At 40.8% G+C, this 72089-nt stretch overlaps 1 protein-coding gene across 3 annotated transcripts; it reads right to left on the bottom strand.

Annotated features, from left to right (window-relative positions):
- Nucleotides 1-19732: 19732 nt before the first annotated feature.
- Nucleotides 19733-51409, bottom strand: LOC148033865 (uncharacterized). Of its 3 annotated transcripts, none has more exons than XM_087681866.1 (7): nucleotides 50595-51401; nucleotides 46190-50491; nucleotides 45810-45934; nucleotides 45325-45720; nucleotides 45098-45199; nucleotides 20058-20120; nucleotides 19733-19948 (listed from the first exon to the last, which is right to left on the bottom strand). In XM_087681866.1, exons 1-7 carry the CDS (start codon nucleotides 51370-51372, stop codon nucleotides 19733-19735), a joined length of 5982 nt encoding a protein of 1993 aa, XP_087537992.1. In that variant the 5' UTR covers nucleotides 51373-51401. The 3 variants fall into 3 exon arrangements, 2 of the variants coding, with proteins under 2 accessions (XP_087537992.1, XP_087537991.1); XM_087681865.1 differs by having other exon boundaries at nucleotides 46190-50494; nucleotides 50595-51400; XR_015691386.1 differs by having other exon boundaries at nucleotides 19877-19948; nucleotides 45098-45210; nucleotides 46190-50494; nucleotides 50595-51409.
- Between the last annotated feature and the right edge of the window lie 20680 nt (nucleotides 51410-72089).

A 72089-nucleotide genomic window follows, 5' to 3' on the forward strand; every position in this document is an offset into this window, starting at 1 on the left:
ATAGGATTTGCTACTTTTACGTAATGCAGGTTGAGCATGAGTATGAGTAAGCAATGGAAAATTATTGAAAGCATACATACCATGTAGTGTGATTTGTTTTCCTTGAAAATAAATTTTAATTGAATGTGTAGAATAATCTATATCATGATTGTATTGATGACGCCAAGGTATTCCTAAGATAATGTCACTAGGCTGCAAAGGTCACTACAAGGATTCAAGCTTATAGCAATGGCGGGTAGCGCCGTCACTATTTGCATCACAAAATAGCGACGCTCCACAGGAAAAAAAAGTAGGCCGAAATCGAGCGCGACTTTATTTTGCGTTTTTTGCATTTTGTGTTTTGAGAGCAAGAGTGAGGGAGAGAGCATTCGTCGTGAGAGAATGAGAGGAAAAAGACTTGCCACCGCCGCCGCCACCGCCGTTGTTCACGCAGGAGAGGAGAAGCCTTCATCGCAAAGAGGAGCTTCCCCACAGTCGCCATATCTCATCGGTGAGTCTCCCTCTATCCTTCTTTTGCTTCTTTAAGGTTTAAATAGCTTTCTCTTTTGCTTGTTTAAGAGAGGAAATGAGAGAGAAAGAGAGGGAGAGGGAGAGAGAGAAAGAGAAAGAGAAAGAGAAAGAGAAAGAGAAAGAGAAAGAGAGGGAGAGGGAGAGGGAGGAAATGAGAGAGGGAGAGAAAGAGAAAGAGAGGGAGAGGGAGAGGGAGGGAGAGTGCATTCTCTCTCTCCCTCTCCCTTTTGCTTTTGGAGAGTGTTAGGATATATTGTGAGAGGGAGAGGAAATGAGAGAGAAAGAGAAGGAGAGGGAGAGGGAGAGGGAGGGAGAGAAAGAGAGAGAGAGAGGGAGGGAGAAAGAGAGAGAGAAAGAGAGGGAGAGAGAGAAAGAGAGAGAGGGAGGGAGAAAGAGAAAGAGAAAGCGAGGGAGAGGGAGAGGGAGGGGGAGGGGGAGGAAATGAGAGAGGGAGAGAAAGAGAAAGAGAGGGAGAGGGAGAGGGAGAGGGAGAGGGAGAGGGAGGGAGAGTGCATTCTCTCTCTCCCTCTCCCTTTCGCTTTTGGAGAGTGTTAGGATATATTGTGAGGGGGAGAGGAAATGAGAGAAAAAGAGAGGGAGAGGGAGAGAGAGGGGGAGGAAATGAGAGAGGGAGAGAAAGAGAAAGAGATGTATACTCAAATGGATAGCTTTATGGAGATGTATGTCTACTCAAATGGATAGCTTTTGTCTACTCAAGATGTAGTCCACCTATGTGTGTATATACTGGAACGATAACATATCCATGATTATGGTAATGGTATGCACTTTGCTTTTTTTATGGGTACCATTACATCAACTCCTTAAGAGGGCTAAAAATTGGTCATACACTTCATAAAGTCTATTTAGGAGATTTAAGATACACGATAATAGACTTATGGATAATGGTATGCAATGTGCTTTACCATGGGCCATGTACATTGGTGACTCTTTAAGATGGCTTAAAATTGGTCATATCCTTCATAATGTCCAAGTAGGGAATCTAATTGTGATATGCATAATTCCTTGTTTGTGTATTAACTTTATAGGCATAACAAATTAGTAATCATGCCAACTAGTCAACGGAAGGACTAAAAGAAAATGATCCCCTAGCTAATGGTCATTATGGTACTTCATCAAAATGAACCCAAAAGTATTGCCATAGAAGAAGAATCCCTTAAATTGAGCATAGGATATTTTCTTCAAATGTTATGACTATGAGTATAATTGATTGGAACAAATTTTATAACTATGGTACACACACACACACACCCACACGTAGGCACAAACATTTTTACTATTTGATATTGTCTTTGATATGGTAACCTTGTATTGCATTGTTGCATTTGATGTCTTCCAATCATTACAATAAAAGTTGATAAATTTCATAGATGGCATTAATTTTTATACATAGACGTAGGACAAAAAAACCACATTACTAAGATGCTTTTTGTTGATACTGATTTATTATTAGACTAAGAGATCCTCAATGACACTCATAAATTTTGTTGACTAGGATTACTTATACTCAAAGCCCTCTAGTGCAGTTGTATAAGTAATCCTAGAGTAGAGCCCCTCTAAGATACTCAAAGTACATAACCTAGAGACCGTAGCTAGGTATATAAGGTATAATGGCCATACAAGAAGATACCTCATTGATCACCACTAAATCCCAAAGAAGAATCGTGCTTCATCCCCTTCAACTCTATATTCACCTCGTGAAGAACTTCATTAATCATAGCATCCTCGTCACCAATCTTTTTGTTGCAATGATGAAGTAACATATTCATCACTTTTCCTTTTAGCATCTAAGGCATTATCCAATCTTTTAGTCAAGTCCAAACATTTAGTCTTCAACTCATGAACCTTATGAACCAATGCTTTGTTTTTCTACAATAATGAATAATTATCTACCGGGACAAACAAATCCTTGAGCATGGTATATGGCCGAGATATAACATCAATAAATCTCTCAACTACTATGTCCCATGCATTTTTTACATCAATCAGTAAAGCATTTCTTATATCTTGAAGTTTAGATTTCAACACCATGGATGCATCAATATCAACCTCAATGTTTTTCAAAATTTGCTTCTCAACCTCTTGCAGAGGCTAAAACCTCTCAAGCAAGAGCTTATGGTCAACTTGCAACTTGACATACATTTCCATAAAGCTATCCATTTGAGCCTCGTTTTCCCAAATTGTATTACAAGTCATTAAATTGTTTGTTATAACGTAGACAAGATGGAAAACGAAGAAGGTCTTGTTGTTCAAGATCGCGAGGTGTATCTTAATCAGCGTGTCCCATGTCCTTGCTCTCAATGCAAGTTGGCAATTAGACGAAAACACCGATTGTCTATAGAACACCTACGACGATTTGGCGAGTTTCAATCTGAGATTATTGATCAAGCGATTGCGGATTTTCAGCAAACGGTAATTTGAAGTTAATATCAATCATGCATTGTACTCGCAAGCTAATTGAATACCATATACAATAAGATTGGGTCTTGCTGGCAAATTTTCTATCCAGGGAGGTGATGTCTCGTCCCAAGGGGGAGTGCACCCTTTACGGCCAGTTAGAAGAGTTCATGGGCGTGCGATGGATGGAGTGCAGGAGCCAATCCACCACTCGCAAGGCCAATCTATACCGTCAATGCCAGAGAAGACAGACAACCTTCCGGACCTACCTACAATCTTGGAGCCTGAGATGGAGGCAATGATCGATGCATTGATTCCCATGGATGTCGAGACTTCTGTTCCGCTTAGAAAGGAAGCATCCATACCATTATATGATGGGTGTCGAGTATCTCGGTTGAAGACACTGCTTGCACTCTTAAGTGTGCAAGCAAAATACAGGTGAAGCGATATGAGTGTGACCGAGCTGTTCAGGTACCTTGCACATAGGCTTCATTGATTTTTTTTTTGACATTATTATTACAAACATTTGTGCTTTTTCAAGGTGTTTTATGATTTTTTTCAGGTTATTGAAATATCATATATTACCACTTGCAAATACCATGCATAAGTCTCGTGATGATGCACGACATGTTTTACGGAAGCTTGGCATGGACTATAATAACATCCATGCATGTATCAACGATTGCATACTGTTTCGAGGAGAATATGAGACTATGGAGACATGTCCAAAGTGTGGTGCTCACAGGTATCGACAGGACTTGCAAGGGCAAACCATCCCTCAAAAAGTTCTCAAACACTTTTCGCTCATCCCCTGCATAAACCACATGTTTCGTACGTCCGGCATAGCGAGCTTGACAACGTGGCATACATAGAATAGGTCCACGGATGGAGTTCAACGAAAATCAGCGGATTCGCGAGTATGGAGTCACATTGACTCTACCTTCCCACGCTTTGCATGAGAGCCAAGGAATCTTCAGCTCGGTCTCGCAATGGATGGCGTGAACCCATTCAGTCTGCGCTCAACTTCTTACAGTGTGTAGCCTATAGTCCTTGTCAACTACAACATCCCTCCATGGCTTTCTACGAAGAAAGGACATCTCATCCTTAGCTTACTCATCCCAGACCGCTACAAAGTAAAAAATATGGACGTGTATCTTCATCCATTAGTCAATGAGCTTAAGATTTTGTGGGAGGAGTGGGTCACTGTGCAAGATATGAGCAGGCGCGATGGTCGGCGGTCAGCCAATATTCGAGCTATTCTCATGTGGACGATGCATGACTTTCCGGGATTGGAAAAGTGCTTAGGTGACCAGGCCTCCAATCTCGCTGGTAATATCTATATTTTATCTCATTCAATCAAGTATTCACTAGGTCGTGATATTGGAACAGGTCTGGTTACCTCAGGTTATCATGCATGTCCATTGTGCGGGCCACAGTTAGACTCCCGAAGGTCACGAACCATGAAAAAGATGGTATATCAAGGACACGCTGCTTTCTTGCCGGAGGATCATGAACTCAGGGAAGATTTCCTTGGACAAACTCCAACACGTATGAACGCTGCAAGCTGGTACGAGCTGAAAATGGTCCACGTGGAATCGCATCCAAATGGAATACGTCGGTTCTCAATTTTCTACAAGTTGCCATATTGGATCCACTTACAGGTCAACCACTTGTTGGATCCCATGCATATTTTCAAGAATGTGGGCAGCTTGCTATGGGACCAAATCACAGGAAAGAGAGACACTATAGGGGCACGAATGGATTTGAAGGAGATAGGTAAAATGGAGGCGCTTTGGCCGCAGTCGAGTGCTAATGGTCGCGTGTATCTTCCTCGCGCTCCTTGGGTTTTGTCCACTAAAGAAGAGCGCATTGTGAAGCAAGTAATCAAGTCTATCGGCACTCCGATGGGTATGATGCATTCTCTCAGGTCTGCATTTTCTAAAGACGACCAATTGTCAGGGCTAAAATCCCATGATTGGCATAAGATATCTCAGGTTTGTGCTACGAATGGATTGTAATTAGCGTGGGCATTTTGCTATTTGAAATGTGGCCATTATTCATAATGCTTTCTCATTTGTGGTAGTTTGTACTACCGATCGCGATCGTAGGATGCCTTACTCCAGAAATTCGGGGGCCCATTTACAAGTTGTCGACTTTGGTACAATGGATCTCACAGAAAGATATTAAGACGTCCTCTATTGAATCCGCGAGGCGAGGAGCACTGGAGACGGTCTGTCTCTTTGAAAAATACCTACCCACCAGCATGCTTACGATATAATTCCACCTTCTTGTGCATCTTGTGGACGAAGTGGAGATTGCTGAACATGTCCATACACGATGGATGTTTTTCCTGGAGCGCTTCATGAAAACCCTGAAAGGCTTTGTGCGACAACGAGCTCGGCGAGAAGGTAGCATGGCCGAAGGTTGGTTGGTGTCTGAGGCGCTAGTGCATATGTCGCAATGGCTACCAACGGTGGAACCAAACAATGAAATGCTATGGTCGCTGAGAAGGTGAATCTCTTTTGTATGAGTATTTTGGGAACTTGCAAAGCATTATTACGGTGGATTACTATAGCTTCTCCATGATACTATTCGATGTGTAGTGGTTCAAAGTGGTACTTGGAGGAGCTGGAGCAACAGTTCGATGAGGTCCATCTGGATTTCTCAAAATAGATTCCAAAAAAAAATGGACGGATTTGCGGACACCTTTGTGTTGCCGGCCCATTGTGAACAGGTGCATGGAGTCATTTGCTTGCTATTTGTATTACGACATGGTTTATGTCACAATGGTTTGAACTCTCTTGTATGTGTTTGTAAGTAGGTAATCTTCTATCCAAACCCCCGACAACCTCGATGGTGGTATGTTATACCTTCAACTTCCCGAAGTGCAAGAGTATATGATCAAAGCGATGTTCCGAGCATAGATGAAGATAATATGCAAATAGAGTGTTCGATATTGCAAGGGGTGGAGGCCGTCGAAAGCTTGGAGCCAGCATCGGCTAACAATGATGGAAATACAAGAGTCCAAGAATTTTTTGAGAACGAGGCAGACTCATTCTTTTGTGGTGACATGTCTATCGACCTTCCAGTGTATGCGAAGTTGTGTCAGGAGATTAACATGGGACCATAGGATACTTCATACTTGGAGCATCCGCTTACTTAATTTGTTGACCAATCTCTTATAAAGATACATAAGATATGCATTTTAAGTGAGATTTTTTAAAAATGATTTATATTATTGTGCTTTGTATGATTTAAATTGATTATTCTAACATCATTTTTTATCTGTGCAGGTGACATTTTCAGGATGAGTCAAGGGATGAGCGATGAGGAGTTACAGGACATCTTCGCACTCATGTCTCTAGACCAGATCGCCAGATTCAAAGAGATGGCAGACTAGGAGCTGTCTCGTTCTTCGTCAGGGTGCTCTGCTAGATCTGCTTCAGTGCGATCGGATGCTTCGGCTTCGAGCAGACGATCTCGACGCTCACGACTAGGGCCAAAGGAAGGGAGTGCATCGGGATCAGGGGGATGCTACTGTGGAGACACGGATGTGTTGTCTCCGTCTCGTTGTTTAGCTGGAGCTGTGTCACCTCCAGGATTTATCACACCTGTGGGGACGTCTACTCCAATTACTCCGGCTTTTGCGCAGCCGTCAAGCAGAGGTGGCACCCCTTTGGGTGCCACTCTGAGAGAGATTACCCCCGTTGGTACACTGGAGGCAAAGGGGTCTCCTAGATATGCCCAAGAGCATGGACGTAGATGGGAGAGGACCCATCTTAGGCAAACTCCTAGGGGTTATGGATATTTGGTCGATAGTAGGTCAGGAGCCATCATCATGAATGATGAGGGGAGGAGGGTGATGGCTCGCACGAGAGAGTTGTGTCAACAAGTTTTTCGGCACAACGTCTTGGATCATTGGAAGAACATACCGGAGGGGAGCAAGAACTACATAGTAGCATCCTTGCACGAGGAGTTTTCGTGCCAGTCGCAATAGATAGATTCTCTACGGGTTGGATGATGGATTGCATGCGTGCATACATGTCACATAGATGATCTGACACACGCAAGGCAATCAAGAGTGGGGCTACAAAGCCCGAGTGGTTAGATGCAGACGATTGGGTTGACTGAGGGAGGAGGCTACAGATTCTCCAGGACGTTGGAGTAAGTAGCGCGAGGCAGTGAGGGCACAACTCGAGGCCGGAGTGGTCCATCATCTTGGAAGTGGCGGTCACAGGACATATTTGGAGGACTTTGTAAGTTTTTCTTTTGTTTTGCTTGTTTGTTTTTTTAAAATATTCTTTGTATTGACAATCATGTTTCTAACAGTTAGCATTTTGTTTTCTTTGCAGCACTCCATTACAAATCGTGATCCAACTAGCCTTGAGACTCGATCTGCAGAGAGGCATGGTCTCACTGCATTGATCGACCGATTGTATAGACGCAGCGGCCCTGTAAGTCGCTCATCTTTCTTGTCCGTAGTTACCATGAGATATTTGAATACATTATTGTATGGTGGATTGATGTGTTGTTTCTTTTTCTGCAGAGTCCGTTCGATACTCCTTTGCGACGGGACAAGCTTTCGGGGGACGAGGATTTGTAGCTCACCCTTGGATCCCTGGAGCTCACACACCTTTATTTTTGAATCGTCTGATCTATGTAGACATTTTCTATGTATTAGTGATATCATGTATTTATTTCATGTATCAGTTTTATGATTTCAATATACATTCTTTTTGTTTGCAAGCGCTTTGTACACAGAAGTGCAGAAACTATTTTGTATGGCTCTCATAAAGCAAGCTGTCCTACCACAAAAAAATTTTAATTCCTGTTATCATCGCTATTAGCGTCACAAATTTTACTGCTCGCGTCGCTATTGGCGTCATAATAGCGACGCTGTCGTATGCGACGCTGATAGCGACGCCAATACCGACGTTTCTATGGCGTCGTTAATAACGACGTTTTTTGCGATGATGGGGGCAAATTTTGTTGTTTGTATTTTCGTCGCTTTAAACGTCGGTATAAGGTCTATATCTTGTAGTGGGTATAACTAAGAAATTTCTTTGTTCAATATAATCACCAATTTTAATTTTTTAATTATGCACCTCTTGTGTTCCATTATATCTCATACCTAGGAATCCAGCCTTAATGCGATAATGTGTAGAAACAGTATGTAAATTCAATTCTCTTGACTAATTTTGCAGAAATAAAACCATGTGTGCTCCCATCATCATGTAAAATAGTCTTTTCTTTACCATGCACAAAACATTTCATTGTTAATAAGGAACGGGGAGTTGGCATACCTGGCAAAGTATCCGAAGTAGTACTAATGTCATCATCATCTTCCGTAAAGTTCGGCATCTCTTCACGTTCTTCATCTTCTATTGCTCCCAGATAATTAATATGGACGGATAGCTTTTTGGATTGACAATGGGCTACTAGATGTCCACGTTGATGACATTTGTAGCAAACTATGGGTTTTGCTTTGGATACATTATTGGTAATGGCAGGAAGTTTAGGAATGTTGGGATTTGACTGAAGAGATGGCTTAGGATTTGGATTTGTGTTTGATGGCAAAGCAGGTGGTCATGTCCAAGATTTATGGAATGAAGATGGAAGAAAACAACTTTGATTGAATCTTCGAAAATTTGAATTGAATTTTTTGGGACCAAAGTTACCATTAGTTGGGAATTGTTGTGGTCGCTTGTCTCGTCCGCGAATTTTGTCTTCAGTGTCATGGGCCAAGAAAATTGCATCTTCAAGGGTTGTTGGCTTGAACATATTGGCTTCCGCATAGAAATGTCCAAGTAGGCCAGACATAACCTTGCGTTTATGAGTTGCTTCAGGTACATCTTCTAGCATTCGTAGTTGCAATAGAGCATTCTAGAAACGTTCATTATATTGGAAAATAGGTTCGCAATCCTTTGTTATAGAAGATCCCATTGCTTGATTGCTTTTTCGTGGAATCAGGGAGGAAGGAAATTCTGCAAAAATTTCTTTTGGAAAGTCTCCCAAGTAGTGGGACAATCAACGCTTTTGTAGACCACAGTCCACCATAAGGATGCTGGATCAACTAAATGGTTAGTGACATATTTAATTTTGTCTTTCTCAGCATATGTTTCTTCATGGAAATAACAATCAAATTGACTGATAAAAGCAAGAACAGTCTTTCCATCGCGTGATCCATTGAAAGTATGAAATTTAACGTTTCTTTTACTTATCTTTGTTTATTTCCGAATAGATTGAGCTTCAAGTGTTGCATCGATGGTACGTCGTATAAGATCTTGAGGTTGCGATCCATCTTGGTCAGTGGTAAATCGTTGCACATTGGCCAATTGAGCTTGCAAAGCTTGTCGTGCTCTTCATTCCTCTTGCAAATGCATCATAATCAAATCCAACTTTTGCTCCATTGTCGGTTCGAGTAGATCACCTTCAGCCCATAAGATCATCCATGTTTTGATCAGTCATCCTGCAAAATTCCAAAAGACTTCACACACTCAAAACCTTGTTAGCAGGATGAGTGTAGCTCAAAGGCGGGTTTACAAGGCTTGTATGTATATATATATTAGTTTGGCTTTTGTAGTATTTCTCCTTTACGATTGCGAAATTCGATGTCACAATCGTCTTCCAAGAAAATAATTGTGCGTAGAGACTACGTGTTGATGATGGAATGCTGTAAGCTGCTTCTGGCAGTTCATAGGTGTGAACAGGGGCTTCCAGAGAGTAGTAAAGTGGGTCATGTGTAACTGAATACAAACTGCCGCTATAGTAGTTGTTGGAGATGACTTGTTAGACTTTAGTAACTTGGGAAACTTAGAGAACTTAAAGCTTTAAGCTTTGATGACTAAGCATAAATTTTGAGAACTTGAGTATGTCCTCGCCCGATTTGACGACGGGCAGTTCGTGCTGCCGTCGCAGGTGGATAAATTCGATTATGGAAGCTTTTAATAAGCTTCTTTTTTAAGCTTATAAGCTTATTACTAAAGCTTGAAAAGCTATGGCTAAGATTTCTTATATGTTCTTCACGACTTCTTGAAGGATCTTCCCGCGTGGTCCTCTGCCTGCTGTAGAGGCCGGTCCCTCTCAATCTGAGTGTAGAGCAAGGGATTCTTGACTGGCAGAAACACGCTGGTATCGACCGTTTGCCACGAGACTAACTGTAGAGCTCAATCATTCCAGGAGCTCCGCCTTCGCACGAGATGGTAAGCGATTGGAAGCTCTTGATCTCAGCTTCACTCTGATACCACTGATGCACAGATCGGACACCGTATGCTCATGTAGTGAGCATCAGAAGGTCCTCAAGGACAAAAAAACTCTACTTTTTGTACAAAAAACAATGAAGAAAGCTTGCATGACATGAACAAGAGACCAATTGGGTGCAATCTCCCCCCATGCCTTGTGTGAGTGCTCCACAAAGCATGTATTTTATATATTATTCATCTTCAAGCTCAAGAAATAGCTCAATTTACAAAATAGCACGCTTTAGCTTTTGTGTTTGCTTTTGTGCCACTAAAGAATTAAAGCTATTGGGCGCCCAAAAAGTCAGACGGTGCCCAAATACAATGTTTAATACAAATATTTAAATCATGTGCGCGTGCACATACAAAAGTAATAAATAAATATCAAGCGCTTTAGTAAATAAGCACGACAAAATATGGACCCCATGCCTAAGATACGTGCCCATAAAAAATTGATGATAATTTGAATACACGCTATCCTCCAATGCTTCCCATTGCCACCGCTGCTTGCTCTACACATCAACTGAAGCATTCACAATTGTTAGAAAAATAATACAATTAAACCGATAAAAGTAAATACCTAGCAGTCTTCAGCTACAAAAATAAATTGGTTAGAAATCAATCCTAACCTTAATTTATTATGAGTGCGCGCTCTAAACTCATAAACGTTTACTAATTTAAATATGTATTTTGCGGAATCACCCGCTATGGAATCATCTACTTACACATTAAATTAACAAAATGCCCAAAAAGGATAGGGGTCCCCATCAACTTTTCGCACAAAGAATCCACTTTGTGTATGAGCTCGGTAATAAAATTTTACGGAATCCACTGCAAAACCTCATGGAATCCACCGTTGAATATGCCTCCTGGCATCAGGAAACGCTCCGACATACATTAATTTGTGGGTGGGTGGAGACTTTACATATTTTAATTTTGCTGAGTTACAAGAGAAGAAATCCCTGCTCAAACAATTTAAGAAAGAAAAAAGGATGATAACAAAAATAAATTGTTTGTCGTAACATAGACAAAATGGAAAACGATGAAGGTCATGATGTTCAAGATCGCGAGGCGTATCTTAATCAGTGTGTCCCATGTCCTTGCTCTCAATGTAAGTTGGTAATTAGACGAAAACGTCGATTGTCTATAGAACACGTACAACGCTTCAACGAGTTTCAATCTAAGATCATTGATTAGAGGATCTCAGATTTTGAGCAAATGGTAAGAAAAGTGTATATCAATCATGCATTGTATTCGCAAGCTAATTGAATACCATATACAAAAACATTGGGTGTGACTGGTACATTTTCTATCCAGGGAGGTGACGTATCGTTCCAAGGAGGAGTGCACTCTTTACGACCAGTTAGAAGAGTTCATGGGCATGCGATGAATGGAGTGTCTGAGCCAATCCACCACTTGGAAGGTACTACCCAGTCTATACCGTCAATACCAGAGGAGACAGACAGCCTTCTAGACTTACCTACAAACTTGGAGCTTGAGATGGAGGCAATGATCGATGCATTGATACCCATGGATGTCGAGACTTCTAATCCGCTTAGAGAGGAAGCATCCATAGCATTATAAGATGGGTGCCGAATATCTCGCCTGAAGACACCGCTTGCACTCCTTAGTGTGCAAGCAAAATACGGGTGGAGCGATGCGAGTGTGACCAAGTTGTTCAGGTACCTTGTACGTACGCTTCGTTGATTTCTTTTTAGCACTATCATTAAAAACATTTGTGCTTTTTCAAGGTGTTTTATGATTTTTTTCAAGTTACTGAAGTATCATATATTACCACTTGCAAATACCATACCTGAGTCTTGTGATGATGTACGATATGTTTTACGAAAGCTTGGCATGGACTACAACAACATCCATGCATGTATCAACGATTGCATACTGTTTCGAGGAGAATACGAGACTATGGAGATGTTCAAAGTGTGGTGCTCACATGTATCACCAGGACTTGCAAGGGCAAACCATCCCTCAAAAAGTTCTTAGACACTTTCCAGTTATCCCCCGCATAAACCACATGTTTTGTACATCCGGCATGGCGAGCTTGACAACGTGGCATGCCCAGAATAGGTCCACAAATGGAGTTCAACGAATATCAACGGATTCACGCACATGGAGCCACATTGACTCTACCTTCCCAGGCTTTGCTCGAGAGCCAAGGAATCTTCGGCTCGGTCTTGCTATGGATAGTGTGAACCCATTCGGTCTGTGCTCAACTTCTTACAGTGTGTGGCCTATAGTCCTTCTCAACTACAATATCCCTCCATCTCTTTCTACGAAGAAAGAACATCTCATCCTTAGCTTACTCATTCCTGGTCGCTACAAAGTCAAAAATATCAACGTGTATCTTCGTCCATTAGTCGATGAGCTTAAGATTTTGTAGGAGGAGGGGGTCACCGTGCAAGATTTGAGTAAGCGCGATGGTTGACGGTCCACCAATATTCAAGCCATTCTCATGTGGACCATGCATGACTTTCCGGGATTCGGAGAGTGCTCAGGTAAGTAGGCTTCCGTTCTCATTGGTAATATCTATCATAGCTCGTTCAAGTTTGTATTCACTGGATAGAGGTGTTGGGACAGGTTTGGTTACCTCAAGTTATCATGCATGTTCATTGTGCGGGCCATAGTCAAACTCTCGGAGGTCACGAACCATGAAGAAGATGGTATATCAAGGACACACCGCTTTCTTGCCAGAGGGTCATGAACTCAAGGAACCCTCCAACACATATGAATGCCCAAAGCTGGTACAAGCTGAAAATGGTCCACACGGAGTCACATCCAAATGGAATGCAACGGTTCTCAGTTTTCTATGAGTTGCCATATTGGACCCACTTACAGATCAACCACTTGTTGGATCCCATGCATATCTTCAAGAACATGGGCAGCTTGCTATGGGACCACATCACAAGAAAGAGAGACAATGTAGGGGCATGAATGGATTTAAAGAAGGTAGGCAAGATGGAGGTGCTTTGGCCGCAGTCGAGTGCTGATGGTCGCTTGCAGCTACCTTGCGCTCCTTGGGTTTTGTCCACTAAAGAAGAGCGCATTGTGAAGCAAATAGTCAAGTTTATCCGCACTCCAACGGGTATGATACGTTCTCTTAGGTCTGGGTTTTCTAAAGACGACCAATTATCAGGGTTAAAATCCCATGATTGGCATAAGATATGTTAGGTTTGTACTACGAATGGATTGTAAGTGGCTTGCGTATTTTGCTATTTAGAGTATAGTCGTTGTTTATAATGCTTTCTCCTTTGTGGCAGTTTGTACTACCAATCGCGATTGCAGGATGTCTTACTCCAGAAATACGCGGGGCATTTTACAGGTTGTCGACTCTGGTGCAATGGATCTCATAGAAGGAGATTAAGACATCCTCTATTGAATCCGCGAGGCAGGGAGCAGTGGAGACGATCTATCTCTTTGAGAAATACATGCCTACCAGCATGCTTACAATACAGATCCATCTTCTTGTGCATCTTGTAGATGAAGCGGAGATTACTGGACCTGTCTATATGCGATGGATATTCTTCTTGGAGCGCTTTATGAAAATCTTGAAAGGCTTTGTGCAACAACGAGCTTGGCCAGAAGGTAGCATGGCTAAAGGTTGGTTGGTGTCTAAGGCGCTAGTGCATATTTCACAATGGCTACCAATGGTAGATTTAGACAACAGTATGCTATGGTCGCTGAAAGATGATGATAGACTGACCGAAGATGTGGTGGTTGGAAATGGGATAGAAAAAAGAATGGATGCTACAATGGAGGAGAAAGTGAATCCCTTTTGTATGTTGCACCATGCCTCTACGGAGACGTAGCTCACTAGGTACCAGCAAGCTAGGAAATATTGAGAGGAAGCACTATCTGAATTTCAATGTAGTACACACCATCAACCGATTCGATATCCTGAGGGCATGGAGGAGATGCCGTGATTTATGTCAACGCGATGGTTGCATGGAGCTTTGACCTCATCATCTCACGAAGGGACGAATGTCTCAACCAAGGAGTGGGAATTCTCGAGGGAATGTAGTCCAAAGGTGATGGCGTGTTTAGGGTTTGTCGTATCTATATTTTATAAATGACAACTAATTGAGTGTTTCAATGTACAGTACAAAATATATAGTATAGCGTGGTCACGCGGACGGCATTTTTGCATGGAGCATATTGACGCTTCACAAAGAGATTGTGGTATCATGGCAAGGTTCGAGCAAGAGAGCCGACGACGAGTAATGGATCCAAACACGGTTATAGATGAGATGGAGTATTTTGGGAACTTGTAAATTATTGTCAATGTGGATTACCCTAGCTTCTCCATGATCCTATTTGATGTGTAGTGGTTCAAAATGGTACTTGAAGAAGATGGAGCAACAATTCGACGAGGTCCATTTGGATTTTTTGAAATAGATTCTGAAAAAAAATGGATGGATTTACGCGACACGTTTGTGTTGCAGGCCCATTGTGAACAGGTGTATGAACTCATGTGTTTTTTAATTGTATTATGACATGGTACATGTCATAATAGTTAAATCTCTCTTGTACGTGATTGTGAATAGGAAATTTTCTATCCAAACCCCCGACAACCTCGATGGTGGTATGTTATACCTTCATCTCCCCGAAGTGCAAGAGTATATGATCAAAGCGATGTTTCGAGCATAAATGAGGACAATATGCAAATAGAGGGGTCGATATTGCAAGGGGTGGAGGCCATCGAAAGCTTGGAGCATGTAGAGGAGCCAACATCAAGTAAAAATGATGGAAATACAGGAGTCAAAGAATTCTTTGAGAACGAGATGGACTCATCCTTTTGTGGTGACATGTCTATCGACCTTTCAATGTATATGGAGTTGTGTCAGGAGATTGACATGGGACCATAGGGTACTTCATACTTGGAACATCCACCCACTCAATTCGTTGGCAAATCGCTTATAAGGGTACATAAGATATATACTTTAAGATCATTTTTTTAAGATTTATATTACCGTGCTTTGTATGATTTATATTGATTATACTAACATAATTTTTTATCTGTGTAGATGACCTTTGTGGATATTTAGATCATCATGATGAGTTGAAGGATGAGCGACGAGGAGCTATAGGAGATCTTCACGAGTATGTCTTCAGATCAGATGGCAAGATTTAGAGATATGGCGGACCAAGAGTTGTCTTGGACATCGTTAGGTCGCTCTATTAGATTTACTTTGGCGCACTCTGATGCTTCAGTTTCTAGCAGACAAGGTCGACGCTTCGGACTTGGGCTAGACGGAGGGAGTGATTCAGGGGAATGTTGCAGAGATCCAAATGCAATGAGCCCGTGGTCGGCTCGGGATACATGTGCTACTCCTCGCTCTCGTGGCGGTTCGAGAGAGCGTGGCTCAGGTGGTTGTTGGAGGTACGGACGCAGTGTCTCCATCTTGTCGTTCTGCTAGAGTTGCATCACCTCTGGGATTTGTCACACTTGTGGGGACGTCTACTCCAGTCACTCTGGCTTTTTCTCAATCGTCCGCAGGTGGCACCCCTATGGGTGCTACTCCGATAGATACTACCCCGGTAGGTACACCAGATGTACAGGTGTCTCATGGATATGCCCAAGAGTGTGGTCGTAGGTGGGAGAGGACCCATCTTAGGCATACCCCAGAGGGATATGCCTACCTTGTAGATGATAGGTCAAGAGCCATCATCATGAATGATGAGGGGAGAAGGGTGATGGCTCACATGAGAGAGTTATGCCAATAAGTTTTTCGGCACAATGTCTTGGATCATTGGAAGAACATACCGGAGGGGAGCAAGGACTATATAGTAGCATCCTTGAATGAGGAGTTTCTGGTACCAGCCACAGCAGATAGGTTTTCTACGGGCTGGATGATGGAGTGCATGCGTACATATATGTCACACAGACGATCGATGCATGCAAGGCACTCAAGAGTGGGGCTTCAGAGCCCGAGTGGCTAGATGCGGATGACTGGCACCGACTCAGGGAGGAGGCTACAGATTCTCTAGGACGTTGGAGATAGCAGCACGATGTAGCGAGGGCATGACTAGAGACCGGAGTGGTCCATCATCTTGGGAGTGGTGGCCACATGACATATCTGGAGGACTTTGTAAGTTTTTCTTTTGTTTTGCTTGCTTATTTTTTTGCAATATCCTTTGTACTGATAATCGTGTTTCTAACAGTTGTATTTTGTTTTCTTTGCAACACTCCATCACAAATTGCGATCCCACCGGCCTTGAGACTCAATATGTAGAGAGGCACAGTCTCACTGCATTGATCGATTGATTGTATGGACGCGGTGGCCCTGTAAGTCACTTATCTTTCTTGTCCATAGTTACCATGTTTAATTAGAATGCATTATTGTATGGTGGACTGATGTGTAGTTGTTTCTTTTTTTGCAGAGTGTGTTCAATGCTCCTTTGCGGCGGGATGAGATTTCAGATGGTGAGGATCTATAGCTCGCCCTTGGATCCCTGGAGTTCACATACCCTTCTTTTTTGGTCACCTGATGTGTGTAGACATTTTTGATGTAGTAGTAGTATCTTGCCATGACACTTTGCCTTTATTTACATGAGCATTGTATACATTACTGAAACTATTTTGTATGGCCCAAATAAAGCACATAGTGCTATATATGGCAAGCTACCCTACCAATTTTTTTTTTCCCCTGTTACTGTTGCTATTAGCATCGCAAATTTATTGTACGCATCGCTATTAGCATCGCAAAATGCGTCGCAAAGCGTCATTATTTGCGTCGTTATTTGTATCGTTATCAGCGTCGCAAAAATGATGCTAATACCGACTATTCTATGGTGTCGCCAATAACGACGCTTTTTGTGACGACGGGGGAAAATTTCTTTATGAACATTTTCGTCTCTTTTAATGTTGGTACAAGGCCTATATCTTGTAGTGACCGACTGCAAAAATAATCAGCTTGCTTTGAAACATGTAAATAGGATAAAAATTACAAATTAGTACCTATTATCCTACATCAGACTCTTCAATTATGTTTCTATCATGATTTTGGATAAACTCAGCAAACAATTCCTTATGCAACAATGTAGAGCTTTGCATGCCATTATGTTTAGGAAGCGTTTCATGTCCTTCAGAACATCAACAAAACAAGGTCAGTACTGCAAAGCTATCAACATCTAAAAGTCCACCTTGAAGACTCGAAATCTTACAACCTCTGAAAGTGAAGCACATCTATTTTTTTATAGTTAATAGAATTGTTAAGGAGATTCTTGATAGGTGTGGAAGATAGTTTGTAAACAGTACTTTCTAACAAGAAGCGTTGAGACATGCATAAGAAAAATCCAGTAACAGGAAAGGGCCAACATTACAATTTAGCTGGATCCGATTTGAACCATCTCTTGTGTTAGAAGTACCACTAAGACCAGAAGCCACTGTTCCTGCTTCAACTTCTTTGAATCTGCAAGTGACTTTCTCCTCGTCGTGTTCATGCAACTTATGCAGATCGCTGTTGTCTACAAGGATATTTGACACGTCAAGTTTTGCAGCTTTAACTCGTGAGTTGTCATTGTGAACATTGTTTGTAACGAAGACATCACTATGAAGCTGCTCTGTTTTAGCAACATCTTGAATTTGAGGCACAATGTTGTTGACAAGTACTTCATTGGCATGCGGAATGCTGTTCGCAAGCAATTGGTTAGAACACAACACTGCTGTAGAAAGAGAACGAGAGGGCTAGGGAACTGGATCTCCTAATACTTTGTGAAATAAGTATTCTGAATGCGTTCCATCATCTAAATTATGAGATTTCATCAAGATGTTGGATATCTGTGCGGATTGCTTTTGTAGAGTTAGTTGTAGAATGCCTATGTCTGCAGATGCTATTAGTGGCTGAGCAGGTTGCGTGTAGTTTCCTACAATTTTCGCCTTTCCAGTTTCTGCACAATGTGGAGTTGTGGGATCAAGCATCTTTGGCTCAGAGTTGAATGGCATAGGGTTTGTGGAACTCTGCTGTTCATGATTAACATTGTCCTGTGTCTGCAAGTCTTTCATGTTGCTGTATTCAGGCTTTTCACAAAGATTGTGATTCTGCAATGGCAAGGGTAACGATGACAAGCTACTTTTACTCTCAGCCATTTCACATATTTGAGCACAATTTTCACAATCCCATGTACAACTGGGTAGACGCATTGCCGATTCACTTGAATCATGACCAATATTAGGTATTTGTTGATTTGTGTGCAACGAAGAACTGATAAGCTCAGCTATACCATCGTACTTATTCCGGTCATCACCTGCATACCTGTTGGAAAAGCTAATTGTGAGCTCCTCACTTTCATGTATCTTTCTTCTGCTATTGACATATGGGAGGTCCATGTTTTCTTGAGGTCAAGAGCTCCTATTCCTCCCATTAACAAAGTTCAGTTCATCTAGCCACAAAGGGTTTTTGTAAATTGATAGCAAGTGCACCGGAGTGTCTGCAACGGGACCTTCTACTCTAGATGAAATATATTTTTTATTATCATGTTAAAGTTTGAACCTTTTGAATCATGTTTTGTTCCTGTTGATGCATGCAAAAGATTCAATTCAATGGTATCTGATGGGACATTAAAAGAGTCTTCAGGACCATAGCTACCTTGTTGGTATCAGTAAGCTTGAGAAAGATGGTGTGTGAAAGAGCATTTACTATCTTAATATCTTAATGCTACTAATTTGTACAAGCATGGTTGAGTGAGAAAGAGGACCATCGTGACAAAGCATGTGTATGTTTGCACCCCAAGACATCCATTCCCATTGAGACGCAACAACGCGGATGGTGGAATTCTAATGTCATTGAATGACTTTTGTATCTATAATGTTACCGATACAAGAGGAAAGAGGAACATCATGACAAAGGATGTATATGTTTGCACCCACAGACACCCATTCCCATTTAGACCCAACAACGCGGGTCTTGAAATTCTAATTTCATAGAATGACTTTTGTATCTATAAGGTTATTGTTAAAAGAGTGTAGAAAATTATATGCCGACAGAGAGAAGAATAGAAATTTTATTATGGTTGTGCCACGCCTTGTGCAATCTAGGTGTGGAGCATACCTTAGTAGATTGTTAAAGAAAAATAGCTAGAGCTATGTTCTTCCCCCACTTGGTTGGTGAGTTGATATTAATATTCTGCATATATTTACTTGATTATTAAAAAAATGGTATCATCATCATCAAATAATTATGCACTGAAGTAGCCTTGAAAAATGCAATAGCTACATCCACATTTTTTACTATTATTACTGCTGAAGGTCAAACGGTTTGACAATGGTAAGCAGTTTATTCGTGAGGTGAACAAATAAGCCTTGCAATTGCTGATATCTTTTAAACGCAGACCGAACTTTGTCCCTCTCTCTCTCTTTCTCTCTGTGTCTCTGTGCTCTGTGCTCTGGGCAATGCACCCCGATAATATTGTTTCAAAGCCATCTGGACCTATCGCAAAACAGTTTGGCGTCTGCCAGCAGAAAGGAAGCGCCAAACGAGAGGAAGAGAGAGGAGGTCCCAACAGAGAGAGGTGCCATGACAACCATCTGGATACGCGAGAAACTTGTCAAAAAACTAAAGCTTTTTATGCAGGGTTGCTCTCTTGTTAGCTGTCCCGTTCGACGATTTGAAAGCAGATTTCTTCAAGCCGTGCTTATGTACAGAAATGGCTGCCTCGTTTGGGCTGTATGATGATGCGATAGTTTTGGTATTCGTGTGCTCCTTGGAAGCAGTTTGACCATCTAGTTGTCCATCCCTGTTCAGAGTAGGCCGCGTGTCCTTCACCTTGATCTGCAAGAAAGGCGAGAGTTGGAGGAGGTAATCTGCTCACTTATACTGTATTCTATACAACTCAATACTTTAAGCCTCTTAAATATCAGTGTGCGCAAAATAAGCATACCTGTTCCTGAAGTTCTTGTATCTGACTCGTGAGAGCTGATACGGTTTTCTCCAGGTTTTTAATCTGGAAATTACACATTCTTAGGCGTAAGAAACAAAATGAAAAAAGAGAGGTACACACACACACACACACACACACACACACACACAGAGTTATAGATTTTCTGTGCTCCTTGAGCATGAAGGTGAGGAATCCTCAAGTCTTGTGATGAGTTGTATTGAACTCTCTCGTCGTAGACTACTACGTGGTAGAGGTCAGAGATTTGATTCAAATATTAGAGGAGCAAAGCAGGTAGTAGGAATTTTGCACCTCTAATATCTCCATTTTCCTTGTATAGGAAAAATGCATCAGTAAGTAATTCACTGTGTTGTGGCCCGTCAAAACAACGTACCACATAGACCAACCTCTCCAAAGTAGACTCAGGTTAAAAAGTAATCCTCCTTGATAATTACAGTCCTAACAGTAGAGGTCAAAAGCAGTCCTTTGATAATTAAAAATCCAAAGAAATAGCTATCTACAGGCTGCGGGATCCAAAGTGATGGATAGGGTAAACCAATTCAAACCAAACAATTCGGAGCTTCGAGGTATGTGTAGCTTCACTTGAGGGTGCTCGTCAACCTATGAAAAGAGAAATCTTTGCAACAGATGTGCAGCAGCTTTTAGGAAGTGGTAAGTCTCTAGATTGTACATGGGCTGCATCAACCTTGGTTACTTCTGACATGGATCAGCAGTACACTTCAGAGATTCAGTTTGGGGAAGCTTTTCCAAAATCCTACCAAATTCTTGCTTTCATTAGGTAATATGTTTTCTACTTCTTGTGAGCATCATGACGTGGATGGCGCACACACAAATCAGCAATGCATGTAATAATGTAACAGTCTCCATCAGTAAGATCATGACTTATGAGTTGGAAAATATCGAGCATCAAATTGGCTTTCAAGTGCCTCATATCTCAATTCCTCTTGAAATTTGGATCATTTTGAACAGAAACATAACCAAATTTTCATACGAGACAGGAATTTTATAGCCAGTTTAAATTTCAGTTTGTAGGAAATCCTCTTGACAAGACAAGAACATTGCATCTTCTTGCACAGAAAGCTTAATTTCTGTAAAAAATTGTAGACATTGAGTGGGACTTGTACTTGAAGGATGTTGCATCATTTGGTTTGTGGGTTATTCATTACATGTATTTTGGAATGTTCAAGTTAATAGAAATGATAGAAATGCAATAAGTAAATGTTTTTGGGCCTGTAAGTGTAGAAAAATATATGGACAGTAAACTTGGCCTAAAATTGACAAGTGGTTGATTAAAATCTGTAAAAGCTCATGCAAAAGCTTTTCCTCCAAGTGTCAACCATGCCATTAAGTTTATATAACACAGAAGTAAGAATTAGTTGCTACAGTAAATGAGGTACTTGAGGAAGATGCAAAAGCAGCTACCTTGAGCACTTCATTGTCAACTTTACAACTCGATCTTCTTTATCAAGCATTTTCTAAGTCATTTGAAGATGGCTAAGATTTCTAAAGATAGGGAGCAGCAGGATGAGAGAATAATGATGATGCTAGAGGAGGGAGAAGCTAGCAATGAAGATCAAGGCAACAGGGAATAGAGAAGCTAACAGGGCTGCACAATGTGAGAGCGATGATGATAATGATGATGTGAGAGGAGAACCTGGCCTTGACGATCGAGGTAGTGGGGCATACAGGAGAGCTAGCCCCCTTGTATAGAACATACTGAGCGACTTGTGCTACTGAGTATTCTTGAGTCTCATGGCATTAACAACAAAAAAATGCAAGTATGATTAATTAAGTGGTGAATTCTTGTGGCTTAACATTTACAACCCAAATACTTACGATAGCTCAAGGGTGTGTAAGAAGAGCATTTGGCTTTGATACTATGCCAAAAAAAGTGGATGCTTCCTTCTTCCTCCCAGTCATCACCCAGTTGTCCCTCCTCCTCACCCTCTCCTAGTAGTCCTTACCATTGGAGGTAACAAAGCACACCTCTAGTGACTCTCAAAAGATGACGTACCAGCGTGACAATAGGGTTTGCGGGGAGGAACACGGAGTGAACTCGGTAAACATGGAGAAGAGAAGAGAAGAGAGAAGAAACTGTGATGAATGGAATGATGAAGTTCCGAATCATGGAGTGAATGTGATACAAGGGAACAAGGGTGTCGTAGCACAAGGAAGATGATGAAGATAGCCACGAACCACAAATTGCAATGTGCTCCTGAAGGGGTGTGAGGGTAGTGGAGAGGTTGGAGAGAAGAGGTGACGGACTGAATGAATCAGCCGTGAGAAATGAATGAGAGAGTGGCCTATAAATAGGCATAGTTAGTCTAGCATGGCACTCCTTTTTGGGGCTGCAAACCCTAAACACAAAATGTAGAAACGCAAAAACGCAAACTGCAGGTGAAGGGTTTCTCAACAACAACTTCCCCTAGACAACAGCATACTGGTTCTCTCTAACCGATGGGAGGTTCCACATCGTCCTCAACAGTCCGAGCTTTCCCCTACCATGCCTAGGTACTTCACTAAGCGTTTTTCTATTGTGGGCCATGGTTGTACATGAGAGTTGTGGCTTAGGGAGTTCCTACTTCCATTGGAGCGTGGGCATAGGAATCTTCATGATTTGCAAAACTTGGAACAAGGTGTACATGTGGCACTTTGGATGGGCCGAATTACACTTTTTTCCTCCAGACCAAACACATTGGTGCTTGGTTTGAGGAAACGGTAGTGGAGGTTATTCGTGACCAAGTAACAGAGCACTTGCCATAGTGGCTGGCAGGTGGCGAGTTGGACCCACTCTCGAAGCAATGACCAATTGCATAATGGACATCAATTGGTGAATTAGAGTAGTGTTTCCCCATCTCAATAATTTTTTGTGTATCACACAGTAGTGGCACATTCCCTTGCTTCTAATGGAGTGGTTGCTACCTTGAGCTGCCTGGTACTACATGGTGATAGAGGCATGGCTAAGGGCTTGGTTGATGGAGACACTCCATAGTTACTGACGGGCTAGTGTGGACTGGATGTCACCTTGTAAACCAATAGCCAAACCTCCTTGCATGGGCATGCAATTTCCTCTCTTTCCCAACTTCGACTATGCGGAGATGGAACTTATTTGGTAGACCTTAGATTCTCCATGAGCATACACCTTGCATCTTGAAACATGAACAATCTTCAACCTACTAAGAATACTCAATCGATGCTCATGGGCTGAGTGGAGTGTGTACCTTGATTGGTCAGGCTCTACTGTCTTGTGGAAAAGATCATGGGACCATTTGAGCCTTGTGGGTCAAGCTAGAATCTAGGGGTTCTTACATTGGATTCCTCAACATCTATGCATCGATAGAGGTTAGAGATTGGAGTTTGAGGTGGTGACAAGCTTGCCCAAAGTTTGAGTCATGGATTGTTGGAGGAGACTTAAAAAATCTAGAGACTTTGGAGGATCGGTACTGTAGAGTTGCCAATTTCAAGGGTATAGTAAATGGAGTGTCGAAGGCCTTGAAGATCTTTCTCTTTGCAATTGGTGCTTAAGATGTTTGGAGAAACCCAACCCTCTATAGGTGGGGTGATTTGCCTAGCTTCTCTTAGGTCTACAGTTGTTTGGGAGGTTGCCTTTTGTAGCATCTTGACAATTCTTTGACCATGACTAGAAAGAGCTTGATGTAGGGCTCACAACAAGGACATCAATGTTAAGAGATGGCAGCCTGGCTAGTGCATGATAGGTGCACGTTCACACTAGGTCTTGGGACTTGAACCACGCACATCTCACCAATTCAGAGTCTTTGGATGTGCACACAACTAACCAAGTGACACCTATATATAATAAAGGTATTGAGAATTAGATGCCTTAGTGGTTGCTTGTCCCATTTGTGTGACTTCAACCCCTCACCCTAGTGTTTGCCGTAAACACATAGATATCATTATGCATATGACTTGGAAACATTTAAAAATGGGAGAAAAAACTATTAGAATTCCCTACTATACATGAAATAAGTTGCAAGTTTTCCGCCCATAATTGGAGCTTGCTCTTTGCAAGTTGGGACGCTGAAATCTTGAAGCTTTAGGTGGTTATCAACCATCTTTGTAGAGTATAGCATCCAATATCTGAGTAATCATCAAGATTTGCAGACTTGGGAGGTCTTCAAGGCACTCATTATGAAGTGATTTTTTCCATGGATTACAAACTGGCAAGCATTAACATTGGGTGAAACAAAGGGAGAATAAGTCAAAATCTCATAGCAGGAATCCTTAGGACATATCTTTGAAGGCCCATTCCTATTTGCTGAAGCTCACTAAAGAAGCCAAGAAGACGGTTTAGGTTTGGACCCAATACTAGACTTCTAGTAATGTCATTGTACCATAGGCTACATTGAAGCTTGATTTAGAGTTAGACATTCCCTGGACAGGCAAGAGCAGCAAGTACAGCAAGCAATAGGTGTAGCAGGAGTGCCACGTGGCAACTGACATGTCAGGCGACGGCAGTTTTCAGGTCGAACAATAGGTCAGCCAGTTTGCTGACCAGTTGGCTGCATTTAATGCAGCCTACCTGATATTTTTTGGCATTTTCTACTGACCTATTTATTGGTCCTGGTTTTTGTAGTCTTCTTTAGTTGTACTCCCAGTTTTCAGGCTGCAAATCGTGGGGATTGTGCTCGGGGCTGATGGAGATTGAGGTCTTCAAGGTGGAGACTGATGCAAACATTCTCTTTGCACCTGTGTATATTTTTGCATCCTTAAATAGCATTCTTCAATGTAGATTCTCTGCGTTTGACTATCTCTTTCTCTCTCTGTCCTCTTTGTTCACTCTTTGTCTTGGTCATTCACTTTCGCATTGCTTCACTCTGACATGGTATCCAAGCATTGAAGACACCCATCTGAAGAGGAGATTTCAGTGCGACACAAAGCTGCACTTTCAGCGTTCAAGGGCAAGCAAGAGGGCTGCTTTTGGAAGTGCAGATGAGGACCATGAGCGACAACAAGTTATCATCCACGTGGGAGCATATTAACAAGTTGAGGCAACTTCAGATGCAGGTCCAAAACGCAAGGAAGGTGATCACTTCTGAAGACATGGTGATAACTCTTCTTTCACAATTATTGCCCCGTCTTAGTGGTTTTTATTCCACCTTGATTGATCTAGGGCAATCCGAGACTCTTCGGTGGGAAAAGTTGGTTCCTATGGTCTTGGACCAAGAGGAGTAGTTGAAAGGTACCAATGCTTCTAATATGAGGCTTTGGTTTGTCAATCCTCTTTGAAGGAGGGGAATGACCAAAAGGAGGAAAAATCCAAGAAGGACAAAGAAAAGGAGTCCACTTGTCACATTTGTGAGACAAGACAGGTCACTAGAAGAAGAATTTCCTCGACAAGGAGAAGAAGGACAAGGAGAAGAAGGAGAAATCTTCAAAGGATTTCAGAGAGATGGCTGCTCCCTTATTAACTGCTTTTCTCCACTTAGAGATGGTTAAGGATTCGACTCTGACAACTACTACTGATGCTGCGTTGACGGCCCCATACACTCGGAAGTGGATTGTTGATAGTGGTGCTTCACGGCACATGACTCCTTCAGGAGAAGGTGTTGCTCATTTGCGACTTTTGTATCTTATTGGTGACACTTCTTTTATTCTCATTGGTGAAAGTTCGTCTATTTCTATACAGGGATGAGGAGACATGCATCTTATTTCAGATGGGCTAGGTGGTGCCCATATATCTGAGGTGCTTTATGTGCCAGCCTTGGGATACCATCTACTTTTGGTGCACAAGATTTGTGCCCTTGGCCTCTTGGTCGAATTCTAATTTGATTTTTTTTGAGATTCTTGATTGTGGATTGAGACAGGTTTTTTCTTCAGGTTATGAGAAGAATGGAGTCTACAAGTTGCGGTTCTCTTTTGCCTTGACTTCTCTTTTTCTTACCTCACAAACTCAGTTCGAGCTTTGGCATGCTCGGTTTTGCCACCTCAATTATGATTATCTTCGCAAGGTGTCAAAGGGACGGCTTGTTTGAGGTTTGCCGGACATTGTGGTGAGCCAATAGCCTTGTGCATCCTGCATCCGTGGGAAGCAAACTCGTGATGTTGTTTCCAACAAGATTTCGAGGCAATCTTTTGCCCTTGGAGCTTGTTTCTACTGATCGTTGTGGACTGATGCAGACGGAGTCTCTTAGAGGGAGCTTGTATTTCATGCTAATTGTGAATGATCACAGTAGGATGACGGAATCTCCAACTTTAAGGATTGGGTGCCGATCGTTGTGGACCGATGCAAACGGAGTCTCTTAGAGGGAGCTTTGTATTTCATGCTAATTGTGGATGATTGCAGTAGGATGACAGAATCTCCAACTTTAAGGATTGGTTGCTCTTTGAGAAGAACCAATCAGGCCGGAAATTGAAGACCTTATAATCGGATAAGGGCAGAGAAATTGTTTCTAATGAGCTTGCTCATTTTTGTACAGATTGTGGTATTCACCAGGAGTTTGCTAATACAAATACCTCTTAGGAGAATGGTATATTGGAGCAGAAGAGTCACAGTGTGATCGAGACGGTCCTCATCATGATGGAGTATCGTTAGACACCTTAGTGTCTATGGGTTGAGGTTGTGGCTACTACAATTCACATCCTTAATCAATTTCGTACTTTTGCTATTCTTGGTATGGCTTCGCATGAGACATACTTTGGATCTAAGCCAAATGTTTCTTATTTTAGGGTTTTTGGATGTGATACCAATATTCAAATCCTGAAGACACAACGTGACAAATTTGAAGCGGCTTCCAAAAAACAGGTGTTTGTGGGCTATAGCTTGCAGTCTCAAGGCTACCGATTGTATGATCTCGTTAAGTGAGATGTCTACACGAGTCATGATGTTAGATTCGTGGAGGTTCCAACCTCAAAGGGGGGGTGAGGAACACCCTGTTCTTGGAGATCCCGGTGATAGTTGGGCGCTGATGATTGTTCCTTTGGAACCTGTGCCTCTTGAGGACTCTTCTTTGGACGAGGAGTTTGTTAAGAAATACCCTAACACAGAAACATAAACAGAAACCGTACAACAAAGTACAGACTAATAAAAGAACACAGTTAGGGTTAGGGTAACTTAGAGACAATGAACACAATGAATAAATAAAGTGATATAACTACTGAATAATATCATGCTCATTCAACAAACACACTATGCACTGAATGAATATTGAACCTCGAACTTCTGTATCTCAAGGATCAGGGCAGGGGTAATGAGCTGGAGAGTGTGTCGTACTTCGAACGGATCCCAAATCGCAGCAAGGCAGCCTCCAGATGTTAAACACCAGCAAATGTAGCAGTGAGAAGTTGGATTTGATGCAGATAGCAATGAGGAGAGAGAAAGACTAAAAACGCAAGTAGCAGGTGAGAAAGACTAAAAACGTAGGTAGGACAGCCTGCAGGAGAGAGGAGGACTAAAAACGTAGGCAGCAGGTGAGCGAAAGACTAAAAATGTAGGCAGGACAGCCTGCAACTGTGATAATGTGGCAGGCTGTACGGCAGCAGGTCTACACAAGAATAGCAGTCGCCTGATTGGAATCAGCTCCAAACTGCGTGAAGAGTGCTAGAAATCAAGCGCCAATTGATGGAGACAACAATGAATAGCTTCGGCTGAGATATTCTCTGCGAATGTGGTGTGGGTAGCAAGCTAAAACACCTGAAATCTGCAAAAACGAGATTGAGAGAAGAGTGGAGGGTTGGCTGCCAATTTATAGAAAATTAGGGTTCTAGATCCTCTCCTACTTAACTCTCTCGATCCACTCCCCGTTTTAGGGTTTTGGCTAAACTAAGCTTGAAATAAGCATGTTTTGGGATGTTTAAGTGACTAAGTGCATTTCTTAGCACAACAGAGTGCAATTCTTAGCCATCGAATTCACCGATTGCTCCCCCACCGTCAATGGACCTTCCAGAAACTTCACTAGATGGAGAGTAATGAGGTGACATTCGGCCTCCTCTTGGTTGGGCTTGTGATACTCTTTGTGATGGAGGGATTGAAGGGGACCCTAAGGAGTGGCAGCTGCCAAACGGCATGCACCATTCTTGGAGGAACCAAGCACACCACAATGAGCTTGTTTACAGTAATTATTGTTTGATGACTTGTGTCATGTAGGATCGAGAGCCCACCTTCGTGAAGGAGGCTTTACAACATGATCATTGGTGGAAAGCGATGGAGTAGGAGTTGGAGTCGATTGAGAGGAATGACTCTTGGTATCTTGTGCCAAAGCCTCCTCATAAGAAGATCATTGGAGGAAATGGGTCTTCAAGACTAAGTACTGCAGTGATGGCACGTTGGACAAGCACAAGGCTCGACTTGTTGCTAAAGATTTTACAGAGCGCCTAGGCATAGATTTTCATTATACTTTTGCCCCTACAGCTTGGATGGCTACTATTCGTGTAGTCCTTGCCTCGGTTAGCTATAGGAGATGGCCGGTCTATCAACTGGATGTGAAGTCTGCCTTCTTGAATGGGGAGTTGAAGGAAGAGATCTATGTAGGGCAACCTCCAGGCTTTGGTTCTTTTGATAGTAAGGTGTACAAGTTGAGGAAGGCTCTCTATGGCCTTAAGCATGCTCTCCGTGCTTGAAACGAGAAGATTGACTCATTCCTCCAAGAGAAATTGGGATATCGGCATTCCAAAGCCGACCCCCAGCTTTATGTACACACCTCAAGTGGAGGTTGTGAAGGAGAGTGTGGAGGCATTGCTAGGGTTTGGTAGTGAGGAAGCACAGAGTGTACGACCACAACAGAAGCACAACGAGACAAACACAAAAACAAAAAGCAAAACTCAAATCCTAAATGCAAAACTCAAAACTCAAATAAGAAAACTCAAACTCAAACAGAAGAAGGGATAGAAAGAACACAACTCTGAAGTGAATGAATGTTGTAAATGAATGTAAGAGTATACAGTGTGCCCAAGGGGAGAGCAGTGTGTCGGAGGGTAACGTCCACCGGAGATAGATCCTAAGTGGGGCTGCGACCATCAGTTGGAGTGATAGAGTGAGAGAAACACCAAACGTTGATCACCAGAGTGTAAGGAGATTGAGGCGACTATAGAGGATGATGCCTGATAATGTGGACAAAGTAGCAAAACATAGTAGTAGAATGCCGCAGTAGAACACAGCTATAGAACGCTGCAATAGAATGAGATGATGGCAGCAATTACGAAGGTTGGACCGCCATGTGGTGGGAGACTGATGGCTGAGATCTGCACACAAGGGTGAGAAACCTGCACGAAAGAGATAGGATTGAATGGGGGCAGCTTGTCTATTCATAGATGAGGATAGACCCTCCCAAATCAGGGTTTCATTGAACTCTCTCGAACCGCTCCCCGTTTTAGGGTTTTCATTAAATTAAGCTTGTTTTGGGGCTATTTAAGTGGCTAATCGGCGTGGAATGCATTTCTTAGCTCAACACCCCCTCTTAGGCCCAAAACAAGATGAGAAGAGAAGGCCAACCTAGTTTGCCCAAGGTGTCCCATCCTAAAGCAGCTAGAGCACCGGACAAAGGATACATGATTGCTGCCCAGTGGCCTACCAAGACTACAGAGGCGATGATTATCTTATCAAGGGAGCCCAAGTAGTCACCCTAGAGAGGACAGGGCATCGGACAAAGGGTGCTCATCAGCTGCCCAATGGCCTGCCTACCAAGCCCTACAAAGGCGGATGAAACTACAATGAATTTTTTTAAAAACAAAATTTTGAAGTGAGAGATGGTTTGTGGTCAATTGAGTAGAAGACGGGAAAATGAGAAGGGATGGTTAGGTCCAACCCATGACAAAACAGACAAGCTACCCATCCACTTGAGGATGTTGATGATGAGGGAATGGTGAGGAAGTAATGGTGATGTGGTGTACAAACCGTCGGTGGAAACAACTTAGGATCCATCTAGTGATGCTCTACACAATGAGTATGCTACATGCTGTGAAATGCTCATGCAACAGATGCCACTTGGATAGTGTCCCTTGTTGGGAAATTGTTCACTTGTCCAAGCGCCCTAGTACAAAGTTGATAAAATCATGCAATGCAAAGGGTGAAGGTACAAGAGGGGGGGAAGGCCGATGTGTCGAAGACAAGTGCCGAAACCTGTAGAATACCAAGAAGGGTAGGAACCCCCTCTCAACCTGGAATGGTGACATCGAAGGAGAAAGAGGAGCCAAATGTTAGTCTTCATGTGGTGTCGAGAACCATGATGAGAAGAAGCATCCTGAGCGGTGATAGCATCAAGAGAGATGTTGTACGATCCGCCTTGGGAGGGAAAGCCTCCATACTGGTAGAAGAGCGAAACACCTGGGAAGATGAAACCATGAAGGGAACAGTGCGCATCCCACGTCTCCAGCCCAAGTAGGACTAGACAAACTTGTATGTTAGCCCTATGCTGAAAACAAAGTTTGCAAAAGAGAGTAAGATCTACAATTACAGAGGTCAATAGTGAGATGCTCTAAAGAGAAAAACAAAAATTGAAATGAAAAATGAAGCGAACGAACAAGTGCAATAATGTAAATGTGTATGTGTGTGTAAATGTAGAGGAAGACTTGAAAATGAAAGGCTAAGTGTGTGGCCACCATTGCATACAATGAGGTGGGGAAGAAGGCCTAGAAGGTGCAGTGGAGTTCTTAGAAAGGGATGTGTAAAGTGCAATAGGATCGATGCTAGCAGACCAATCAATCAACCCCTCAGGAGTAGAGTAGGATGGCTGTTGAGATTGTCCATGTGCCACAGTCTAGCAACAATGGGGGTTGAAGGAGTAGATGGGGTAACAGCGAGAGGTGTAGCCCCACTAGGTTGTGTAGTCGTAGTAGTCTACTATGGTTTTCTAGGAGGAAGACCTTGGGCCTTGATACGACACTCCTCGTCCACATGGCCTGACTTCTACCAGTGAGTGCAAAATCTATTTTTCTTAGGAATTGGTTGCCAAAGGCTTCGAGGTTCTTTGTTTCCTTTGAAGGAAGTGGTGTCACCCTTGTTTTGGCTTGCCTTCGCATCTTGTAGGTTCTTGCCACTGCTGGTTTTCCCTCTTGAAGAAGAGAGAACCAATCTGCGCCCCTCTGAATAGATGTAAGTGGAGGACTTCTTGGGGACTTGATCATGTAGCCTCGCGTAAAGTAAGAACTAATACTCAAACTCGTAGAAGGTTGGCAATTTAGGCAGTGAGATAATGTGTTGGATAAAATGGAAGTATTTGTCTAGCAACTTGTTCAAGAAGAATGTGACCTGATCGTCATCTGACTTCGGAGAGCTAGTAGTGTTGGGATATAAAGGCCCGGTAACCTCTGTGTATAGTACATGCACATTGTATATGTGAATGCGCCCTTTATGTGCCCTAAGTATAAATACATTTTATTCTTTGTGTACCAACACATTGTTGGTATACTCTTATCGATTCGTACTTTTACTCTGCTCACACTCTCTCCAGCCGTCACACTCACATGCTCTCTCCTGCTCGATCTCCATCTCTCTCAGCTGTGCCCCTCTTGGTCCAACAACTGGTATCAGAGCTTAAGGTTCTGTGTACGCTTCCCAACGTCCTACTAGTCGAATACGACCAGTAGGTGGGCGACTGAGCATTCGTGCTGTGGACCAGCAGGCGTCGACTGGTAGCAAACGTGCGGCTTTTTGTAAGCGGGCGACATGCAGGAGCACTTGCTATAGTTGGGACCAGATAGTCGACGTTTTCTTCAGGCGTGCGACAGGGCAGCAACAAGTAGCGACATGCATGCGGGGACCAAGTAGGAGTCGACGCTAGTCGCCGGCAGCAACGGGCAGCGACAAGCACGCGGGGACCAGGTTGGAGTTGACGCCACGCCAAGGCCATGTGACTTGTTTGACCGCATGACAATCCACGTCAACGTGATAGCCACGTGACCTGCCTGACCGCCTGACAACCCACGTCAACGCGATTGCCACGCGACCCGCTTGACCGCCTCACGACCCATGTTAGTTTTTTTTTTTTTTTGGTTAAAAATTAAAAAAAAATTCAATCACCATTTACTTCTTAGAGGCAGTTCACACACTGGAGACACAAGTCTCAATTCTATGCAAAATCGAGCCTAAAATTTGGGGCTTTTCCTAGATTTGGCATCATTCATGCCTGTCAGTGACTTTCGAGTCAGAAATTGCAGACATTGCGAGCGGTGACCTCAATTAAATTGGGGATTTTGCCAATTTTGTCAAAATTTTGCCTTTTTGAGTAAAATTTCCTGACATTGGATCCGAGAAATTTGGGGCTTCTCATGTATTGGCAAAGCTTTACTCAGTTGGGTCAGATTGACTGACATTAATGCAATTTTGGACTTGAAATTTTAGGGATTTGCACATAATTTGGTAAATTTCTGCATCTTTTGCCCGTTCGTTGGCTGGTTCATGTACAAACAGCAGAAATTTACTTCTGGTTGAGAAAGAACAACAGTGCATTTTGTTGGTTCAGCTTGTGCTTTTGCAGATTAGTGCATTTACTCTTGTGTTCGTGATAAAATGGCTGCAACTTCTTCCAGTTCAGACATCAAGAGCTTGATGGAGATCAAACGGTTTGATGGTCATGGCTTTGACCTTTGAAAAGACCGTATGCAGGGCATTTTGTTCCTAAAGGATTGTGAGGATGCTTTGCAAGAAGATAAACCCGCATTAATGTTTGATGGAGATTGGGCCAGTGTGAATGAAAAGGCTGTGGCTTACATAAAGATGGGTGTCACTGATGACATTCTGACAAATATTAAGGGTTTAGATACAGGTTATGCAATGTGGGAGAAGCTGAAAACTACTTATGAGATCACCGCACCTGTTAATCAGGTGCATTTAATGCGCAAGTTGGTGAATATGCGATTGGATGAGTCAAAGCCTGCAGCTAAGCACTTGAGTGCATTTACAGGGATTCTAAATTAGCTTAAAGATGCAAATTTGGACTTTGATGATAAGTTGAGGGCAATCTTTTTGATCATGACACTGCCTGACTCTTGGGAGACCTTGGTGGTTTCACTCAGCAATAACCCCAATCTCTCATATGATGGGGTGAGGGGTTCTATCTTGAATGAAGAAATTAGACGTATGTCTAGTGGAGAAGGCAGTAACTCAGCTTATAATGTAAGAGGCAAGGCTCAAAAGAAAAATGCAAATGCAGGACACAGAAATAGGAGCAAGAGCATTGAAAGGATAAGAGTGACATTACTTGCTATCACTGTGGTCGGAAGGGCGGCAAGAAACCTGATTGTAGGTATTACAAGAAGGAACAAGAGAGAAAGAAGAATGGAGGAGATAAAAAGAAGAAGGAAGAAATGACAGATGCATTGGAGACAACCAAAGGCAAAGAGAAGGCCAATGTGGCCTCTAGCATGGTTATAGAAGAGCTTTTAGATACAGAGTGCAGTTGATTATGATGCCCTTGTATGTCACATGCAGGATATATAGATTACTAAGGCTGATGTGATTGATGCACTCTTGACAGTTGATGATGGTGTCACTCAGACTTGGATTGTAGACTCTGGTGCCTCTTTCCATGCAACTCCTTGCTTGGAGTGTTTTGCTATGTTCAATATAGGCAGTTATGGAAGGGTGTATCTTGGAAATAATGATGCTTGTAGCATTGATGGGATTGGCACAGTACACTTGTCTTTAGACAATGGTCTAGAGCTTGTGTTGAAAGATGTCAGATATGTGCTTGGCATTAAAAAGAGTTTACTATCTATTGGTTAGCTTGACTTGCATGGCTACACCACACTGTTTGGTGGTGGTTTGTGGAAAGTGAAAAAGGGTTCCATGCTGATTGCAAAAGGAACCAAGAAGGGCACTTTGTATTGTTTGCACTGTAAAGCCTTGAATGGCAAGTTTCTTGTAGTTGCTGAAATTTGCAGCCACTTGGAGTTATGGCATAAGAGATTAGGCCATATGAGCCAAAAAGGACTTGATGTCCTCATCTCTCTGAAAGGGGTTGATGGAAAAGGCTCTAAACTTGATTTTTGTAATGAGTGTTAGTTTGGAAAGCAAATAAAAAATTCCTTTTACTCTGGTGTCTCACGTAAGTCCAATGTCTTGGACTTAGTGCATTTTGATGTATGTAGTATGTCCGTGAAATCCTGAGTGGTGTTGCATATTTTGTCTTCTTTATTGATGATTGTTCCAAGAAGATTTGGGTGTACTTGTGTTGAAAAAGAAAAGTGAAGTGTTTGCTGTTTTTAAAACTTTTCATGCATTTGTGACCACACAGATAGGTAGAAACTTGAGAACTAATAATGGGGGTGAGTTCACATCAACTGAATTCAAGTCCTTTTGTGACTTGCATGGTATTAAGAGGGAGCTTACAGCCCCTTACAACCCTTCTTCAAATGGGGTGGCTGAAAGATATAATAGGACTTTATGTGAAAGAGTGTGCGGTGCATGTTGTCTACTGCTAATCTCCCTTATGCATTTTGGGGAGAGGCACTCAAAACTGCAGTTCACATTTGCAACTGCTCTCCAAACAGGTCCTTAAATAATGGCATCCCTGAGGAGGTTTGGTTTGGCAAATCGGCCTCATATGACCATTTACGCATATTTGGCTGTGATGCTTTTTTGCATATTAGGGATGAGCTGAGGAATAAACTTGACCCAAAATCCACCAAATGCATTTTCATGGGCTATGGTGATGAGGGTGAATTTGGCTACAAAGTGTGGTTACCTTAGTCCAAGAAAATTATTCGCAGCCGTAATGTTGTATTCAATGAGGCAAAATTGTTGAAAGCCACTTTAGCCTCTAATGGAGATTTGAAAAATGTGAAATTTTAGAGTTTGCAACCACCCATTACTTCAGAAAATGAGCCTCAAGGTGCTGTACCACAGGCTGAAACTGATGATCAGCCGGTTATTTTTGAGCCAGATGATGATGGACAGCACATAGAAGCACAAGGAGGTCATGGACAGCAAGATAGGCTTGCTGATTATGAAAATGCAGGTGCTGGAAATGAAAATGAAGGAGCTATACAGCATGAACAGCATGCTGAAAATGGCTTACAACAGCTAATAAATGCTGAAAATAATATACCTCCAGATGTAGACTCAATTCCTGAAAATGTTGATCATTGGGTACGCAGGTCTACACACGTAAGAAGGCAACCACATAGGCTTGACCCCTCCTTGCATTATGTGATGCTTACAGATGAGGGTGAGCCTCTTACATACAAAGATGCCAAGTCATGTGAGTTTAGGAGTAAGTGGAAGCTAGCTATGCAGGAAGAGATTAGTTCTCTATATGCAAATGATACTTGGGATCTTGTCTCATTGCCCAAGGGAAGGAAGCCACTTCCAAACAAATGGTTGTACAAAGTCAAGACAGTTGATGGGAAACCCAAGTACAAGGCAAGGCTAGTTGCCAAAGGGTATGCACAAAAGGAAGGGATCGACTTCCAAGAGGTCTTCTCACCTGTTGTGAAGATGACCACTTTACGTGTGCTTTTTGCTCTTACTATTGTTTTGGATTTAGAGCTGTATCAAATGGATGTAAAAATAGCTTTCTTGCATGGTGACATTGATGAGGAAATCTACATGAAACAGCTTGAGGGCTTTGTAGTTCCTAGAAAAGAGCAAATGGTGTGTAAGCTAAAATGCAGCCTATATGGGCTGAAACAAGCACCACGGCAGTGGTACAAAAAGTTTGACACTTTTATGCTATCTCACGAGTTTATATGCAGCCATGCAGATCATTGCTTGTACATGAAAAGGATACAGATGGCAGCTCCATCATACTTGTTTTGTATGTGGATGATATGTTGTTAGCTGGGAAAAGAAAGACTACCTTGGATGCTCTCAAAAATCAGCTTTCTCCATGAAAGATTTGGGGAATGCAAAGCACACTCACACGCTTTCTCTTGCTCGATCTCCATCTCTCTCAGCTATGTCCCTCTTGGTTCAACAAGTAGTACAAACTCGGCTAGCAACCTTGGATATTCGGCTAACTTGACTTTTAGATCATCCCCTTTTTTAATGGAAAATTCTTGAAGCTCAAAGTCGATGTTTATACGTTGAGTACGATTGCTGGCCACATAGCGGTCGATGAGATGACTCCAATGTTCTGATGCAAGAGAGAAGTGCTCTAACTGAGAGTGAAACTTAGGAAGCAAACCCATCAACTCGACATCGGTTGTGGCATTGCGAGCTCTCCATAGACAGATGCAATCAGGGTGGGCCAGGTGAGGGTTAAGCATAGGCTTGAGTTTAACAACAAGGTCCCAAAGACCTTGAGACTCAAGCACTGGTTGCATATAGTTCGACCAAGAAGTGAAATTTGACTTGTTGAAACGAGTCTTATCCGTGAAGGCATTCTTGGCCAAGGCAATAGGAGTGATAGTGCTTGGATAAGGTGGATAGGGTGGGTATTGTGGTGGAAAGGAGTACACTTGGGAATGGGTCCCATAGTGCCCACTAGGCATTCAAGAAGTGTGCACGGTGGATCCAAATGTATGCATAGGATGACTAGACATGGGCATTATCTTTGCATAAGGACCCCATGGTGGAGGGATAAGGACACGTGGAGCAGAGGATGGAAAGCCCTGCGTAGGAGTACCCATGGAAAGTGAGATGATACACTATAAGCAAAGGAAGGAAATCCTTGCATCTGAGAGGTCATGGGGTGTGTGTAGCTGAGGGTAGTGAGGGGGATACACATCACAACCATCCTAGCAGGAAAAGATGTGTCTACATGAGGAAAGGTAGAGGAAACTGTGTTAAGAGGGTGGCATTTCCTATAACGAAGTCCCATAATATGGAATGGCTTGTGGCCAAGGGTAGGTGACAATGTTAAGAGATGGAATGTCCCCTAACGAGGCACCGTGATGTGAATATGGAATAGAGAATGAGAATGTGCTAGGAGTGGAGATAGAAGGTCCAATGCCTAGTGTGGTAGAGGCGGATGTGGAATGCAAGCTGAGATTTTGACATGAGTGTGATATGGCTTCAAGACAAGAGGGTGGAATGGGAGGGAGAAAAGAAGAGTAATTATCTTGCTCAAATGAAACAGAAGATGTAGGTATACTTGATGATGAATGCCTGTTTCTTGAGCCCCCTCTATTAAGATTTACAAACATTTGACCATTCGGATCCTTGTAGATGCTGTACAGCTTTTCTTTGAGCTTTTACTTAGAGAACTTGTAGGAAATAAGTTGGATGATATATTGGAAGCAAGAGAAGCATTCTTTAAATTAAATCTAAACTCTGTAATCCACGTAAGTATAAGGAATATTTGATCTATATGAGAGATTTACTCTATGAAGGACTTGACGCTCATGACAATAGCATGAAAGAACACTTGGTCTATTCTCTTTGTGAGCCAATTTGGTCTATTCTCTTTGTGAGTCAATTCCCTTCTACTGCAAACAAAAGATGAAGCAAAAAAATAGGGACTTTTTTGATAGTGTTGGTTAGATTATTCAAATAATCGAACAGACTATAAAAGAGGTCTCTCAACAACAAAAAATCACTTCTCTTCATTAGAAATTTTCACATGAGATCCCAACCTTTCTGTAATCTTTTAGTGGAAAAGGTATTCCAGTTTGAAATTGGAGGGAAGATCACCATTTGAGGAGAAGTAGAAGTAGAAGTAGCAGAAGTAGAGGGACCAGATGTAGATGAAGAAGGTAGTGGTTGTTTAACCTTTACAAGGGTTTGATAGAGCTGTAGTATAGAATCACATATAGTGACTAAATGATCTATTTTATCAATAAGACCAGTAGGCTAAGTGTGTCCAATTAGTAGCTTGTAATTCTGTAGTCCATGAAGAAGCATCTCGAGGTCTAAGATATGGAGCAACTTTGTAGACTATCCTACCCTTCTGCATCAATATGGCTCCTACCTATTTCTAAGGATAGACTAATTCAGTTCTTTCTAAATTTCTTTTCTTTTTGGTCTATATTGATGATATTCTAATTTTTTCTGAGATCATCTAGGAACATATTCAACATCTGCAACAATTTGCTAAAGCAGTTGAAGAAGTAGGCATGGTGCTCTTCCCAACTAAATCTATCATGTTCACCACCTTTGTAGGATTTTTAGGCTTATAGATCCATCATGGAATCATCAAACTGCAAGACTATGTCTTAAAAAAGGCATTAGAGTTTCCCTCAGAGTTGACTTGGGAAAAACAGCTACAACAATTATTGGGTTGCTTAAATTGGCTTAATTCAGCAATTCCCAACTTAGTCCTTTACACGAAAGATATTTACCCCTTATTACGAAAAGATCACTTCCATTGGAAACCCTTGCACACCGTGGCCCTCCAACAAATCTAAAACCTAATCAAGAATCTTCCTCCACTTAATCCACCTACAAGATTACCTTTAATCCTTTTTACCAATGCATCTGATTATGGTTGGGGTGCTACTTTGTGTGAAGAAGACAAAAGCATAACACCTCCAAAATTACATAGTTGCCGTTATGCTTTAGGCATCTTTAACAAAACACAACAAAATTATCCATCATATCAAAGAGAAATTTTAGCTATGATTAAAGCTATTAAAGCCTTTCGAATGTTTGTAGAATTTGTTTCTTTCACCATCCATATAGATCTACAACAGGTTCCTGGCTATTCACCAAGAAAGCACCTAATGAGATTGGCAACAACAAAAGGCTCCTTCGGTGATCCCTCTTCTTTGATGCGCTGGATGTTACTTTTCGGCGCATCTTCGGAAACAGAATCTTTTGGCAGATCTTTTATCACGCCAACCACCGTAATCAAATCACTTTTCTTTTGTAAAGATTCCCGTGCACACTCATAGCATGTGCAATCCATCTGGCAACCACACAAAAGATGCCTACTAAAGCCCAATCATGTACATCAATGATTACTTTCACTCATTCTTTGCCTATACAAGGAGCCCTCTCGCTACATTGTAAACAACGGCCTCTAGCAAGCCCATAATCTTTAGCTCCCCTCAAGCCTTGTACTCTCCACTCTACCTTGTATCCAAGCCTCTTGAAGCAATATACTGTGCTCTTTTGTACTCATGTTGTCTGAGTAAGTCTGTGCGCTCTACATATTGCCCCAAGCCCATCTTCTATTGGCCTTTGTGTTTGGTATTAGAGCCAATTATCACACCTACGTGAGTGAAAGCCCAGGTTGTAAGTGACATTTAGAGGTGTTGCTTGACTAAGCTGTGCTAGGCTCTCTGTGTTGCTGTGTTAAGCCACTTGTGAGCTCAATCCTCGTTTTTCCAATAAATCGTAATGGCTTCATCAAAATCCATTCAAAGTGTGTTTGGTTCGCCTTCAAGACCTTATCAGAACGCTACAAATCATTAGGCAATTCAACAATTATTATTGATGAAGCACATCCCAGCTCAAAATGGATTCTCCCTGAGATTGGTGCATCCTAGATTTACGGGGAACAACAATTCTTCAAGTTTAAGACTTCTTCACTCTACATAGAAGAGCTAAACATTCTCACGGTAGGGAAGAACTTAGCAGAAGATCAACATGTGAATTTACTTTCTTTAGTTTTGTCTAAAATCCAAAAAAGACAATAAAAAAAAGACTATCCATATTTGCATTTAGGCCATATAGCAATTGGTATTATTCCACTCTTTCGTTGAGAATTAAAATGTCTCTTGCATGGCTGCTATATTAGATACTAGGCATATAGAACTCATGGATATGATAGTAGGTGATGCTGTATCTCCATTATGCAATGGCCCAATCTTCTTTGAATTAAGACCTAATTATGTCATTGCCATGGATAATCCATATCTTCTTGACCTTCTCATGCTACATATTAGAACCATGGAACTCCACATGAAGGCATCCTCAGCTCATTTAGCAATTCAATATCGCATGGTTTTAAGATGCATGTCATTAGCAATTACTACAGTATTAGAAGGTATTAATTTCTCCAAAGATAAGGGTCAGACGATCATCATGAAATCTGATGAAAGTATCACAGATTCCTACCAGAATGTGTCAATTGTGCGATATTGAGCTACCTCACGAATGACACTTGGATATTGCCCCATTACACAAGAAGGAATTGTTGCCCTCAAACATCATTTTTGTAAAAAATATTAAGAACAAGACTATACAATTGCCTCAGAGAGCTACTAAAGAAACATCCTCTGAAGTTGTTAAGATAGCTCCAACTCCACGACCCCAATTGAAAATTTCACATCCCAAAGAGCTAATGTGTTGAAGTTTCAAGCACATCCCTATCCTCATTGGATAGTGGTTCATGGTATCTACCAACATTACAAAAAATTGTTAGAGCAAGCTACTTCTTCTTCCATTGTTAACGTAGTGCAGGAATTTGAATATGAAGCTCATAGCTACAAAGCTGCTCCCATATCTTAGACCTCAAGATGCTTCTTCATGGACTGCAGAATTACATGTGACTAATTGAACACACTTAGCCTTAATTGGCCTTATTGACAAAATAGATCATTTAGTCACTATATGTGATTTTGTGCTACCACTCTATGAAACCCCTATAAAGGTTAAACAGTTGCTACCTTCTTTATCTACATCTGGGTTCTCTACTTCTGCTACTTCTACTTCTCCTCAAATAGTGATCTCCCCTCCAATTTCAGACTGAAATACCTTTTTCACTAAAAGATTATATAAAGGTTGGGGATCTCATTTTTCCCTTCACCTTCTCTTGGTTTTCTTAATGTGCATTCTATTGTACATTCTCAAGATAAAGGTAAAGCGATAACTGAAGACGATAAAAATGCTTATGATCTTGACTCTATTTTTCACGAGCTTCAACAGATTTACTGCCTTGGCTTGAAGACTCTTTCTGCTAGCTCAAGTGACGTTGGCCCAAGTAATGACACTCTTTGGAAAACCCAAGCTTTTTATCAAGCTCCTCTACAACTAGCCCAACTAGCCCCTGATCTTGCAGAATACTTAGATCTCTTATTTCCAGATTGGCCTCCATAGGATTATAAGATTGCTTTTGATGGGATTGATGAATATGTATTTGAGAAAATCCGTGGACAACAAGTTGCCAATAAAGTCTTGGATCAAATGTCCTTATGCATTGACCTCGAAGAAAAAAATAATGATGATCTTACCGGGGATGTGCACAACAGATATAATTCTAGAGTCATGGGAGAAGAGATTGACCAAAATCATCCTACTCACTCTGATTCTCTTCTTGCATGGTACTATATGGATTGGATTGCCTTCCAACATCGTGCCATCTATACTCTCTTCTTCAGATGATGATGGGTGGATGACAATTTTGTGTAGTTTGAATGCTCACATTGTGTCTTCTCTTGACTCTACTCTCCAAGTTTCCTCCAATCTAGGTTTTAATGTGATGAATGCTATCTCCACTTCGAAGTCTGCTTATTCTCATTCTATTTTCTATAAGAAGATCAGAGTTCTTGAAAAGATTGATACCTCTCCTATATGGTCCATTGATGGAAAGTTACCTGAAGAAATTGAGTTACTCATTTACATGATGTATGCTTATGTTGGCCAAAAAATCTTCAATGAACCTCAAACTAGCAGAATTGGTATTCTAAATGCTATGACTCATGGGTTTGTGGGAGACTTGAAGCAATGGTGGATTTTCATACATTCCCAGTAAAACTAGCTATTGTACAAAATGCAAATCCTGTATAGCTTTTCTTTGAGCTTTTACTTGGACAACTTGTAGGAAATAAGTTGAATGATGTATTGGAGGAAGTAAGAGAAGCATTCTTTAAATCTAAACTCTATGATCTACGTAAGCAACACCAAAAGGAAAAACATGTGAGGGTTTTGATTTGAATGACTCAAAAGGGTTGTATGAACTTGACATAGGGCTTGGCAAAGATGATGAAGATGCCTCGATAGTCGTCCCAAATGTCGTGTTGCCTCCATGATAAAAAAGGTGGCTAGCCTCAGCAACCGGTTCGGAAGGAGTAGCAAAACTGGAAGAAGGGATGCCATTTGGTCCATACTTGTTGCATGGGTACTCCTCAAACTCCTTCTCTGTGAGGTTAATGAAATCTAGAATATCTTGCATGGGTGCAAACATAGAGACTGATGGTGTGTGTGAATATGGAGCGTCGTCTTCCTCGTGGAGTCCATAATACCTCCTCATGGCCTCTAGTGATGGAGAAGCCTGACAAGATATCATGGGGTCACGAGAAGGTGTCTTTTTCATTATGATTTGGTTACGAGTTGTATTGTGTGCCTCGTGCAAAGACTAGCACTCCACAATATCTACATGATACTCTTTATAAGAGCACCGACTTTGATGCCATGTAAAGAAGAGCGTGGAAGCATTGCTAGGGTTTGCACTAAGGAAACATAGGGTGTATGAGCATGACAGAAGCACAACAAGACAAACATAGACACAGAAAGCAAAACTCAAAACTCAAGCATAAAAACTCAAACACAAACAGAAGAAGGGATAGAAAGAACACAACTCTGAAGTGAATGAATGCTGTAAATGAATGTAAGAGTATATAGTGTGCCTAAGGGGAGAGTAGTGTATCGGAGAGTGATGTCCATCGAAGATGGGATCCCAAGTGCTTTAACCACCAGCTGGAGTGATGAAGTGAGAGAAACATGAAACGCTGATCACCAAAGTGTGAGGAGACTAAGGCGATTGCAGAGGATGATGCTTGATGATGTGGAAGAAGCAACAAAACGTAGCAGTAGAATGCCGCAATAGAACATTGCAATAAAATGTAGCAATAGAACGCTGCAGTAGAACGAGGTGATGGCAGCAGTTGCGAAGGTTGGACCTCCAGGTGGTGGGAGACTGATGGCTAAGATTTGCATACAAGGGTGAGAAACCCGCACGGAAGAGAAAGGATTGAATGGGGGTAGCCTGTCTATTCATAGATGAGGATGGACACTCCCAAATGAGGGTTTCACTAAACTCTCTCGAACTGCTTTCCGTTTTTGGGTTTTCATTAAATTAAGCTTGTTTTGGGGCTGTTTAAGTGGCTAATCAGCATGAAATGCATTTTTTAGCTCAACAAAGGTCGTGTGTTGTTTGTCCTTTATGTGGATGACTTGATTGTGATGGGTGACCGTACTCAGATGGTTGAGTAGACAAAGGCAACACTTCATGAGAAGTTTGAGATGACGGATATGGGATTTCTTCACTTCTTTCTAGGTCATGAGATCTATCAGGCTCGGAGGGGGATCTTTATTTCCCAACAATGGTATGTATAGGAGCTCTTGACTATGTGTGACATGGAGGGTTGCAAGTCTCTTACGACTCCTATGGACCCAAATTGGAAGGCTACAACTCTTTCCCATTCTCCTTTGGTGGATGCCACCTGTTATAGGCAGTTGGTTGGCTCCTTGATCTAGCTTCTTAATACTCGTGTTAACGTATGTTATGCTGTAGGTGTGCTAGGTGGGTTCATGAGTGAACCCAAGATGGTGCATTGGCAAGCTGCTCAAAGGATTTTGTGGTTCTTACAAGGGACTCCTAATCTTGGGATCTATTATCTTGTTGGTACAGGTGCTACAATCTTGGTACTTACAAGATGGAGTGATTTCGATCGTGGGCTGGCAATGTGGATTATTAGAGGTCCACGACCAGTTATTGCTTTACCTTGGGTACTGGTGTTGTTTCATGGAGCAACAAGAAGCAACCCACAGTTGCCCTCTCTGTGATCGAGGCAGAGTATCGAGCAGTGTCTTCTACTATAGGTGAGATAGTGTGGCTTCATAGGCTCTATGAGGAGCTTGGTTGCCCCCGTCAAGAGGTTCTACTGTTCTATAGTGTGAGAACGAGAGCTGCATTGCCTTGGCCAGGAATCTTGTGTGTCATGCTCGGACGAAGCATATTGAGATCTAGTACCATTCCATTCGGGAGAAGATTTCGGATGAGACCATTTCCCTGGTCTATTGCAAGACAGAGGACAATCTTGCAAACTTGTTTACCAAGGCGCTTCCCTAGGCTTTACTTCGATAGCACTCTAGATCCCTTAGCCTTCTGCCGTGTCTAGGATCTAAGAGGGGGTGTTAGAGTTGGACATTTCTTGGAGAGGCAATAGCAGCAGATACAACAAGCGACAGGTGCAGCAAGAGTGCCACATGGCAGCTGACGTGTGAGGTGATGGCAGTTTTCAGGTCTGACAGCTGGTCGGCCAGTTTGCTAGGCCAGTTTGCTAACCAGTGCATCTGACCTGGTATTTTTTTGGCATTTTCTGCTGGCCTATATATTGGCCTTGGTTTTAGCAGTCTTCCTTAGTTGTGCTCCCAGTTTACAGGCTGCAAACCGTTGAGACTGCCCTCGGGGCTGACGGAGACTAAGATCTTCAAGGTGGAGACATACACAGACCTTCTCTTTGCACCCATATATATTTCTGCATTCTTATATGGCATTCTTCACTACAGATTTTGTGTGTTTCACTATCTCTTTTTCTCTCTCTCTCTCTTCTCTCTGCTCACTCTTTGTCTTGGTCATTCGCTTCTACATTGCTGCACTCCGACAGCTTGAAGGATTACATGGAGCTCATAACTTCAAAACATGAAATGCTGAGTGAGAACACTTTTGAAGATAATTAAGTCTCGACTAGTGTTATTATCGATACAAGGACAAAGGGAGCTCGGATTGAAAACCTCTCTGAAAGTAAAGGATAAAATTGAGTTTCAAAGAGAGTATCATCCCTAGATGTTCAAGAAGAAAAAGCAAGTTGTTTTCATTTGCACCTGTGCTCAAGTGGACACTTAAGCCTATCTTGTGTCTTGGTATAGTGGCGTATTCATCCTCTTAAAGCCTGGTGGTAGATTCAAGTTCAGGATGTATTCAACAAAAGGAAGAGCTTGGTTCCAGTAAGACACAACAGGAAAGTACCATGTAGATAGATGCAGGTACTTGGATCTTCTAGTGTTTGAAAGTGTGAAGAATCCTAGAAATTAGGGGCGCAGTTTATAAACTCTTGTGATGAGATCTAGTTTTTCACCTTTTTGTTCACCGTTACCATTGGTAAACAGGATGGATGGCACATGGCATATGCTGTGAATAATAGAACTTTGAAAAAGATACTGAACTTTACAGAAATTCGAATTAGATATTCTAACAACTTGCATAGAGCTTATGCCTTTTATCAGAAGTAAATTTTATCACCTGGTCATCCTTGTGTGAAGTTAACATATGCATGCCATGCACCCTCTGCTCCTCCCAGGATGCTTTCTGGTGTGCAAGCCATGCTGCAGTTGCCTCATTTTCCTGATTGAACACTGCCATGTTACATCAGTTGGTACATATTTGAAGGATTTATCAGAAAATTGATGGTTTATGTCTCGTGCACATTTATCTAAAATCCCAAGCAGAAATAGGAAAATCTGCATTACCTTCATTAACTTTTGCAATTTCTTGTTTTCCTTCTTAAAATTGTCGATCTCCACCTCCAAAGCCTCCACCTTTTTCTCTATTGTGCTAAGTTTTGTCATATCCTCTTTGATCTCATCAGACATAGGGGTCTGGTTTTGTTTATTCCTCCTCAAATTATTTCTAACCTTTAGTCGTTGCGAGAAGAGTGACAGCATCCAAATTGACAAAAGGTCCATTTGACAGTCAAATTCTGAAGTTAGAACAGGAGGGTCAGCAGTTCCAATGCTCGGTAGCTTCTCTGCACCAGGAAATACATGAGCAAGTTGTTTCATGTCTCCAGCTATCTTGTCGTCAGCAGATTCCCCAGATGGAAGCTCTTCTAATAAGTTGCTATCAATAGGACTGATTTTGACCTCCTATACAAGAACATGACTTTCTCAGTCACTGACTGCAAAAATAATCAGCTTTGAAACAGGTAAATAGGACAAAAATTACAAATTAGTACCTGTTGTCCTACATCAGACTCTTCATTTATGTTTCTGTCATGATTTTGGATGAACTCAGCAACCAATTCCTTATCCAACAATGTAGAGCTTTGCATGCCATTATGTTCAGGAGGCGTTTCATGTCCTTCAGAACATCAACAAAACAAGGTCAGTACTGCAAAGCTATCAACATCTGAAAGTCCACCCTGGATGGTTGTATCGAAAACTTGAAATCTTACAACCTCTGAAAGTGAAGCACATCTATTTTTTCACAGTTAATAGTTAAGGAGATTCTTGATAGGTGTGAAAGATAGTTTGTAAACAGTACTTTTTAACAAGAAGCATGGAGACATGCAGAAGAAAAATCCAGTAACAGGGAAGGGCCAACATTACAATTTACCTGGATCCGATTTGGCGTAATCTGTAACACAGTGCTTGGTTTGCAAAGCGTCTCTTGTGTTAGAAGTAACACTGAGACCAGAAGCCACTGTTCCTGCTTCAGCTTCTTTGAATCTGCAAGTGACTTTCTCCTCATTGTGTTCATGTAACTTATGCAGATCACTGCTGTCTACAAGGATATTTGACACGTCAAGTTTTGCAGCTTTAACTCCTGAGTTGTCATTGTGAACATTGTCTGTGACTAAAACATCACTATGAAGCTGCTCTGTTTTAGCAACATCCTGAATTTGAGGCACAATGCTGCTGACAAGCACTTCATTGGCATGCACAATGCTGTTCGCAAGCAATTGGTTAGAACACAACAATGCCGTAGAAAGAGAACGAGAAGGCCAGGGAGCTGGATCTCCTAATACTTTGTGAAAGAAGTATTCCGAACACGTTTCATCACCTAAATTATGAGATTTCATCAAGATGTTGGATATCTGTGCGGATTGCTTTTGTAGAGTTAGTTGTAGAATGCCTATGTCTGCAGATGCTGTTAGTGGTTGAGCAGGTTGCGTGTAGTTTCCTACAATTTTCGCCTTTCCAGTTTCTGCACAATGTGGAGTTGTGGGATCAAGCATCTTTGGTTCAGAGTTGAATGGCATAGGGTTTGTGGAACTCTGCTGTTCATGATTAACATTGTCCTGTGTCTGCAAGTCTTTCATGCTGCTGTATTCAGGCTTTTCACAAAGATTGTGATTCTGCAATGGCAAGGGTAACGATGACAAGCTGCTTTTACTCTCAGCCATTTCACATATTTGAGCACAATTTTCACAATCCCATGTACAACTGGGCAGACGCATTGCCGATTCCCTTGAATCATGACCAATATTAGGTATCTGTTGATTTGTGTGCAACGAAGAACTGATAAGTTCAGCTACACCATTGTATTTATTCCAGTCATCACCTGCATACCTGTTGGAAAAGCTAACTGTGAGCTCCTCACTTTCATGTATCTTTCTTCTGCTATTGACATATGGGAGGTCCATGTTTTCTTGAGGTCGAGAGCTCCTATTCCTCTCATTAACAAAGTTCAGTTCATCTAGCCACAAAGGGTTTTTGTAAATTGATAGCAAGTGTGCCGGAGTGTCTGCAAGGGGACCTTCTGCTCTAGATGCAATCTTTTTTATTATCATGTTAAAGTTCGAACCTTTTGAATCATGTTTTTTTCCTGCTGATGCATGCAAAAGATTCAATTCAATGGTATCTGATGAGACATCAAAAGAGTCCTCAGGACCACTGCTACCTTGTTGGCTTGGCAGCATTGAGCCAAGGAGGGTAGGAGCAGTGTCAGGTGCTGAGCGTTGTCCCATAAGAATTCTTGACTCACACCTCTCAAGACCTGATTCATTGTTACTGAGCCTTGTGCATGTTGTTATTACATCAGTGCCAAATATAGTCTGTCTGGTATCAGTTTCGTTTTCGGGAATAAAAGAGCGACTTTGATTTTTTTCCAGCAAAAAATCAGTATTTGATTTCTCCAGAACTATTTCAGAGGAAAAACAGCTTGGCTGATGTAGGCTGGTGTCTTCCAGTCTCTTAACAGGGATTTGACTGGTCATGCCGTAGTTCACGGGATGTTTTCTGGCTTTATTAGGTTGTGGGATTGTATGCATTTGTGATTGATTGTCAACCCCAATGTGCTCCAAATCATGCCCACCTGCAGCAGCATTTTTCATGAATTCATTTGTATGTGCGAGTGCATTATGCTGTCTTGATGTGTCAGTGCTCTCCATCTGTGATTCGCAGTTTGCAGTACCATCGCTAATTTTATTGTTGCCATATGCCCACACTTTATGCTCCCCTTTATCTGAACTGTGGCTGCATAGTTTGAAAAACATGCTGTGAGCCAGGGACTGTTTTGCTGTGTTTAGTGCATCAGAATGTCTCACCTTAGTGGTCGCATAGAACTCATGCAGCATAGGGTCACTTAGAGTAAGATCTCTGTCAGATGTGCCTAAACAAAGGACATCAGCTTGAATTACTTGTCCTGGCAGCTCTTGCACTGTCTGCATACCAGCCTCATTGTCCATAACACTGTCTGGCATCTGAAGTTGACACTTGCTGCTGTTGCTAAATTGTTCAAGGCTTGAGGTTCTCAAGGGAGTGGAAACTTCCTTTATGCTACTTGCTTGCTTTCTTGCGGATAAGAACCCTGGGTCATTTTCACTAAGGGACGATGAACAGACAACTTTAGCTGCTACACCTAAACTTGGCATTCGCTTTAACAACTTATCACTGGACAGATCTCCTGCATGCACCATCCTTCCCTTGAATGTATCTGCATTTTTGCTGCATTTTTCACCATCAGAAATAAAATCATTTGCGGATGCAGGGATATCTGCATTTCTCTTATGCTTTTCATGATCTGCAACAGGAAATTTAGGGATAACTGTGGCATCAGGTGCAACTGGATGTTGTTCATTGTCGTGAGAAAAGGCTTCTAGAACTCTTGCCCCCTCTTCACTCTGGTTAATGAAAATTTTGGGATTGTTCTTTGGCGTTCTGTGGGCAGTAGGAAGCTGGTCTGTTTCCTCTGGCTTTCTGGTGGGAATAGAAAGGTCATCTGCTTCCTTCTTCAACTTACTTTCTGTCAACTCCTCCACTACCCTCTCAAACTCTTGTAGAGCACTCGCAATGTTTACAGGGTTCTCAATATCCACATTTCTTTGCTTTGGAGTTACTGATGTGTGGAAAGAATTCTGTGCCACTTCCTCAGAACATAAAGTATTGTAACTAGTATAGTGCTCCATGTTATCAACTCCAACATTGGACCTGAGTTTGGTTGATGACTGATGGAAACTATTGTTGGGAAGAATTTCCTGCTTTGATGAGCTACCCAAAATGTCGATACTCTCTGCACAAGATTTTACCTTGTCAGTGTCAGAGAAAGTATCTTCTTGTGGCAAGTATAACCCTTCATTACCATTGAATTCTGGCATACCCACCAAGCCTTCTATGCTGGTAACAGGAACCCCGTCGTAGCTGCTTGGAGCTAATTTGCTAGTTTTTTGATTGAGCTTCTTTAGCTCTTCTTCAGGGAGAGTCAAGTTGCCAGTTTTGTAGTCCACTCTCTCCACAAAGATCTTATCCACTTTGGTCTCAGTCGGGACATTAGTGGAGTGCAATGAATCATTAACCTCATCCATTTCCAAGGAATGATTGCCCAAGAAGCCTTCCACATTTTCTTCAAATATCCAGTTGCTTTCGCCGTCACATTTTGGCAATTGGTCTCCTGGACCTGCATTGTTCTTGTAGCTTTCAGACATCATAACCTTTAAGTTGTCTGCTTGATGTAGCTGAGATGAGTTCTTCTTAGCTTCAAGCAATGTCTGTGACATTCTTGAAACTTGAATTCTTGAAGGTCTGTCTCTAGGAGTAGTTGCAGAGGCCTTAGGTTTTGGTGAAGTGCTGATAATCTGAGGAATTGACGGATGCTGATTGTTTGACTGCCCGTGGCGTGATGTGAAAGAGTTTTCTAAAGATCTTCGGACCCTTGTGGCACGGTAAGGTTCGCGGTTCCAGTTGGAAACTCTTCTTGGTGAACTCATTGCTGCTTTCTGCTGAGACCTGATCCCAGCTGAACTTGCCTTTTCTTCTATTCTCTCCCTTGATCCCAGGGATTGAAACATCTCCTGCTCATCACTTTCAAGCATGTGTAACTCTCTAGACAATGGTAGGTAGTACTCTGGTCGGATTGTTCGGCTTGAAGGTGTCATGGGGCTGAAGCTGGGAGCCCCCGTCTGGACTTCAGCGAGAAGGGTTCTTGGAAGAGGAGAAGTGGTTCTTGCATTTGCCAGCCTCCCTTGCTGGCTGTTTTTGTCCGGTTCTTGAAACTGTCTACCATGACCTGAAGAGTACGGAAATGGCTCATTTCGCACATTTGTGTATATCCCTTTAGTCTCTGTACAAGAATCTACTTCAAGATCAGGAAACAACTGCCCTTCTGTTTCAAGGGGCAATGGTCTGTTCTTTGTCAATGGAGCTGTCAAGTTTTGCATTTCACAAATCATGGCCAGCCTTTGTGTTGGATTAAAGAAATGGTCCTTCATTTTAAAAGTCCTTGGTTTACTTTCACCGTCTTTGGAAGCTCGTTCAAGGACTGACTCACTTCCAAGGAGCTGAGTGTCCGATGCGACTGAAGTCATAAAGCTGGTAGGTGTGAGGAGCAGATCCTGATCTTCAGTTAGAGTGATAAGCTCTGACATTTGGAAGGCTGATAATAAACACTCCTCCATTGAAGTCCCACTCGCATGATCATCTTCTGGCGGAAATTCAGGAGTGTGTTAGAGCTAAGAGGAGAGCGTTAGGTTGATCAGAAGGAAAGTAGATCATCATGCAAGAGCAAGATCAAGGAGGCTCACTTGAAGGGAGTCGGCTACATATCTCTGCACCTGCAGCCAGGTCACAAGTAGAAGCTTGCTCCAAGCTAGGAGGTGCGAAATGAGACATGGTTTCGGCATTGTTATCAAGATGGAAGCTTATGTCTTGATGCTTGAGGAAAACTCTACCACCATGTGTGTCAGAGAGAAAGCCGGTGTTGATTTGTTGCTTGCGGAGGTTCTCAGAGACACTGGCGCTGTTAATCTTGGAGGAAGCTGTCCACGTTCTAGCAGTTGAGCCACGCATAAGCTGCGGCATTGGTGAGGCCAGACGACTGCTTGGATGAGACATTGCGGGAGGGCTTGGAGCTCGGCTACGATATGCCTCCTGTGCGATAGCCGGCAGCTGCTTCTTGCTGGTGGAGTTTTGCACGGGTGATAATTTCTCCCCGACCTTTGGCTTACGAGGTGAAGGCAACCTTGTGGCCGTCGATCTCTGAGGCGATTGTCTGGCCGAGGGTGCCACGCCAGCTGCAGTGAAGCGAGGTGGAGTATATTCGGTCCGTCTTGACGTATAACCAGAGGAACTGAAGGGAGAGCTGCTGCGCCGGGGGGCGTTGGAGGCCATGGGAATGCAGGAGGGATAAGAGAGGGGTGACAACTGGAGAAGCAAGGCCGGGGAAGGAAGGAGGAAAGGCGGGATAATGTGTTGCAGGTGCTGAAGGTATGGCGGCTTCAAAGCTTGGAGATGGCGAGGGTAATAAGATATGGAATCGAGGTGGCAGCGGCAGGGGGGGGGGGGTAAAGGGCGATCGTTCATGTTCGCGGAATCCCCTTTTCTTGTGTAGTGTGCTTGATTGTTTGTACGTCCTTTAGGCTTTCTTTTTTACGTGCCTTGAATGAGCCTTCTTTGTGTTTTTAAAAAGCTTATCGCTCTGTGACCTCTCTCGTGTACATGTGTGTTCAGTAGCCTTTCTGGCGTCTGCTGTCCATCATCGGTCAGATTCAGACCCTTTTTGCTTCAGTTCAGGCTGCCGTTGGCGGGGCAACCGGGGGGCACGTGCACACGTGGCAGTGCCGCGACGCGTGCGCATCCAAAGGCTCGAGCTCCCACCCGAGCGTGTTGTCCTAGCCATTTTGCGAATTGGCTTCGATAAAATTGCCCTTTTATCTTAATTCACACACACACACACGCACACACACACACATTTGAAAGCTGCCTTCCTTCCTTCCTTCCAAAAAAAAAAAGAAAGTTCATGCCTAAGATGGTGTCCCTTTTAAAGGGTTTTTTTTTCTAGAGATACATATGTACATTAACCAATTTAAAAATAACTCTATTGTGCATCTTTTATTCTTTTATTAACAATTAATTGACATATTAATAGTCAATAATTAGTATTTAATTAATTATATCACTGTATTAATAATTATAATTAATACATATATTATTGAATTAATGTACAATCATATCATATTATTATAATTAATGTTTATTATATGTTTTAAATTATATATTATTATTTAATATTATAAATTATATCCATGTATTACGCATATGCATAACACAATACATATATACATTAATCGTGTGTGTGTGTGTGTGTGTATTCATATTTTATTATTAATTAATTGCCATTAATAGTTATTAATTAATACATAATCAACCATATAAATATACTAATAAAGTTAATTAACACGTATATTTTTGAATTCATGTACAATTATATTGTGTTATTATTATTATTATTTATTGATATATATTAAAAATAAATATATATAATAATTATTATGTAATATATATATATATATATATATATATATATATATATATATATATATATATATATATATAATAAATATAATTTATTTAAATAATAAATCAATGATAATTATATATAATAATTAAGTGTTAATATTTAATATTAATATAAATCATACATTTACATACTGTTTATAGGTTAAGTATAATTTACATAATAATAATTAATAGTTTATGATTAATGTGTAATCAATGTGTATATGTATAGATGATACACATGCATGTATAACTTTTTTTTTGCTATATTTTTGATTTTCTTATGCTTTGTATATATGTGTGTATATGTGTCTCTAACACGTGTCTATTTGTGTGGTCTCATAAATATGTATCCTCATCATTTTTATTCTAATTTTTTTTTCTTCCTACTATATCTCATGTTTCTTTATCTCATATATGTGCATGTGTACATGCGTGTGTGTGTGTGTGTGTGTGTGTGTGTGTGTGTGTGTATACAATGTATGTATGCATGTGTATACACATGCATGCATGTCAATATATGTACACATGTACATATTTGTAAGTGCGTATTTTATAAGTGTATCTATTCTCTTCCTCTCTCTCTCTCTCTATTTTTTCAAACATATTTAGGTGTATGAGCATGTTTGCACATATGTATATTTGTGTGTATATGTGTGTGTGTATGTGTGTACATAATATATACATGCATGTGTGTGCACCTATTCCTACTATGTCTCATGTTTCTTTACCTCATATATGTGCATGTGTACATGTATATATATATATAGATGTATATGTTTGTATACAATGTATGTATGTATGTGTATACACACATGTATGTATGTCAATATATATGCACATGTACATATTTGTAAGTGCGTATTTTATAAGTATCTATTCTCTTCCTTTCTCTCTCTATTTTTTTAAACATATTTACGTGTATGAGCATGTTTGCACATATGTATATTTGTGTGTATATGTGTGTGTGTGTGTGTGTACATAATATATATATGTATGTGTGTGTAACTATTCATGTCTTTTTATAGTATGTGCATTTGTGTGTGGTTTTAGAGTATGTATAAATTCTATAAACATATTGAACCATCAAAATTATCCCATTTCATAATGTTTAATAAAATTAAAACACTTTTTTTATAGTGTGTACATTTGTGAATATTTTTAGAGTATATACACATTGCATGTACATGTTTAACTATTAAAATATCATATTATGTCTAATTTAAAAAATCACACACACAAACACACACACACACACACACACAGAGTGTGTGTAGATGTGTTCAATTGGGTGGGGGAGATGATAGAGAATAGATATAATCCCAACTCACCTTTTAGGAAAAATCAAGCTTTATTTTTTGAATGTCTTATTTTTCTTGTGCTAAATATGCTTGGAAGTCTTTTGGTTAGTTGGAGATTTTCAATGCAAAACTCTCAATAACAGATAGAATAGATGTAATATCTAACTCCTTAAATCTTTGACGACTCTAGATCATTCATGCTTTTAAAGGGCTATACCTAACTTCTTGAATCTTTTAGTACTTTTTGATCATTTAATATCTACTCATATTTGGACATATATGTCTTTATCTATATATAGAGTCTAGTAAAGTCAAAGTAGTAACAGTGCAAAGAGTCTTAAAAATGTATAAAAATAAAATAAAAAAGACTTTGAAAGGAAAAGAAATTATCCAATTTGAGAAAGGAGAGAAAAATGAAGGATAAAAAGTAGCAAGTCAAAGTAATCCCTTAAAAAAATAACAAGAAAGTAAAATGAAATATTTTGTATGTCTTGGGAGGAAAAATATAATTTCTTTAACCTCAATTGTGAGCAAGGTGACCATGAAACATAAATATCCTCTCTTGGATTGTGAGAGGATATTGCAGCAAGAAAAGAAAAATGCTATAGGATGACCCAAGAGGAGTGGAAATTGTGAGATTTGTTTTGTCTTGAATCATCAAGTGAAAGATGTTGCCTTATTGGACAATGATGTCCATTTTACATATATTTGGCACGATAAACAAGAAGGACCAACTTGGGGGAACTACTATGCTTTGTAGTATACATGTTGACAAAAAGAGGGGATTGTGGCTTGGCCCCAAGAAAAGCTATAAAATGTTGTTGAATACTTTGTGCTTAAATTAGTGGTCTAATCTCTTTTATTCCAAAGGAGAAGACTTGTTAGTGACATGATTACAATGACCCAAAGTCATATTATTTCATCTCTTAATGTCGATATTAGAGTTTCAATATAAATATCGTGCTTCAAGATATTGAAGATTGTATATTTCTACAAGAAGAAATTAGAGTTGATGCTATAAGGGTTAAATTAAAAGGTAGATTGGATGTTGAAGGTGAGACTCCTAATCAGATTTACTTTAAAGCTCATAAGAGTAGATAAGAGAGAGTGTGGACTACATTGAAGGTGATGATGGAAGAATATGTAAGGATGATCTAGGGATTGTTGAGATTTTTGACAAGTGCCTTTTAGGTATAGTGGTTACATTGTTGAAGAATAATGATGTAGTTAAGACTAAAACTAAGACACTCATTGGCTTTGCAAATGCACATGGCTTGATCGAGAAACTTTTGATAGGCATTTCTTTAAAGGGGAGTTGGAATTCATTGTGAGCAAGATGAAGAGAAATAAACTTCAAGTCATGATGACTTGTTGGTAGAGTTTTATCAAACTTTTGAACCCATGTTTCAAGGGATATATGTAGACTCTTGAGCTAGCTTAGAGAGGATGGGGGTTTCTTTGCTCTTGTTAATTGCAACCTCATCAAGGTGCTAATTAAATCTACTTATAGAGAAAGGTTGAGTGATGGCATACCTTAACAAGGTTAAACACATCATGCAAGGTGATCATGGAGGAATTAGCTTGGATATTTAATTTTTTCTTCTTGACCTCATACATTCATATAATGTGGCTTTATCTATAGAAGAGGAATCCAATATCAATCTTGAATATTATTACATTGATTGATTATACCCAGAGCATAAGTGACATATTGTAGTGAATATATGATTATGCATTGAGCATGACTAAGCAACTTATCCTAGTACAATTGTGATTTTGCTAAGGTTTTTATTAATGGTTGTCTATCTAAAGGCTTCTCTTGCAAAGTTCATTGCATTTGGGTGCCCTTAATCCCCCTATTGTTTGTTGTTGTTGTTAAACCTTTATTAAAAGCCACTTATAGTAAGATAGTGCAATGAATCATAAGAGGTATCCCTCCGATAAGTTACTATATGTATATCCTCTACATTACGTGCATTTAAGGCCTATTTATAAATATCCATATTTGTGATTTTTTTGTGAATAAAACATAATCCTTTTTTATTCGATGTCTAAATAACCCCTTTATACTACATCCTTTTGTATGTAAAAAATGAAATAAAAATGATAATTTAAAAATACATTATTTTAAACCTACGTGATGCATACATATTCATGAGTAACTTACCCAAGAGGTATCCTCCCATGTGGTAGTGACTTTGTTTTGTAGTTGTTCATTGGCAACAATTTCAACCTAATTGAAGCCAAGGAGTCAAATGAGACTTAGATTTCAAGATATTAAAGCCATGTATGTTAATAATGTAGTTAGGCTATCTTATTGGGGTGGAAATTTCTCTATGCTAAATACAAAATTGGCTTTTTTGGAAAGATCAAGGCACATACTCTCTTGGCAAGGACAAACATGGGGCTTAGCGGGAAGAATGGTTGTGGTGAAAAGTGTCACACCTTCATATACCATCTTTGTTGGAGCCATCTTCCCTTTTCCTATGTTTAATTGTTGTAGAATTGAAGCACTATTTAGAACCTTCTTATGGAGTTATGAGGATTCTAGGAAGTGGGATCAAATGACTACTAGAAAAGAGAAAGAACTTAAGCTTAAAGCCATGATTGACAAGGCTTGAAAGCTAATATTTGCTTTATTGTAGAGGCTAGATGAGAATAAGCCTTAATCATGCCCTTAAAATACTTTGGTTGGATTTGGCTATGTTCATATGATAGGATCTTTTGCCCTAGGATTAGTTGGGTCACTTGTGAGTTTGATACACAAAAAACTTTGATCAATTGTTAGAGGTTTGTACTTGGAGACATGGTATGGAGTGGATTTCCTTCCAAAAATAAAGGCCACAAGTTTTTAACCCATACCAAACATGGTGGAAAAATGGTAGGTGTATTTTTAAGACAACTTAAAAATATATATTTACATTGCTCCTTAAGGTTACCACTCTTGATAATTCAAACATTTTAAGAGTTGTATCTAACTTCTTAAATCCTTACCACTTTTTGAAATTTCAATATCTACTCACATTAAGAAAGTGCGCATTTATAACTAAATCACAAGGCTAAACACGATGATAATGATAACTTTCATATAGCATGTAAATTGGGATTTGGGATTCACTGTTTGTAGATAATAGTTTTAAAAATCAGTACCCCACTTTTTAAAAAAGATTTTATATGTTTTTTGGTCATATTATATCTAAAATGACCATAGATTTCAAAATTTAAACTTATTTTTCCCAGAATGTCAAGGTTACTTTTCAAAAATAACAATTTGCTTTGCATAAAATCTTGATTTTGTATGAACATTGTTCGGTTCACCTAATAACTCAATTATGCAAAGCAATAATATTGTTAAAGAACTTATGACTAGGGTTCCAAGCCAACGGTTCACAAGAAACATTGTGTTTCTTTTTGTAATGCGCTAAATTCAATAACTTTATGCTTTATATTTGGGTGAAAAATGAGTGTCCTTTCTAATAACATGACCCTAGATTGATAGTAATATTAGATGTGTGGAGAAAAAAGAGCGTGCTTTGCGTCCCAAGCTACCATTTACATAGTGTTACCTATCGAAAGTTGTATTGTGTGTGTGGCAAGAGTTATTATGCATCGATGGCTTACCCATAGAATTCTCCTTGTTGTACGAGTGCGCATTGTACAATTATGTATCATTGAAGGTCAAGGGATAAGGATAGTAGAGTACTCACAAAAAACTTCTTCTTCTTCTTCTTCTCTCTCTCTCTGCCTCTCTCTCTAACTCAATCTAATGATTGTGCATCCCACCATCACATCCCCTCAAACTGATAGTTGAGTTACATTGGTGGGAGTGAGGAGCTTGTGCTTGTTGTTATGGCTTCTTAGAATGCCATAACAATAAAGACACACTATTCTGCTTGAAAACACCACAATATTGCAAAAACTTCCTGAATAAATATGCAACTATTGATACCATAACATTCATGAAATATATCCAAACATGAAGCGCATATCATATTCAACAACATAGAACTGTTGTCTATCAAATATTACATTGTTTACTATCACCATAGCCATCATTAGTTGAATAACTTGAAAGAGAACAACATTAATACTCAGGGAACAACAACCACTTGATAGGGATAGGATGCAAGATCATCCTATATTACCACTTGAGCCATTTCAGAAATGGGGAATTGACTTTGTCGGACCCATCAAGCCAGCAGCTAAACGGACAGACAATAGATACATTTTGGTTTGCACTGACTATGCTACAAAGTGGGTAGAAGCTCGGGCATTAAAAGATAATAAAGTAGCAAGTGTGGCTAATTTTTTATACTCTAAAATTATGACTAGATTTGGTTGTCCTATTGAGCTTATTAGTGATTGGGAAAAGCATTTCTTGAATCAAGTGATCACAGAATTGACTATTAGGCATATGATTTTACACAAGAAATCGATTCCATATCACCCTCAAGCTAATGGTCAAGCTGAAAGTTCCAACAAGATTTTACTTTGTATCTTGAAGAAATTTGTTGAGGATAATAGGGAAGATTGGGATACTAAACTTGATTCAGCATTGTGGGCTTTCAGGACAGCATACAAAGTTGCAAAAGGGCTTACACCCTTCAAACTTGTCTATGGTTTAGAAGTTGTGGTTTCCATGGAATTTGTGAAACCAAGTTTGAGAATTGTTGTTATACATAAGCTGGATCCTAAAGAGTCAATGCATCATAGACAAAAACAACTCCTAAAATTAGACGAGGATAGAGTATTGGCTGCTTACATTTCAGGTGTCACACAACAGCGAAGACAGCCTTGGGTTAATAGACATATCAAAAAGAAAAATTTTCAGGAAGGAGATTGTGTTGTAGTTTATAACTCCTGACTTGGCAAATTTTCTGACAAATTAAAACTCAGGTATGCAGGTCCCTTTGTGGTTTTCAAGGATATGGGTCATGGCACGTTTTTATTACATGACTTGCAAGGAAAAGCTTTACACCCTGTAGTGAATGGATTTAGGTTGAAGAGGCTAGTACAACCCTATTATTCAAATGTTCATGTAATTCTTTCAAGTGGGACAATAGAATCAATTTGTGGTAGTTATGTGCGTGAATGGTCTAAATCCCATGATATGGAAGAGACTATGCATTCTTTTGAGGCTTCATCCCTTTTACCATTCTCGACTCATTCTCGACCTGCAACCATCGTTGCCATGGCGTATACCCGTCGTTCTTCAGCTCGTAAGCTTTCAATGTCCAAGCATGGCCAGTAGGAAGAAGATGATGATGAGCTATATGAGGGCACTGATGATGACAAATTGGCGTAGGAGGAAGACGATGAGGTTATACCAACAAATGCTACATACCTTTTGAGCCCAAGTGTTGTAGGTACTCCCTTTGTGGATTTTAATTTGTATCTTAATGTTGAGGCAGAGGTGCATCAATTATGGTTGCAAAAGATAGGGTTGTATGAGTATGCCTGATTACCATGGGATCGATGGGCCTCAAATGTACATGCTTCAATACAAATGGATATTTTAAGGTACTCCAATGGTAAGATTGCAGGCCGTGTCGAGTTGACTACTACAATTGTGAGCCAGTTGCGATGGTTTATGGAGCAGTTTATGTTGTTCATTAAAACCGACTGCATTGCTAGAGACACCCATGGCATTCTATATTATGCTGAAATTTTGGGGATGTCGAATTGGGTAGGTCTTATGTATGAGAGGCTAATGGTTGACATTAAGGTCTCAAAAACCAAGGTCTTTCAAAAATCTCGAATGGGTTGTTTTCTAGCAAGTCTACATGAGTATGCACGAGTGTTGTATCCCAAACTTACTACTGAATATTTGCTGAAGTTGGATGTTACATTTTTTATAGAGGATGTAGTAGAAACAGAGGTTAAAATTGGTTCTTCTCATGATGGTAAAAATGTTCATAATGTTCATGATTTGTTTGGCAGTGATCTTGAGAAACAACCTATTTACTGTGATTTGAGGCAAGTGGGGTATGATGAGGCATATGCCAAGCAAGTTGCTTCAAAATTTGTCAAGAAAGATAATAAGGATGCAAGTATTGAGAATGTACTTAATATTGGAAAACAAGCTCGTAATACTTCTAAAATGAAAGGCAATCTTTATGCAAAAAGAGAGAGTAAAAGATTGGTAGGATATCGCTTAGGAGTATGCCTATGTCAGATGGGACAAAGCAAGATGTTTCTCTTGAATTTCAAAACCATTCTAGTAATGTACTTGATGATCAACATGTGGCTAAAAATGAAGCAAATATACCTTCTGTTTCAGTTCGTTCTCAAATGCATGATAGTCATATTGATAGTCTCTTTGATGTTGTGGGGGTTATGCAGGAACTCATGAATTATTTTTAGGAATATGATAAGTAGAATGTTCGGACTACAGTTCAAGTTAGTGACTTGCAGGTTCAGTTGTTTGTTCAACAAAAGACAATTGAGAAGTTGTCTCAAAAGTTGCAACAAAAGCAATTTGAGTATGAAACATTGCAATCTGAACTTGGGGAAAAAATTGTAGAGATGCAACAGTTGTTGGATAGAAACAAGATTTATATTGCATTATTTGAGAAGTGGACTAATGAACTTAGAACTAAATGTTTGGACGAGATGTCGATTTCTATGGAAAAATATGTTGGACTTCATGTTGATTATAAATCACCCTTGGAAAGATTTCAACCATTACAAGAAGTTGAAAAACAAATTTTGAAAAATATAGAAGTTGAGGTAGATGCTTCGGCGATATTAAAATGTGAGTTTGAGGATAATAAGAATGTATTGCTGGATGATGTCAAAATTGCATGGCAAATGGTTGCTGATAAGTTTGATGGAATGATTTCCAAACCTTATCATATGCTTCAAAATGTTTTTTTTTTTCAACAGATTATGAGGAGGTGGTGCATGAGAGAGATGTCTTGCATTTGAAAGTGGTAGATTTGGAGACTATATGTATGGATGTGAATGATAAGTTGGAGAAGGCTTTGGATGCAAAAAGAAAAAGTGATGGGTATGTGGCTTCTTTGTTGCAGCATAGAGATTTTCAATCTCATGATGGTGATTCAGTTATTTAGGAAGTGATTCACACCGTTCATCAAGATATTATTGTCATGGATCATGATATTGTTGAGGATCATAATGTTAATGCTATGGTATGTAAGATGTCTTCATATACAGACATCATTCTCTATACTACTAGATCCTCTTAGTTGTTAGTTTGGTTATACTTCTTATTTTGTTTATGCCATGTTTTGAGCATTCTACTGACTCTTAGAACTAATTATGCACCTGCACAAAAGGCTACGAGTATCCTAGAGGGGCTCTACTCATGGTAGCACAGTGTGGCTTGTCAAGGGATGCAAGGCCTTTGGCAAGGCATAATTGTGTTCTCTGAGTAGTTTTTCATCATATCTAGTTTTCATGTTTTCAATTAGATATCTACATGCATGTGGATTCAAGTCATGACTAGCCCAATCATCCACCGAGCTATGATAGGTGTTAGGACTTAAATTCCACCGTATATTTAGCATTCCTTCAAACATTGCAAACACTCTTTGGCATATTGATGAGCATCTTTCAACACAGTAGGCCACCAAAGAATTACATACAATATTTTCCTGCCTATAATCTCTCTTGAAAAATGACCTCGTAATAATCCGAAATGAGCTTCATGCAACACTGTTGTGTAATATTTCCATGCAATAAAAAGTTAGTCGGTTAGTTCGAAAGCTAGTCAAGTAAGGTTACTAACTAAAGACTAACTAAGGTAAAAACTAACTAACATTAATAACTAAGAATTTTTATTTAGTTAAAAATATTTTATTTAAAAAATTGAGAGTTGTAAATTTGATATTTTCCTCAGATTAACAAGGATCATAGCTACCCTTCACAAAAGTTACAAAATGTGAACGAGAGTTATGTACCATATTAATTAATAGTGTTAATATGCATAGTATGGATGGTCCAAAAATATTAGATTTTGGGAAAAACTAGCATATTCTAGATATTTTAGATATTGTCCTAAAAAGATATGGAGATTTCTAGAATTGGATGTTATTTAAAAGAAAAGACAAGTGATGTTTTAGTTAGTTTTGGAGATTTTATAAAAAGAAAAAAATAAAGAGAGATTGGCAAAATGGCGCGCACCGAATCGCAGTCTACATGCAATAGACAACACTTTGAACGAGGAGAGAAAGAAGGAGTGATCTGAAAGCTTTTCAACCAAGTGTCTTGGGGTGATTTGAAAGCTTTTCAACCAAGTGTCTTGGAGTTTTATTCCCCTTTTAGAGCCAATGAAACCATCAGATTTATGAGTTAAATATCAGATCGCTGAGTTTTCCAAAGTCCCTCCACCAAGAACTCTTGTTCTCAGCCACATCCCCTCTTCTCTAATTCATTATAAATATGAGGCATGGGGAGGCACAAGAGAGTATAAGGAGACCCCGAGAGGCTACAAGAGAGAGATAGAGAGAAGGATACCCCTCCAAAAGATTGAGAGAGAGAGAGAGAGAGAGAGAGAGAGAGAGAGAGAGAGAGAGAGAGAGAGAGAGAGAGAGAGAGAGAGAGAGAGAGAGAGAGAAGAGTTACCCCGAGAGGCTGTAAGGGAGAGAGTTAGCTCAATTCAAGTCTATCTCGATCCTCGCCTTAGCCATATTCTCTTACGCTCTCCCATCTCGAATCTATTTCACCTTTGTAATCTCTTGAGTCCACTTGTGGACGATGGCCTCCAAGCAAAGAATGTCGCGTGCGGATGGCAATTCTACAACCAGCAATGAAGCCTCAGGCGAGGGGATCACTACCAATCCAACCCCAATTCTGGTTGTAAGTAATGTATTTTTAAATTGATAAATGCTTGCTTTGATTCTCACGTGAGATATATTAGGCTTCATACTATGATGTACGAGAATAGATCATGGGAAGGGATAGGCCTCTTCTCACATATTCAAAAGATAGAGTTTGCAAAGTGCATGTATCAAGGAAAGTTAATTGCACTTAATTGCGTATGACTTGTTTGTTGATAGAACAATCGGTCAGGGGCTATGAATTAGCATAATCGTAAAAAGAATAACATTAGGAATTGTGCATATGAGTATTAAGTAAAATTTGCATAGAATCGCTCTTTGATCCCAAGGGGGAGAGCGAATATGTGATGGAATTATTATCGCGTCTATTCTTGTATTGTTTGAAAAAAATACAATTAGTTTTATTGGTTGATTGAACAACACCCTAAATGCTTTTTACAATCAACTGATTGTTGCATTGTGATTTGGATAAATATTTCAAGTACTTGTGTTTGATGGTAAAAGCATGGCAAAGGTTAGTAATGACAAGTAGCCATGGGAAATAAAGGAATGCTTCACTGGAAGATGATATTAGGCTGATTGCCTTGATTGTGGTTGATTCTTAATTGGATTAATTAAGAAAGGATATTTTGCACGGGTGAATCATCTCCAAGATTGCACCGCGGATTACCCCGAGAGGGCACTGCTCGATTGACGGGCCGAAGGTTGAGTGGTAAAAAGGCCAACCACGGAAGTTGTGTCTCACTCCTAGGTCACTTGGGGTCAATGGAGCTCTGGACACCCCTTGCCTAACTGGAATGGAATTGTAGACTGTCATGAGCCCAATGTCTAGGGTGTTGGAAGATCCTATTCTAGATAAAGGATCGAAATTTTGGTGCCATGTGATTTGGAATGCGTACTTTTGTTGGACACAAGGAATACATAATTCTCCTGTATGGGCAGGAGACAAAGATTAACTTGAAGATAAGATAACAAACTTGTTTGTCAGAAGGGCTGATTGTTTTTTTTTGTGTCTGTGCTATACATTACGTGAACAAACCCTATTCCCTAAAAGGCTTAATTAATGAAGCTGATTTTGAATGTCACACGTAAATGTGATAGGACCTAATTAAGAAACTAAAGCTATCCAAGGAAGTGGGTGGGCAGAACCCCGACGGACCTATCCTACGGCAAGGTGGTCCCAGAGAACTGGGAGGCTTTTCACAAGGTTTTACCATCCTTCTTGACTCTAGGTATTGTTGAGTTAGAACCCGATTCATGTCGTTTTAGGGGACCGGAATGGGACTATGCCCTACGAACAGAGGTTGAGCGGTGCATTCCTCTCATTTCCCATTCTCTTTGAACCAAGTGTGACATGAGTCTGCTTCGGCTTGGATATGTCCGCGTAAAGTAGGTTATCCAGGACCTAACACTAGAATGTTGTTAGGAGACCTTGGCCACTACTAGGAACCCAAGTTTCAGGTCGATCCTAGTGGGTTCGGCCACAAACGTTCCATTGTGAGGTGGACTCGGAAAACCCTGGGCAACAAACCCCGAAACATTCCATGGGAGTGTAGGGTGGCGACGCTTAGATTCGTTTCTCAATGGACCGCTAAGACATGCTTGGACAGCCGATAGATGGGCATGTTACATGCTGGTTGCTCAAATTTAGAAACACACCTTCTCAAGATATTATAAACTCCCCTTCTATATAGGGTGCTCAAAATGACCTGAAATAATCTACTCTTTAATACCAACCTTCTTCTCTGATTTACTGAAAGGTGTGCAGGCATAATTCTTGACTTAAGGAAATGCAACATTTGGTCATAGTATGAATCAGGGTCAAGCACCTGAGCCTCAAAAATTTTAGCATCAGGCAACTGATCATAAATTACTGCTTTTGAGGCTCATCAGTTTGAAATCTACTTAGATAATCAACAATGGCATGCTCTTTCTTGGGGGTGTGATTAACCTTAAAATCAAACTCTTGCAGTAGCAGCATCCATCTAGCCAATCTACATGTCAATTGGGACTTGTTAATAAAAAACAAAAATGCTTGATGATCCACATGGAAAACAACCTAATTTCCCAATAAATAGTGTCTGAATTTTTGCACCAAGAAGACCATTCCAAGTGCTTCTCTTTCAGTAATAGAATCGTTCCTTTTAGTAGCACTCAATCTTCTGCTTGCATAATAAATTGCTCTATACCAACTCGACACTTTATCTTGCATAATAACAACTCCCACAGCCAAATCAAATGCATTAGCAACAATATGGGAAGGTAAATCCCATGTTGAAGGTTGCAAAATCCACCACCTATATCTTTTTCAAAACACAAAAATCTCTCTCCTGATTTTCCCTCCACACAAACTTCATTCCTTTCTTTTTGTGAGAGTTATAAGAGGAGAATAGATATGTGACACGTACCTTAAGTATCTGCTATGCCACTTAATCTGCCCCACAAACCTCATAATTTCTTGCACATTACTTGGAGCCTTAGTCTTCTGAACAACTACAATCTTCTTGGGGTCTATACTCATACCCTCTTCATATAGGATATGACCTAACAACACACCCCTTTGGCTGCAAACACTGACTTGAAAGGATTTAATGACATGCCAAACATTCTGCATCTCTGAAAACATAGTCTGAGGTGTTGTAAGTGTTTGCTTTTGTTGCCTAAAACACAAAAATCATCAATGAATACTCTCATAAAATTTGTTAAATATGGATTAAATGTTTTGTGAGTAGCTCCTTGAAACTTAGGCGGTCCGTTTTTCAACCCCAAGTTCATAACTATGCTAACATAAGCTCCCCACTCTCTGTAATGAAAGCTATCTTATCCATATTTTCCAAATGCATCCTGATCTAATTATATCTTGAAAAACCATCTAGGAAACTATACATCTCATGACCTGCTACATCATCCATAAGAGAATCAGTAAAAGGAATGGGGAAGGGATCAGTGATAGTAACTGCATTTAATTTCGTGTAATCCACACAAACTGTGATCTTCCCATTCTTCTTTGGCACTACAAAAATAGGAGATAGCCAAGTAAGCTCATTAACTAGTTTGATAAAACCAACTTTCAAAAGCTTGTGAATTTCTTCCTTGACCTATTTGGCATAATTAGGATTCATTCTATACCTCTTTTGAACAATAGGCTGAGCATCCTTTTTCAAGTTTATCCTATTCTGACACATAGCTGGATCAAATCCTTTTATATGTGTATAATCCTAAGCAAAAATATATTGAAACTCTCTGCACAACTAAATTAAATCCTGCTTGAAATTATCTTCCACAAAAATATTGATCTTAGGCTCTTCTTCTATATTAAGGTTAACCTCCTGAACCTTATCTTCAACCACTCTTGCTGATCTTCTCATTGTATGCTCATATCTTAGTTTGGCCTGAACAATAGCTTTTTTTCCTTCTTCATCCAATGTACCAGAACTGTCCATACCAGTTCGTTATTTGTCAGGTATTTCTTGTTGAGAAACTTCAGGATGAGTTGTACTGTGGTCTTGAATTAATTTATTCTGCTCATTTTCAAACCTGTCCTGAAATATAGACTGCTCCTGATCTACAAGAAGACCTTCCAAATTCTTCCATGACTGATTTTGTATTGTAGTTTGAATAGTTTGCTATTGCTGGACTACTCCATTTCCAGCCATATTGGGATGTTCTTGATACTCTTGTATAATACCGTCAACATCTATTTCAAAAACTAGAACCACATAAGGATTCTCTTGAAGAAATAATTCCTCCTCATCATCTTTCACTTCATCTGCAAGATTAATAGTTTGGGCTACTACAGGTCTAGAGAAACTCTTCAAAATAACCTTATTCAATGTGGATATCCTGATCTCCTTAAGTCCTCTTAGGATGCACACATAGTCATAACCACAACCCTGCTTGAGTTTAGCCAGCTTGAACCATAGTCTTCCCAAAAGGATTATATAGGAATCCCCAATTTTTAACATTCTCAAGGCCACAAAACTAACCCTTAACTTCAGGCCAGCTACTCAAATTTGTTGATTTCTAAGAATACCCAAAGGCTGTAACCTCCTTTGGTTTGCCATCTGAACCTAAAATGGGGCTGGCAATAGCTCCTCTTGCTTAGTTGCCAAATATGTATGTTCAGGAAGTATGTTAACTCTTGAACCTCCATCCAACAGAACATTATCATACTTACTACTTGCATACTCAACTTGAATAGTAGATACTATAAAAATTACCCGGTGCAGCGAACAAAATCTGAGAAAGAGATAGAGAGTACACAACAGATAAGAGGAGAATCAGTAAATTCTTTAGCTCCAAACAACTGATACAAAGATGGCTCTATCCACCCATGCGCTTCCACTATGTGAAGCTTAGATGGCGATCTAGATAGAAGATAGGTGAAGAGCTTAAGGCTAGCTGGAATAAGAACTCTGACTGGGTGAAAGATGAATGATAGATGGCTGTGAAGGGGTTTAGCTTTTATAGCCCACGAAGGTCACTAGGTCGGCTTGACCGACCTACCATATGAGCCTCCACTAGTCGGCTAGGGAATATTCCCTTTACCATCGGGCCGAGGGTGCTGCCCTCGGGCCCCCGCTAGGGGGGCCGTTGGCCCCCCCTGGGACCCTCCAGCCAAGGGCCGCTTCCGCGGCCCTCGGATCCCAAAATAGAGGCCCCTTTTAACTCCCTTACCCCGCAACTCGATGCAATGCGACTCGAGTTGCTTCCAGCTTAACCACTCTGTCTAACCCAAAGATTAGACCCACAACGGTCACCTTTTTGCCATCCGATCACATAGACCTCATCTGATATACAAGTCAGGACTCAACCAATGTCCGGGCTCACATTTGGCTTCTCCTCATAATGGGGGCCTTACAACTTTGAGCACCATGGATCATTGGTGGCACCTAATGAGGGTGGGGCATTGATCATATCTAACACCCCCCCTCAATGTCCACCCATAGGTGAACTATCTCCTTGGCCCAATGCCGAGTCTCTGAAGATGAACTTGAAGTAGATCCTTCGTAAGTGCTTTGGTGAAGATATCTGCTCCATTCTCCTCTGTTGGACAGTAGACCGGTTCCACTATCCCATCCTGCTTTGTACTCTGCTTCGGTAGAAGACAATGCCAATGTTGGCTACTTCTTACTAATCCAAGAGAAAATTCCCGAAACCAAAGAGAAACAATAACCAGAAACTGACTTCCTGGAATCACTGTCTCCTGCCCAATCTGAGTCAGAGTTTCCCACAAGAGAAGTTCCGAAACTATATGTGATACCATAGTCAAGAGTTTCCTTCAAGTATATGAGCACCTGCATCCCAGCCTTCCAATGACTCTCATGAGGTTTGTTTGAGAACTTGCTCAAAACACCAACAACAAAATTGATATTTGGTCTGGTGTTACACAAGTAGATTTAGACTGCCGACCAACCTCCTATACCTCCCAATGTCTGGTGTTACACAAGTAGATCAAACTACCGACCAACCTCCTATACCTCCCAATGTCTGCTAGTGCTGATGTATCCTCGACAGATAACTTTGCATTCACCTCCATAGGTGTAGCTATCTCCTTGCACTTGGTCATGCCAAATGCCTTCAAGATCTCCCACGCATACTTCTTCTGAGAGATGAAGATCTTTCTTGGCGCTTGCCAGACTTCAATCCCCAAACAATAGTGCAGCAAGCCCAAGTCTGTCATTTCAAACTCAAAACTCAAAGCCTTTCAAGTTTGGTTGATCATATCTTCATAGTCACCTGTAATAAGAAGGTCATCCACATATAGGACAATCACTACAGACTTTTTACCATCCCTGTAAACATACAAGTTAGTATCTGAGGCATATCTTTTGAAGTTTAGGTCTGAGGCATAAGTACCGTGCGAATAGTGGTCATTCTAGTAGTTGGGGAAAATGACTCTTGAAAATCAAACCCTTCAACTTGTGAAAATCCTTGGGCAACCAATCTAGCTTTGTAATTTTCTAAGGTACCATTAGCCTTGTACTTTACCTTCCAGATCCACTTGGTGCCAATAACCTTCCGCTTTGCTGGTCGATCCACTAGCTCCCAAGTGTCATTCTTCATTATGCTATCATACTCCACTTGCATAGCAGCCTTCCATGATGGATCTGCAAGTGCTTCTTCTAAGTTAGTTGGCTCCTTTACTTCTCTCATAATCTCAACCATCAAGGCCATATTGACTATGTGAGCAGAAGCCCTCCTTTGCTCCTCTATTCTCTGAGACCTCCTTGGTCCATCTGCCTTCTCCTCAACAGATGCAGGCATAGGATTATTGTGGTCATAAAGCTGCTTCACCCAGTGCGGCAATGGCTTTTCTGGTGGGGTGATGTCAGATTGGTGAACTTTTTCCTCATCATCTGAAGATGATGCTTCCTCCTCCTTAAGGATAGGGACAACTCTTGGGACAGGTTCATAGCGGACTACTTCTTTGCTTGATGATAAAGTGGAAGATCTTGCCTTCTCCTCCACTATATGCGGCTCCTCCTTGAACACCACATCATGGCTCGTGATGATCTTCTTTGCCTCTTGGTCATATCATTTGTAAGCCTTCTGCTCATCACTATAACCCAAGAAGATACATTTTCTGTTTTTTGGTTTTTACTTGTTTCTCTTCTCATCCGAAACATGTGCATAACATTCACATCCAAAAATTCTGAAATATGAGATAGATGGTTTCTTACTAGTGTAAGCCTCATGAGGTGTTTTTCCCTTGAGAGACTTTGTGTAGCTCCGATTTAGAATGTAGACTACAGTATTAACAACTTTAGCCCAAAAATGGTTAGGCAATCCCTTGCCCTTTAGCATGCATCTTGCCATCTCCACAATGGTGCGATTCTTGCGTTCCACAACACCGTTCTGCTGAGATGTGTGAGGCGTCATCAATTGACGGTTGATCCCTTTGCTCTCGTAAAAGTCTTCAAACTCCTTTGAGTTGAACTCACCATCACCATTTGTTCTAAATTTCTTCACACTTTTTCCTGTTTCATTCTCAACAAGTTTTAGCCATTCTTTAAACTTACCAAAAGCTTGAGCCTTATCACGAAGGAAGTACACCCACATCTTCCTACTGTAGTCATCGACAATCAACATAAAATAAAAAGATCACCCCAAGGCCTGTGTAGGCATCTTACCACACAAGTCAGCATGCACCAACTCTAGAGGAGCCTGTGCTTTATTCTTTCTTTCTTTTGGAAATGCCTTTCTCTGTTGCTTGCCCATCATACAAGCTTCACATGGTTCCTTCAATTCAGTTATTGTAGGTAGGTGAGAAACCATACCTTGCTTTTGCATCTCCTTCAACACTGCAAATCCGATGTGTCCAAACCTTTCATGCCAAAGCTTACTTGTGCCCACTCCAGCGGTGGCTGTAAGAGCACTTAGCTCATACTGGTTGCTCCTTCTTTCTCCTTTTCCAACAATTGTGCCAGCATTATCAAGAATTTCTGCACCTGTCTTCTTGAACCTCACTTCATGACCAAGATTAGTTATTGCAGTAATTGATAACAGATTTCTCCTGATTTTGGGAACATACAACACATTTGAAAGCTTTTTGACTTCACCATTTGCAGCAACAAAAGAAATAGTACCTGTGCCCGCAGCAGGGCATTTAGCATCATTTCCAACCGTCACAGTGATGGATTCTTGTAGAGGCTGCATAGAATTGTATAGACCTTTCTTGTTGGTCATGTGACGGGAGGCCCCACTATCCAACACCCATGAGTCAGTGGTAGATTCTTCTTGCATCGAGGAGCACACTTCCTCAATGGTTGCCATGAATAATTCCAACTCTGCTTCAGCCGTATTGGCTATCTCTTTCCCTTTACTTTTAAGGATACCATTCTTTTCATCTGCCTTCTTGACACGACAATCTACAATTGCATGTCCTTTCTTCTTGCAGTAGAAGCACTCTCCTTGAAACTTCTTCTTACCGCCCTTCTTCTTTTTATCACCATCATTTTTGGTGGAGGAACCACCTTTGCCTTTTGCATTGGCAGAGAATGCATCATCTCCATTGTTGCTTCCTTCTCGGGCTTTCAGCCTCAACTCCTCCTCCATCAATAATGCACAAAACTCCTCAAAAGTAAAAGCTTGAGGTCTCACTTGAGTATTAAGGGCAGTTACTAGTCTATCAAACTTTTGTGGACAAATCTGAAGACACCTCCGAGCTAGCTCTTCGCTAGTCTTTTGTATCCCAGCACCAGCCATCTGGTCACGTAGATTCTTAATCCGAGTGATGAATGCTTCAACCGTCTCTCCTTCAATAAACTTCTCTGCTGCTAGTTGATTCTCCAAGTTTTTAATCCTTGTTTGGTTTCGTGTTTCATACTGACTCCTCAGTATATTCCAAGCCTCTGACGCTTTGGTTGTATGTTGAATCAAAGTCAGAACACTGTCAGAACAGCTTGTAACTAAGGCACACAATGCATCTACATTCCTTCGTTTCCAAGCTCGTAGAAGATCTGCATTCTGAGGAATCATCACACTAGAATTTGATGGGTCGGGGGTAGGCTGTGGTTCTGCGTTAGTCCCTAGCACAGTCTCCAGAAGCTCATAAGAATCAAGAATAGTTGTAATTTTGAACTTTCACAAGGTGTAGTTTGTACCATCGAACTTGCCTTCGCTGAAGGTTGGTGGATGAATCCTCAGTGTTTGAATAGCCGGTACAGCAACACCACCTTCAGCACAGCTTCCTGATGTACCAGAATCACTTTCGAAAGTCAACATAGTTTCTTTTTGCTGTTGAAGCCTTTGCCTCTTGCACACTCTCCAATCTCTAGAGCCCCCTTGGCTTTGATACCATGTAAAAATTACACGACGCAGCAAACAGAATTTGAGAAAGATAAGAGAGTACACAACACATAAGAGGTGAAGGGGTTTTGCTTTTATAGCCCGCGAAGGTTGTTAGGTCGGCTTGACCGACCTACCATATGAGCCAGGGAATATTCCAGGGAATATTCCCTTTACCATTGGCATCAATGCTTGATAGTCAGAAACTATTTGATCCTTAACTGCTATACTTTCAAGAAATTTTTATTGCTTCTGTTTGATCTTTAGGAGTAACTTCTCCTTAAATCTCGGTATTAGATCCAAAATTTGCTCTAAGGTTAAATGCAAAGAACACTTTGCTAAAGCCCAAAATATCTCTTCTGAGCAATTTCTTGCTGTAATTTTTCAGCAACTGTGATATTAGGAAATTGCTCCTGATAATCAGGAGACTGATTTTGTTGTTCAAGAACATACTCCTAATATTCAAGAAATTGCTCCTACAGTTCAAGTGTCTGCATACCTGAATTCCCTACATCATCAACTTGATCAGCTTCACATTTTTAAGCAAGTTTTTGCATCTTTCTCACCTGCTTTGTTGCCTTTGTCCTTATCTTCTCTTGTTCCTGCCAATCAAGCTTTGTACTAGCTTGACTTCTAGTTACTACTAAGACCATTGGTTCCTCTTGACATTCCTCTATTTTAAGACAATTAGAAAAATCACAATGAACATGCATACTTGCAACATTAATGTTACATGACACCTCCTTTGCCTCATCTTGAATCTTCTCTTGCTGAATTTTCCTACAACTAGCAATTCCTGTACCATTAGGGACTTGCCTTTTCTCATCTTGATCAGGTAACTCTATAAGGA

The sequence above is a fragment of the Lygodium microphyllum genome, chromosome 7 (assembly GCF_053477565.2).
Source record: "Lygodium microphyllum isolate KBCC chromosome 7, Lygodium_microphyllum_v1.1.10, whole genome shotgun sequence".
In the NCBI taxonomy this organism is placed as follows: Eukaryota; Viridiplantae; Streptophyta; class Polypodiopsida; order Schizaeales; family Lygodiaceae; genus Lygodium; species Lygodium microphyllum.

What these genes read in the sequence shown, in the direction of transcription:
- LOC148033865 (XM_087681865.1), bottom strand. Translation starts at nt 51,372, where the DNA reads ATGAACGATCGCCCTTTACCCCCCCCCCCCTGCCGCTGCCACCTCGAT. An exon ending in ATGTAGCCGACTCCCTTCAA is followed by an intron (nt 50,495 to 50,594) that starts GTGAGCCTCCTT and finishes AATTTCCGCCAG; the next exon opens with AAGATGATCATGCGAGTGGG. An exon ending in AGTCTGATGTAGGACAACAG is followed by an intron (nt 45,721 to 45,809) that starts GTACTAATTTGT and finishes GTTCTTGTATAG; the next exon opens with GAGGTCAAAATCAGTCCTAT.